Source organism: Haliotis cracherodii, unplaced genomic scaffold, assembly GCF_022045235.1.
Source record: "Haliotis cracherodii isolate W230 unplaced genomic scaffold, xgHalCrac1.p SCAF_16, whole genome shotgun sequence".
NCBI classification, from domain to species: domain Eukaryota; kingdom Metazoa; phylum Mollusca; class Gastropoda; order Lepetellida; family Haliotidae; genus Haliotis; species Haliotis cracherodii.
The window spans coordinates 27,000,074-27,064,639 of NW_027266271.1; the positions used below are offsets into that span (position 1 = coordinate 27,000,074).

General features: G+C 40.4%; 4 protein-coding genes and 1 pseudogene across 4 annotated transcripts; 3 read left to right on the forward strand and 2 right to left on the reverse strand.

Annotated features, from left to right (window-relative positions):
* The window catches only part of LOC139463645 (antifreeze protein Maxi-like), a 1,182-nt pseudogene extending 581 nt beyond the window's left edge, over positions 1–601 (forward strand).
* Positions 602–3,583: 2,982 nt separating this feature from the next.
* On the reverse strand, positions 3,584–11,606 carry LOC139464037 (N-lysine methyltransferase KMT5A-like). Its single transcript, XM_071245553.1, has 5 exons — positions 11,526–11,606; positions 10,192–10,288; positions 9,006–9,138; positions 8,498–8,690; positions 3,584–3,682 (listed from the first exon to the last, which is right to left on the reverse strand). Exons 1-5 carry the CDS (start codon positions 11,604–11,606, stop codon positions 3,584–3,586), a joined length of 603 nt encoding a protein of 200 aa, XP_071101654.1.
* Positions 11,607–16,606: 5,000 nt separating this feature from the next.
* On the forward strand, positions 16,607–19,937 carry LOC139464032 (uncharacterized). The gene is made up of 2 exons (XM_071245547.1): positions 16,607–16,885; positions 19,492–19,937. The coding sequence occupies exons 1-2, from the start codon at positions 16,633–16,635 to the stop codon at positions 19,878–19,880; spliced, it is 642 nt and encodes a 213-aa protein (XP_071101648.1). The 5' UTR covers positions 16,607–16,632; the 3' UTR covers positions 19,881–19,937.
* A 2,919-nt stretch (positions 19,938–22,856) lies between these two features.
* On the forward strand, positions 22,857–26,239 carry LOC139464031 (purpurin-like). The gene is made up of 3 exons (XM_071245546.1): positions 22,857–22,943; positions 24,525–24,830; positions 25,884–26,239. The coding sequence occupies exons 2-3, from the start codon at positions 24,527–24,529 to the stop codon at positions 26,237–26,239; spliced, it is 660 nt and encodes a 219-aa protein (XP_071101647.1). The 5' UTR covers positions 22,857–22,943; positions 24,525–24,526.
* Positions 26,240–32,008: 5,769 nt separating this feature from the next.
* Positions 32,009–58,341, reverse strand: LOC139464041 (tubulin polyglutamylase complex subunit 1-like). Its single transcript, XM_071245557.1, has 9 exons — positions 58,275–58,341; positions 56,642–56,732; positions 52,891–53,027; positions 50,950–51,019; positions 49,194–49,309; positions 48,211–48,346; positions 47,225–47,282; positions 34,290–34,370; positions 32,009–32,548 (listed from the first exon to the last, which is right to left on the reverse strand). The coding sequence occupies exons 1-9, from the start codon at positions 58,339–58,341 to the stop codon at positions 32,531–32,533; spliced, it is 774 nt and encodes a 257-aa protein (XP_071101658.1). The 3' UTR covers positions 32,009–32,530.
* Between the last annotated feature and the right edge of the window lie 6,225 nt (positions 58,342–64,566).

The window sequence follows — 64,566 nt, forward strand, 5'->3', positions numbered from 1 at the left end:
AGAAGCAGCAGCAGTAGCACTCGTTGAAATAGTGACCGCACATGCACCCATGCTGCAGCAGTACTCATCGCAGACAACACCATCAACAACACCTATAGCAGCAGCAGAAGCAGCCACCACACAGGAAGAAGAAGATGCAGCTGCAGACGCAGCAACAACACCCTCACTAAAAGTATTCATCAATGCGCTACAGATGGCGCAATGCGCGGCAGGTGTGAGGGCATCGACGGGGACACCTCGAGAAGCAGCAGCAACAAGAAAATTCGCCTCAGCACTATCCTGGGCGGCAGCAACAGCCACAGCCGCCACACCTACAGCAGTAGAAGCAGCAACATCTGCACTCGTCGCCGTAGTAACAGGAGTAACTTCAGAGCAGTCATCATCACCACCACCTTCACCACCATCACCGATGGACACCTCAGATGCTGCAGCATCCACACCAAAACCAGTGGCAGTCACCACAGCACCCTCATCAACAGCACCCACACAAAAACCAGTGGCAGCAGCAATGGTAGCAGCAGTGGCACCAACAGTGGCAGACACCACCCCCCACAGCCATAGAAGCACCAGTAGCAACACCCTCACCAACAGAACTCTTTGATGCACTTCACGCAGCAGCAGAAGCAACCGCAGCAGCAACACCACCCTCACCAGCAGCAGCAGCACCAGAACTCATCTCAGCACTATACAGAGCGGCAGTAGCAGCCGCAGCAGCAACACCTTCACCAACAGAAGCACCAGCCACAGCAGCACTCGTTGCAACATTGAGCAGGTACCTGTGTGATGACGATGACAAAGGTTGTCATCCACTTTTTCGCATTATTAGCATTATTTCACTTTGTTTGAAGGTATCTAAGTTGTTGTTCATTATTAAACAGGGATAAATTGAACTGACTCTTTGTGTCTTGTGCCGAACCAAGGGTAGAGGTTGAGTTGAGATGTCGTCTACGTTGTCTGTCTGTTTGTGCGTCTGTCATGTCAGTGCACACCAAAGGGATGAAATAAAATATTAAAAAATAGATAAAAGAAAAAGGCCATGCTTGAAAGATCAGCTGGCTGGTAAGACATGATGGAGTCCACATGGTGTTCAGACTAATTGACACCCACCCTGCTTGCTTTGCCAACACAAAAAACAACAATCCAAAAGAACCCACATCCTCCCCCTCGTCCTCTTGAAGGCACACGCCTACGCGTGACACCACCATGGTACGTCTCAAAATAATAAAATAAATATATATAAATAGAGACGCGTGAAACACCACGTGTGTCTGGAGACACGAGTCAAACACCACGTATGTCTATCGATCTCTCTCTCTCTCTCTCTCCTTATAATATACAAAATAGGATCAATAATCCCGTGGATCAACGTGTGTTTGAAGACACACACGCATGACATCACGACTGCATGGCAACATGGAGTACATTACGTTTTGCATGACAACACACGACGTACATGACGTGTGCATGGAGACAAGAATGACAGTACGCCTGTCGACCTACACAAGTACCGACTCCTCGGCATCATTCATGATAATAATCATCCTATGGATCAACGTCAACGTCTGTTTGAAGACACACACACACACACACACACACACACACACACACACACACACACACACGCATGACACTATGTTTGCATGGCAACACACAAAGTACATGACGTTCACATCGCGACATGAAGTACATCTCGTGTACAAACGTCACGAAAGTGTATCGATCTTTCTCAATCCATCTAAATACTAAATAAATGTGTGTAGTCACACACGCACACACACACAGAGAGAGAGAGAGAGAGAGAGAGAGAGAGAGGACACCACGTTTTGCCTGGCAACACGCGTGAAACACTACGGGTGCCTGGCAACACGAATGACAGTACACTTGCCAACCTACACGAGCGCCAGCACCTCGGTATCATGAATAAATAAATGATAATAATCATCCTATGGATCAACGTCAACGTCTGTTTGTTGTCACGCGTGGCACCACGTTTGCATGGGGGTGACATGAAGTACATCACGTAGGCATATACCTACATCACGTTCATGTCTGTGCCTGTCGATTCACCGTTAGAATTCAGCCAACACCTTTAGCACCTTTAAATTCGCCACTCACCGACTTTTAACTTAGACAAACGACTGTCATCGTTGGCTACAATACACGATCGCCTTGTGGAACGAAACCTTACACCTCAAAGTTGACAAACACATCACCATACCCGATGACATGATTTGTGACATGTTGGTGCAAGATCCTTCGCCGATATGACGTCAACCTAGCAACCAAGTGGCAGAGTCGTCGACTGTGTTTGATAACTTTGATAAGCTCGTCTCAGTGAACTATCATCTCCACATGCCATCGCCACACACCAAAACAAAACAAAACAAAGAACTCGACTCTCCTCCCGCCTTCCTCCCTCCCTGAATCCCTCCTCCCTCCCTCCTCCTCCTCCTCCTCCTCCTCCTCCCTTCCCAGGGGCGGTCGGGTAGCCTAGTGGTTAAAGCGTTCGCTCGTCACGCCGAAGACCCGGGTTCGATTCCCGACATGGGTACAATCTTTGAAGCCGATTTCTGGTGTCCCCCGCCGTGATATTGCTGGAATATTGCTAAAAGCGGCGTGAAACCATACTCACTCACTCACTCACTCCTCCCTTCCCTTCCGCCGCCGTCTATTTTTAGAACAAAAAAAAAAAAAAGATTTTTGACACGCTTATTTCAACCTTTGATCCGTTCACCTTTTACGACCGCCTCTCCGGGTTTTCCCTCCTCCCCGGAAACGGATGTGACGTCCTCTTGAAGCTGCGCACGCCACCAGAAACGGATGTGCCGCCATCTTGGATGCACACGCACCTCCCATCATGCCCTGCGCGCATGCGCAGTCACGTGACCAAACCGAAACCGGAAGTGACGTCACAAACCCTCTCGACCAATCAGAAGCCAGGATCGGTCCCAAACTACTGCACACAACTACTGCCGCCATTTTGTGTGAAGCAAAAGCAAGTGATACGAGAGGTGGAATCTAAATGGTCCATAGGAGAGGCATAGAGGGACATAACTCCTAATAGTCACTGGTGGCGCTACGATAGAGCCCAGGAATTCCAGCCTAGTTCGGCAAGGGTGGAAACTGGGATTTTAACGTCAGTTAGCTCTGTTGCCTCGGGAAGATAGTAAAAGGCGACTATGCTTGTCGGAAGAGGCAACCAACTGCATCGGATGGTCAGGCTCGCTGACTTGGTTGAAACACGACATCGATCCAAATTGGGTGGATCGATGCTGATGATATCAATCACTGGATTGTCTGGTCCAGACTCGATTATATACAGACCTCCGTCATATGGCTGGAATATTGCTGAGTGCGGCGTAAAACAACCAACCAACCAACCAATGTAGCGAGGTCTCTGAATGAATGAGATCAAGCGTTATCTCGTGTAGAAGTTGTAGGTCTTATTTATAGGTACTGCAGTCGGTGCTGAAAAAAGTACACCGACATTGGACATTCATACACTGAAGCAGAACAACGACACTGAGAACGAAATATTTCAGTGTTGAACTGATTTATTACTACAGTAAACAAATATGGAAAATTACAATTCTTTATCCATTTTGCAAACCGGAAAAAAGGTCGTTTTCAGGAGGTCCAACCATGTCCTTTGAATACAAAGATTGGTTTGCACTTTCGATGGCTGAAATATTAAAATAATAATTATAAAATATTACGGATGTACATGTGAAAATTAAACGCAAAAACGCAACGCGGTATTAATCCATACTTATATTATATATACTGAGACTTTCACCCTTTTGTACATGGTATTGTAACTTGTAGAGTTGTGTCTGCCGTGGAATCGCCAGAACCCTATAATCGTTGGTTCGAATCCCGGTTTTGCTCCGATTATGTTTCCAGGTTTGTCAGCACCATACCCGTATACGCGGGGTTTACCGAAGTTGTAAACGTTTAAGGCCTTGATCACTTTGGGCCTTCCTCCAACATTGAACTGACACGTCCTGACTAAACTGGAATATTACTCAAAGTGTTAAATGAAACTCACTGACTCTTATTGTTGCCAAGCATATTCTACATGCATGAGCTGGTTTTAGTTCGGATATGACATCCAATAATTATCTCGACGAGCATTGGGAGGAAAAGGTGACAGTCGTGACCGATATCAGAAATTGAACCTCATTTACACTCTTCAAAAAAAGAAACGCACAGGTAGTATGTAGTTCATTGAACCTGACTGCACAAAACATCCGGTATATAAATTAGATGTATGTTATTGGAAGCTTTGGTGGCCTGATATTCGACAAACGGTCCTTTCAAACGCAGCCATTGTCAATGTCTTAAACAGTACTGTTTTCACACTTGTTAAAAAATGTCATTGCGGAAAACAGTAAAGCAAAATACACGTGCAACTTATGGCATTCGTAACTCGTGGTAGTGGCTTTAAAAAGGCAAGCATAAGCCAATAATTTGTCATTCAATTGTCAACATTTTTTCGAGTTGGAAAATGCTGAGACTCGGCGTTGCCGATCGGAACATCGCCGCAGGACATATCCGAAGAGGAGAATCGCAGTCTTCTGTTGCACGCCACTTCAACGTCCACCACAGCACAATTTGCCGCCTTTGGGGCCGATACACACAGTTCAATTCCACTGCAGACCAATCCAGAAGACCAGTTATCGTCCCTGTTTTGCAACAGATCCATCGACAGCGACGCATGCGTTGGTGCCATACCTTAAAGCCTTGGAATTTGAGAAACTGGAGATGAGTGTGGTTTAGCGATGAATCACGATTTTCTCTTCACCGGCGAGATGGAAGACAACGCGTTTATCGTCGTCGAAATGAACGTTTTTGGCCAAAATTGTGTACGTGAATTCGACAATTTCGGTGGCGGTAGTGTCATATCCTACACCACGAGATCTGACTTGGTTGTGGTTCAGGGACATTTGACAGCAAATCGCTACATGAATAAAATTCACCTTCTTCCAATCATTGATCGCCAGAGGGAGCTGTTTCAACAGGACAACGCTCCAACAAACACATCTGGTGTCACGGTAGACTACCTTCATAATGCGTTAGAAGCAGAATGGCGCAGAATTCGTACACTTATCCAGTCAGTGCCGAGGAGATGCAGAGCCGTGATTGCTGCCCGGGGTGGTCACATGAGATACTGAGTTCAGCGCAACCTTCTGTGACATGACAATGAACAGTTTTCAATGCCTGTGTCCAACGACAACATGTGACTATCGAGCTCCAAAATTTCATATTTTTTTCTATGATATCAAATTACATATATCGACTTTATTAGGTACACAAATTTTCTTCCTCTACCTGCGCGTTTCTTTTTTTTAAGGGGGTATGTTAATTATTAAAAAACTTTGTCACTGACGGTCATGATGTTCACACTACTAGCGGAGGGATAAGTTGGTATGCGGTCTACGGTGAATCCTACAGTAACACTACTCAATTGCTACTTCATTTTGTGACGATTACCAAATAAGCCTCAAGTCCAATGCTTCCTTTGTAGCCTTTGTTATGAGCTGATGATGACTGAACCTCACACATCAAACTACACAATGGTATTAAGAGGGTTGCTGGTATGTTATTACATTATATGTGTAACTCGGGCCATCGCGGGTTTTTAAGGATATAGTCCATCTGACGCTAGTATGAAGTAACTGTTATTACAGACTAACATCTTAATAAAAAAAAGTGTTGTATATCAAACAACATTTTAAGCAATTCCCATTTTACGGTAATCCACCAATTGCTTACGTACGGAAAACGAAAGCGAGTGGCCACTGATTTCACTGTATAAACATACATAAACTGGCCTTCCTTAGGGATTCCTTACATATGTTTGTGTTTCTCGTCGCCAAGGGTTGCCGGGGAGGGGGATGAGTGGCGGATGAGCAAAAAATAAAAAAACCCAAGTAAAATAGGAGGTTCCCTATGGCCGAAGGTGGTCAAAGCTAACAGTGAGTGAGTGAGTGAGTTAAATTTTAAGTCACATGGGCAATATTTCAGCCATATCGTGACTAGCAATAGTTAAACACAATATATATATATTGAAAACTTGCATAAAAACCTGTCAACGAAGGACAGTAAAATTACTAGATTCATCACAGAAAAAGATATAAAACTGGTACGGAATTATAAAAGAGAAGAGCACTATACATAACGATACAAGATAAAAAGAGGCTATAGATCGCCAGGAGCTTATAGGTAGACCACCATGCTATGGTCCATGGGGACTTACAGTACTTTTGCTACCTGCATGGACCTCAGCCGGATTTACATCACTCTTCAGCTGTTGTCGATTATTGATAAAGTTAGCATACATTAAAATAACACAGATGCTACGATTAAAAGTGTGGTACAAAGAAATATACTATGAAAGACGTGGTCTTACATATCCTCTCAGGGGGACAATAATTTTACACTACTTCAACCCCCTTTGAGGATACAGCCACTAACAATCTCAGTTATTAATTTTATTCAACCAATTTTAAAACAGACAAATTATATACAGTAGATATTATTCAAAATGTATGTAACAATTCAATTTCCTTTAAAAAAACGATGATTAAATGATAACTAAGATTAAAAAGATCCTTGAAGAATGAAACTTTGAAATAGTTATCCCTTGTGATGGCAAAATCAATGCAGTCAAGCAGGACATGCTTGACCTTGATTCTCTCATCACGAGGGATACAAAATGGAGGATCCTCACCCTTTAACAAATACTCATGTGTATACCTGCTATGGCCAATACGACATCGTCGTATTATGACCTCTTCAAATCTGGACTGACAACCCAAGTAGGTGTAACCGATACTTGGTTTAATTTGATGTAATCTATTGATACCTACTTGGGTGTCCCACTTCTTTTGCATCAGATGGTCAAAGCTAACAATGTGAAACCAAAGGGTTTTGACGATGTGTGCCAAATATCAAATTAAACATATGTCTGGTCTACTATTGAGCGCAAGTTGAAACCGAAAATACTCAACGTAAAAACATTTCGGAAAAGGATCTAAGAGGAAAGCACATGCAGATATAAAACAACAAGCACATGAAGTCATATTGTAATTAAAAACATTCTTTCCCTTGACCTATTTCAAGTCATAAAAACTGCACACAAAAAAGTTCGAATCAGTTCAGAAATCATCCTAATTTTAAAATAAATATGTATCGTCTGACATGAAGTCTCGGGCGAACTGAAACGGGATACTTTTGTCTTGAAAATCTTTTTACACGGGTTTACATCTTGATAGATCATTCAATATGTTTATATTTATTAGATTAGAATGGCAGATGAGCACGATCTCCCTAATTCAATAAAGTTTAAATTTTATAACAAAGAAATGCAAAATATCCCTTCCAAAGGGGAACCGATTTCATATTTGAAAAGCATTCATACAATAAATTCCTACCATATTTTCATGGAAATTTATATTAATCGTTTCCCAGAATTTCACAGATGAGCGAAAATAGGACAACTCAGCTGTTTATTATTACAAGCACTGATTCAACTTAGGTTTCTGCAAAGAAATATTTAAATCAGAATGTCTTGTATCTTCTTGTAATGAGACAGTAGATCGAAGTACGCACTTGTCTATAGTTTAACAGTGAGAAAGTTTTGACTACCCTGACGGTTTCGATTATATATATTTGTATGAAGTACGGAATAACAAAATATACGTACAAATAGACGAAATAATAGTAAATGTTATCAAATTGGCTCACTGCAAGAAAACTATCCGTACAGGATGATGAAGGGAAGCTTGGACAGGATGTGATGGTTCAGAGGCAAGCTGTTTGAGGTACAAAGTTACTTTAACTCTCTTATCGCTCAGTGAATCACCAAAGATAGTAGGCCGGAGGGTTTCAAAATTGGTAGTAAGTTATGTCTACTTTAACGGACAAGGTAGCACCACCCTCAAACTTCACAAATATGACAGAGGCCCGCCTGTGTGATTGCCAGACCCAGGTGCTTTCTCAAACATCAACACCACTCCCTGCTTTATATATGAACTAGAGTGGAAGCGAATTCTATTTGACAAAACACGGAAAAAAATGCAGCAAAGAGTTGCTTCCATTTCAAGTTTCAACTGAGCAGTTTAAGAACGCATACTGCCCCTCATATATACGAAGGTGGGTTTCAAAACACGCTTTAATTATAAACTTGATATTTGTTTTCAAGAATCGAGATAGAAATGCTGAAATTTAGGAATATATAATATTTGTATTCTTTCTGCGGGAGGGAATTTTGCATGCGGTGGGACATGAGAAACACGACAATGACGCCTTTTAAAGAAATAGCACATTTATATGTATCAGACATTAGTTTTTTTTAAATTAAAGTTTAATCCACACGCGGTAATATATTTTTAAACGTTAAATGCTATTAATGATTGTTTTCTTTCCCAAATGATTTGTCCATACACCTCAACAGTGAAAGTATTAATTTGAACACAAAAAAGCCACAAATTACCTGTCGCCATGGAAAATCACTATTATAATTATAGTTGAAACGAATTTCTTGACCAGTTGTGATGAATCTGTGAGCGAAAAAGGCAATGTGAGGTCGCCCGTCCGCAAAAAGTAATCTTGCCATAGCATTTGGGTTACGCCACTCATCATTCATGAGACGACCATAGGATCCATCTTCTTGGGAAGCATCGATCCTTTTAATATGAAAATACATAAAATTTTACAGCTTGAAAAATGATACTAGGAAGCATTGATCCGTCCAATAAGAAAACACGCAAACAGTAACAGATTGTGGCAGCATCAATTTGAATATGAAAATACACAAAATATCTTAGGCCGGACAATACACTTATACATCTGAGACGTTCTAGGATTAGGCTTACTTTTCATTATATAATGTAGAGCTGGTGCAATATACTGCCTTGCTTTGATACAATCCATCTAGGGGCATTTTTAACTGAGATTTGTATTACTAGTTTTCAGAGGGGAAAGACAACTCAAACGCTTACCAAAAGCTGCGACCGTCGCAAAGCAGTTCAAAGGTGTACTCGTCTATTATTGGCTTCTTTACACAATATTTACCATGGTAGTAGGTAATGAAATCGCTTGGGGCAAAATCCTTGCCAGCAACTATCCCCCTTCCTGAGAACAAACAATCAACTGTGTAGTGTAACATTAAACGTTACCTCATCAATTGATAGGGGTCACGGGTGGCCCACTCGTCTAAGGCGCCGCGATTCGCTGTGCAGAGTTGCGTCTCTTGAGCATGCTAGAAACCTATGATTGTGGGTTCGAATCCCGGTTCGCCCCGATTATGTTTCTAGCTTTGTCAACACCATACCCGTGCTCGTGGGTTTCACCGAACTGGTAAACGTCTGAGACCTACATCACTTCGGGCTTTCCTCCCACATTAAGCTGACACGCCGTAGTATAACTGGAATACTGTTAAAAGCGGCGTTAAACCCAACTCACTCACTCACTCATCAGTTGATATACGATGGAGGCTTGTTTATCATGTCTAATGACGTAACATGACTATCTTCGTATGCCTTGTGTCATAACGTTTTCAAATCCGTGGACACGGGACAATAAGTCTTTTAGAGTCATGATTGCAAAGAGTTGAAAATAGTACTTGAATAAAATTAATAAAGTAAATAGTCTCAACAACGCTACAAGTTCAGTGGGGCAAAATCGTATTCGTCTCCGAAAAACACTCAATGCAAAGTTTCGTGTTTGTCTTTTGGAAGACAGTAGGAAGATGCATGTTTTGATATACTTATATATGTTCAACAATAGTACAAGTACCCCAATAAATAAGATTTCTAGCAAAACTTACACCATAATGTTACTGGAAAATACGTGGTAGCATTTTGGAACAAGCATAAATACAATTATGGTGGCACATCTATAATTACAGTTGTTACGACACAGGTACAGGCTGAACATAGCTTATCACTTCATTGCTTGGTGAATTAAACATTCCCCTAAACTTGTGACGCTACCTCTTATGCTATTATGTAATACTGTAGTTGTATACTGGTGAACCCTGCACCGAATAAAGTATTCATTTATTCAGTAGGCACAACATAGGTATAGTTTCAGTTGTCACAGAAAAAGACATAGTGACAGTTTTTTTACGACAAACGCTGTGAAGCGTACACCACAAAACCAAGCTACTGCAATGAAATACACTACCTATCGGCTGTCCAAGCAGTGTAATGCGAAGGTATGAAGGTGACATGTCGGATCGTCGGATAGCTGCCCTTGCTTCCTTGATCTGCTGTCTTGTATGCTGGGAGGAGGAAGGACAAGGATAATACTTGTGATACTTCAGGTCAAGCTCAAGTTCAGATTCAAGTAAACAGTTTTACAGGACGAAACATGAGCACAAAACACAATAGTTGTAGGATTATATGAACTTGGGTAATATTGCAACTAGTTAAAATGACAATCAGAAGATTCTGCAATGTTCCCCTTGAAGGGTGCTCATGGGCTCTGGTATGGATATTTATGAACGGAACGATGTTTAGCATCTTTATATCGTCCCAAGGCGAGCTATGCGAAGGTATAAAGGCGACATGTCTGATCGTAAATCAGCTGTCTGGTATGCGGGGAGGAGAAACAGGTAACGATAAAATGTGTATTACTTCAGTTCAGATTCAAGTTATCAGTTTCGATGTGGATATAGTTTTACAGAAAGAAATATCTGTACATATCATGGTAGTTGTAGGATCTTTGAAATGAAATACAGTAATGTTGAATATGAAATATAAGATACTTAGGCGAATAGTCGCAAAAAAACCAACGAAAATCGATGAGTGGTTCATTTCATGATAAAATATTGTTCTTTCATGACGTCATTTCTGGAGATTTGAACACGCTCGCAACTTGATGACGTCTAAATTGGACGACGTTATAGTTTTAGAGGGAAGTGCCTAGTGAGTTGTTCCCCATAGATGTAGCTGGGCTAAGCAGATATACGCTATGGTCGAAACGATCGCATCCAAAAGTGAGCGAGATACGACAATCGCTATTGGGAGAAAAGGTGCAGATAATGACGTGAAAATTGTGAGAGTACAAAAACCCCTGTACATAAAATCGACATGTCCGCATTGCCGAGGTCGGATTGTAATCAGAGAGTCACGTAAGAAAAAAACGACTCGTGGACGTTGTTCATCGGACACCAAAACACAGTGTTTTACTGTACGATAAACAACTCCCACTCGTCGTTTATTCTGTAATTAAAATGACACTCGGCAGATTCTGCCATGTTCCCCTTGAAATTCGCTCATTGTCTCTCATATTAATATCATTAATGAGCACGGTTTCAACCTCTATATATAAGTAGTCCCTCGGATGTGAAAGGAATATAGATTAAACCCTCAATTAATTCTGAAAATTCTCTCAACAAGGTACTTCTTTAAACAAAGTAAATACTATTTACTGTGCAGGGGGATTTCACTCATCCACATCTCATGCTCACATCAATGAAGTCAATGCAAACATAAAAATACAGATAACAAACATACCTCAGCCACCGTCAGTGCCACACATTCATCCTTATTCCAAATTGTGAAGATAACCGTCACCAAAATATACAGCCTATACATTTCCAATCGTGACCTCAAAGATGCTGCAGGCGAAATACTAGTAGAGTAGGACAAATATTGATGCAATGCATATCTAACATATTGACCAACAATGCCATAGTATTCGCCTTTGTTATATGCTTGCGCACAGCCGGTAACTAATCATGAAACACACCAAGTGGCCCTTTTGCAACAGCTCAGTGAACTCACGCTATAATGATACGATACGAATTGTTCTCCTGTAAGTTGAAGTTTGTTTGGGATTCTGCTGCGTCACAGGAATGCTGAATGTTTGCGTGAGATTGTGCACTGCTATCTTCCGTCAGTCAATAACACAAGATTGTCACCCTTTTTGAAAAAAGAAAACCATAAGTAGGTGGGAAGAGTAGGGCAGAATCCACGGGCAGTCCATCACCATAGTCACATGTAGCGTATACCAGGGCTAAGTGGGCCAGTTGGGCGCAATCAGGACCGCTTCTCACTTTGGCTCATGCACAACAGTACCTGTTTGTCGAGCCCTGACCTTATTTTGTATCCACAAGATCATTCCTCACTGCAGAGGTGACACATGTTTTGGCTCATAAGTTGCCTTTTGCTAATTTCAAGGCCGAGATTTAAGCATTGATAAATTTCTGTAGAATAATGGTCCAAATGTCTCCCTTTGAAAACTGCTAACGAGCATGCCAACAACATGTACGACTTCCTGAACGGTGGCTTTGGTTTTAGTCTGCAGCTCTGAGCAGGCATTATGAACAGCTAATGCCCTCCTCTCTCAGTACGTAGAACTGTCATGTCAGTGAATTCAGACTCAATCCCAGATATTCAAAATCTTGAGATGGAATACATTTGACTATCAGAGTGGATAATGAACCCAAGCTCTTGCAACTGTGAAGTTGTCACAGATACATTGCCGGAGCATTCCTTAGTAAAGCAGTAGGGAACTACTGTGCAACCTCTATTGTACTGCTGAAGCTTGTAAATCCATACTGTGTCCATACTGGATGTTTTAATTCTTACTGGATGTTAAACTCTTAAATATTTAAAATGAGCCTGTAAGAGTTATCCCTCTGTTTCCTTACAAATAGTGGGGATACACATTCTCCCTCACACAGAACAGCCTCGACTGTTTCCTCTTTGTCAAGATGTTTCAGTGTCTATGGCCCCTTCCTCACTTGCAAGGGTGCGGTGGGGTAGCCTTGAGGTTAAAGTGTTCGCTCGTCATGCCGAAGGCCCTGGTTCGATTCCCATTGATACAATGTGCGAAGCCCATTTCTGGTGTCCCCCCGCCGTGATATTGCTGGAATATTGCTGAAAACCATACTCACTCACTCACTCACTCACTCACTCACTCACTCCTCGCCCGCAGAAACATTAATGTCTCTAGGTACAGATCAAACCAAATCAGACTCTTGCCTTAAGCCTATATGACAACCAGATGCTGTATCTAATTCTGTGGCAATCCGATGTGATAGCCTGCCAGCTATAAGTGACATCTCTAGTTCTGCCTGCATATAAATCCGAATGAGGGAGATCGTTTGAAACCCTAAAACCACCAGTAATAGAAAACTAAGTCTGCTAACGAATTCCCAAAAAGCTTTCCTAGCTTTCTAGCCCTGTTGCTCGAAGTCGTAGCTTTCCCCGATTCCGCCATATTTGAATTGCGTGGGCCATGTCCACTTAGTCCTAGAATCGCGTGCGGAACCTCTTTGTTTCTCATTCCTGCCATCCTTACGGCTGTCACCGGCCGACGTGTCCCTAATGTTATAAGCATGCAGTAAGTGATCACAACAATCCGTAGGAAAACAAAGATAACGGCTATCAATATCCCGCATTAAGCCAGTGTCACTGTGAATAAAGCCAGTGCTCACCACCTTGTGCTCTAATAAAGTTAACTTCTGTCAGTGTGGAAGTTCAACTGACTGACCATTGCGCACTGACGGAAGATAGCACTTCTCTAAAAAAAACAGAAGCATTGTGACGTAGCAGAGTTGGCGAAGTTCCGCACAAAAGTGTCGAAGGTGTGACGCCAAATTCTTCTTTAGGAAGTGTTTCAAATTTATTGGATATCTCAAGTTGTGTCACCCATTCTAAACGGAAACAAAGATACCGTTTAACATATAGGCAAATATTAGTTTTAAATCTGGCTGTTGATTAGGTATTAATAGGGATGTATATTACAAGGCTATCATATCTGATCTCAAAAGTTAGGTATTGTCTATGGTTATACATTGTAATTATGTTTGAGTATTCTAAAAAAAGAAGCTTATATGATGGGGTGATTTTCGGATGAAAAATAATATAATTGTATTTCCTTGATAAAAGTTTGATTAGATTTATATTTGTACTAATTCCCTTATGTTGAAATATTCTGAATCTCTGGTGGTGTGTAGGGTTGATTTGCATCGGCCATCCAGGAACATAGAGTTGAGGCCTGCCTCGCCTATTGTTTCGAAACGGCCCAAGATGGCGTCACGTCCGTTTCCTCAAGAAGTAGTTTGTTTTGCATATTCTTGAGGCTGAGGGGGAGGACTCATATATTTTGGAGAAGATTATTGATTCGCGAGATAATATAATAAAATTTAAACGTAGATCTACGTTGTAGGCTATTTGATCAGCTGGTTAAAGACAGGCCTCAATATATAAACAAAACTCAGGTTATCATGGTAATCAGAGGTTTTCTTTTTGTCCAACCTGCAAGGCGTTTATATTTTAATTTGCTGTAGTCGCCCTATCCAAGTTTAATTTCTCAACATCAATTATTGTTGTTTCTTCCTTTATTGGCATTGTTGGAGGAGGGAGGAGTTGTTTTTTTGTGGTTGGTAGGCAAAGCAATGATGAAAGCGTTCTTTTGGGAGAGTGGGGTGGCCCTGGAAAGGGCCGTTGGAAACAAACTGGACAAGGCTTGTCTCTGTTTTACATTACTTTCCTTGATCTCGATACTAGATAATAATACGGTCCACTCCAACAGTCGGGTACGTCAGTTCCGGTGTATCGAGACGACATGGTTGATCTCTCATTAAGTGCTAGGACTGTGACGGTGTGCTCTGCTTCGCTCTTTTTTTTTTTATAGAATCGGCACTGAAACCCTGCTACCTGATTGGTCGAAAACGTAGCGCGCTGATTGGTCCGTTCCGGCGCCTGATCTGAGCCTCGGTTTTTCCAACCGGACAGACCCTTGTGATGGGTCAGTCTTACGGGGATGTACAGTCAGTCTTAGAGGGGTGTACTGTGACTCTAAAGGAGTGTACAGTCAGTCTTAATGGGTGTACAGTCAGTCTTTAGAGGTGTACAGTCAGCCTTACATGGGTGTACAGTCAGCCTTACAGGGATGTACAGTCAGTCTTATAGGGGTGTACAGTCACTCTAAAGGGGTGTACAGACAGTCTTAAGGGTGTACAGTCAGTCTTACAAGATGTACAGTCAGTCTTATAGGGGTATTCAGGAATCCATCACGTCAGCCATGTTGATGGTCAAACCGCGTCTTTCTGTCTGTGGCCGTTGCCTTGTTCATTCCATCTTCCACAAGTTCAATCGGGTATCCACGGGATTGTAGATATGATTTCAGTTCTGCAAGTCGTATGTTCCTTGTAGACATATTTGACAAAATCATGCGGATGGAATGCTTCTTTTTGTATGACTCGGGTGACGAGATGAAAGATGTAGATACTGTTTAGTATATGTAGGCTTAAAAGTATAGATCTGTCTCTAGATCACGTCCACATAGTTTAATATGTTATAAAGCTTGCATCTGGTTCCAGTGGCTATACTAGTGTTTGGCTTGCTTGGGAAAAGGTGACGTTGTCGGATAGGTGGTGTTTGTCGAAGGATGTTGGTCAAGAGTTGGCAGCTAATTTTGTTGGAAGATTTCAAGCAGTTTGTGCGTTCTGAGATTAAGACTTATTTGGATGAACAGAAGGTGGGTCAGTAACAAATATCTGCAACCTTGACAGATAATTCCTCGGTTACTCACAGGAGTAACTTTAGGAAGGATCAGCTAGGGTAATTGTACAGTTAAGACTTATTTGGGTAATTCAGGTCAGAATAGGTCAGCTACTTCTGTTCAGGCGTGTTCGATTACTATCAATTCAGGTAGTTCGTTCCCTAGGAAGTCAGATACCTTAGTTGGTTTGAAACAGGATTCAGGTTTGTCGTCAGGTGTTGTATGTAAATATTGACACAAGGCAGGTCATCTGTTTTCAACGTGTCATATACTCAAAGCCAAATGATGATCACAAACCACTCCCCATGCTTTTGTCCCAGTGTAATCTTATGTCATCAACATTAAGGATGAGTATGCGAGTGTCTCCTGCTGTTAGGGAGTAATTAACCTTTATTTCAAAAGGTCTGGCATTACTTCAACTGGATAAATCCACATTATGGCCAATTACTTTTCTGAGGGACACAGGGGCACTCTATTCGTGACTTTGGAGGGCGTCCTCTAGTTTGGGTAGTGGTTTCAATAGAGGGGATTGGAGGAGTAACTGGTGTGTTAGATGTTTGTGTCAATTACTACTTACGGGATGAAATAAAAGCTTAGAAGCAAGGTTTTACCACCGTAGTTTATCAGTACTGTGAATGAGTTTTCCATTCAGAAAACAACGCGATCTTAGCACTAAGATGATTGTAACGCCCATACCTTGACATAGACTTACCACAGTCGTAGCGCTAAGGTTGTTTTGAACAACGGCACCCAGGTCTCTTATTACCGCTGTGCCTCATGTTCTGTTGGAAGCTTGTTCAAAGGATAAGGGTCATTGCGCTTATTATAGGGAATACGTTACTTTAGTCAACATTATTAAGACCCGAGACTGTCCTCCTTCAGTTTTGTCCTCTATACCATGTGACATTTACCTCACAGTTAACGAGAAACGTTTCCTAAAAACATGAAACGCGGTGTGATTCACAGAATGCAATTACCTTCAGCTTGAAATGTTTGGAAATGCAGACACCGCCGCCAACGCTCCATAGTTCTTTTTCGTCTGCGTTTTCCTAAGTATCGTCTGCTTCATTTGAGACGAAGACGCGGAGGGTAGCGGATGATGCGATCATGTCTCAAACTGTAACAGTTTCAATTTTACTATTAACCTGTTTGGGCTTTGTTTTGCAAGCACTGGCAGTGGACAGTGACAAATGTGTGCAAAGCTTTCTCAACGACGCCGGCGACCTTAACCCTGAGCGTTTCCAAGGTTACTGGTACGCCAGGTACTCTTACCTCCCGTACCGTCCAGGGTTCAGAGCCATTGATACTCAGTCCATCTATGTGTACATGCCAGGATCCAGGCGGTGGAACATAGCAGCGGGTGAGTAGGCTTGACGCAGTAGTATTCAAAACTGGATACTTACGCTGACAGATCCATCACACGACATCTGTGGAAGTGACACTGTTTTCCTGAGAAGTAGCATGGGGTTTAATGTTCAAATCCAACAAAAAAGTTTCTGTTTTAAACTTATTTCTCTTATAAAAAATTTTCATTAGTTTTCAGTTTAAACATTTTGTTATTTTCTCACGAGTTGATTTCAAGATGATCATCAAGGTAATCATCTAAACTGATAAATAGTAGTTGTTAATAATTATGAAGAATAATCTGGTATAACAAATACATTATCATCCTCTTGTCTTGATGACATATCAAATATCAAAAGACACGTGTGGGATCGACTGTATACCAACCCTCTCGGCAACACGTTTTGCAGATAATCAATAAGGATTTGGGTTAAATGACGCTTTTGGCAGTATTTCAGTCATATGAAGGGATGCACGCTTATTGTTTGGGGAAAAGACCAAAGTGGCGCAGATGGCGAAGGTCGACCTCTTTGCTTAACTCAACGAACACGAGTGTTGTACGCTGACGTGTATGCAGCTATAGATATATACACTTGAGTTTTAAATGAGCTTGGATGTTATCAAATAAGAAAAGTATGTTCTTTTACAAATATTGCTTTTGTACAAGATCAAAACATGATGCATGATCCCTGTTCTATTCTGTATATACATACTAAAGATGAAAGGTAAATAACAAAGGTGAATAAGACCATTTCCGTTGGTACACGTCGTCGTTTGAACCTCATGGTGGTGATCACAATGCCAACTGCACCTTGGCTGCATTGAACGGTGACGTGTGATGAAGTGAAGTGGGGCTTAACGTCGCACTCATATCGAGACGAGGGTACACGGGTGTGTTGCTGCTTGTAGTAGTGCTGTTTCTGTAGTGTTAACCCACCATGCCCAGCTTAACATTAATACCCAACCCAGACACATTATACTGACTCCGAGCTGACCACTCCTTTCTATCCCTTTAATATCAAGTACCTTCTGTTAATGTCGTTTAGTATCAGGCGGCCAGGGGGTCGAACCACCGATCTTCCGGGCTTAAATGATTTGTGTTTGTTTGTTTGTTTGTTGTTTAACACCACACTCTACATGACAACGGTCTGAAAATAATCGAGTCTAAACCAGACAATCCAGTGATTGACCTCGATTCACGCAATTGGGATACGATGACATGCATCAACCAAGTCAGTGATCCTGACCACCCGATCCCGTTAGTCGCCTCTCACGACAAGCATATTCGCCTTTTACGTATAGAAACAAATACGATTTGTAACTGGTAGGATTAGAAAAATGTTCACCTTTGAAAAAATGGATGATTTAGAGACGATAGTAGAGACGATAGTGTAACATGTACCGTTCCGGATCGGGTGGTCGGGCTTGGTTGATGCATGTCATCTCAACTTAATTGCGTAAATCATTACTCATGATGTCAATCACTGGATTGCCTGGTCCAACGTCATATATTTTCAGGCTGTAATATAGCTGGGATATGGCTCTGTGCAGAGTCAAACATCAAACAAACAATTAGTATGCCTTTAATAGTTAATACTCAACAAGGAAAACATTATTATATGTATTCATCATGGACATATGGGATATCGTATGCTTTAAAATAGCAATACATTCATCATGGACATATGGGATATCGTATGCTTTAAAAAAGCAATACATTCATCATGGACATATGGGATATCGTATGCTTTAAAATAGCAATACATTTCATCATGGACATATGGGATATCGTATACTTTAAAACAGCAACACATTCATCATGGAAATATGGGATATCGTATGCTTTAAAATAGCAATACATTTCATCATGGACATATGGGATACCGTATGCTTTAAAATAGCAATACATTCATCATGGACATATGGGATATCGTACGCTTTAAAATAGCAATACATAGCATTCAATTTTGCACAATGCATGTCAGGTCGATGTTCTGATCAACATACTGACTTTCCTGAGGAGAACACACTGAACGCGAACACACTGAGCGTTCGCTCGTCACGCCCAAGACCCGGGTTCGATTACCCACATTGGGTACAATGTGTGAAGCTCATTTCTGGTGTCCCCGCCGAGATATTGCTGGAATATTGCTAAAGCGGCGTAAACCTCACTCATCATCACCGTAACCTTGATGACCCGTGAAGATTCAGGGGTAGAATAGGTTTTCAGCAACCCATGCTTGCCGTAAAAGGTGACTATGCTTGTCGTAAAAGGCTACTAACGGGATCGGGTGGTCAGGCTCGCTGATTTGGTTCATGTATGTCATCGATCCCAATTGCGTGGATCGATGCTCTGATATTAGTCACTGGATTGTCTGGTTTAGAATCGATTATTTACAGACCGCCGTCATATAGCTGGAATATTACTGAGTGCGGCGTTTAACAACAAACCAACCAACCAACCGTAACCTTGATCACATAGTTGTTAGATTGGGAAAACATTAGAACGCGAGTGAACCTTTAAGGGATCTGTGTCGAAAACATCGGATGTGGAAACTAAAATATAAATTGTGAAAGAACTTCACATGTACTGAATGTCAGTATTTGATTTCCGGTTCCCAGGTTTGAGTATCATTGATGGACTGTGTTACCGACGCGTTGTCAACGTCACTGTCGACAGCCCAGGCACCCGGCGGTTCAAGGACTTTACCTATTTCCACCACGTCGTTGCCACAGACTACGACAATTACGCTGTGGTCCTTTTCTGCTGGGGGGTCAACCTCGCCGGCAAATGTGAGTACGGAGACATTCAAACCATCGTCCTCACCCGTTCCCCTCAAGACCTTAGGAAGACTAACGTCTGGGGGAAGGTCACCGCCGACGTCAAAGACTGCGCAGACCCATCACAGTTAACAGATGTTCTCCAAGAACACATCTGCGCATGTCGGGATCCCGATGATTTCACTCTGGGGTTGGGCAGCACGTGCCCCGACAGAGTGCCAAATGTTTAAAACATATCCCTGCCTTTGCATGAATTTGTATCATCATAAATAAAGTTTTTCCTCCTTGATAGATCCTGATGAAATACGTGTTTGAACGTCAAATGGTTGGTTGGTTGTTTGGTTGGTTGGTTGTTTAACGCCGCACTCAGCAATATTCCAGCTATATGACGGCGGTCTGTAAATAATCAAGTCTGGACCGGACAATCCAGTGATTAATATCATGAGCATCGATCCACGCAATTGGGATCGATGACATGCATCAACCAAGTCAGCGAGCCTGACCACCCGATCCCGTTAGTCGCCTTTTACGACAAGCAAAGTCGCCTTTTACGGCAAGTATGGGTTGCTGAAGACCTATTCTACCCCGGAATCTTCACGGGTTGAACGTCAAATGGCACCATTCATTTGGATACAGTCATTTCTCCGTGTCTCTGATATATAAACTTTGTGATATATGTAGCAACCTACAACAGTACATTGGGGTTCTGAGTTCAGATCAAAGAGAAAGATGTGTGAGTGAGTGAGTGAGTGAGTGAGTGAGTGAGTGAGTGAGTGAGTGAGTGAGTGAGTGAGTGGAGGATTAACGCAATTTCAAAAATCGATTCAGGTGTTTACCGGATTGTTGTTTGTTTGTTGTTTAACGTCACACTCGGCAATATTCAAGCTTTAAGACGGCGGTCTGTAAATAATCGAGTCTGGACCAGACAGTCCAGTGATGGACATCATGAGCATCGATTCATGCAATTTGGATCAATGACATGCATCAACCAGGTCAGCGAGCCTGACCACCCGATCCCGTTAGTCGCCTCTTCCGGCAAGCATGGTTTGCTGAAGACATATTCTATCCCGAATCTTCACGGGTCTCCACCTTGATGAAACATACAAGAAATGTTTAAGTGATCAAATGGAGATGAACCTCCGAGGCTGACACCAGTCTGCCAAAACTAGAGGTCAATAGTGTGAGCATCAATCCACGCCGTCGTCGTACACAACCCAAGGTCGATGATGAGGCATGTTCAGTCTGATCACCCATGATAAATACCACAACCAAATGAATCCGATCTTACCTTTATTTTGGACCTGCAACAAACGCAAAGCGGCGATTCTACTCCATTGTGCTTATATCCTCATGGAGGATTCCGGGGCCAATTGGGTCCTTCGCATCTCGCAAGATACGGCTAAAGAGGATAGGGTGGTCAGAATCAGTGCTGATAGCACGTCATTTTGTCTCGCGGGTTGTTGTTCATGTTTTCAGTCACTGGTTTTCCTGGTCCAAACTCTATCACACTACACAGGCCGATCCGACTATACTGGAATATTGTTATAACCATCCAATCATCAGTAGACAAACTCCTTCGCAGTGCCGCCAGATGGCGCTCGTGCCTCGCCCCCTTTAAGTGCTAGCAAGAGAGGTACGAGTCTTTGTTTGTTGTTTAACGCAGTACCTAACAGTATTATGACGGCGGTCTGTAAATAATCGAGTCTGGCCCAGACAATCCATCCACTGACATCAAAAGCATCGACCTACGTAACTGGGATACAAGTCATGCACCAACAAAGTTGGTTAATGGTCAACATGGGTTGGGCACCTGGATCTTCACGAGGCAGGTACGAGCGACAATGGCACCGCTGTGTATGTGCTGCTGCGATGTGTGACTAAGGCCTGATCTGTCCAGGAAATATTGAAGTTCACAGACTAAGATGTTGTTTATTTCGTCAGAATGTAGGCCAGCGGTCAAATACACAACATGCAATTGTGAAGAGAATATATGGATGTCAACTTCGTTATTATGAGGAACACAACGTTTCGGAGTATATGCTTACTCCTTCATCAGGTGAATGGTCCAACTGTGCACAGTAAACACGTGATATACAGAACAAATTTAAGAAATACAGCACATAGTTTGGTTTTATCCAAAGATTATTGGCATGATAAATGGATGTAGCAGGATTTTTAATTAACTTTACATTAGATGTATATAGTAACGAATTAAACTTAAACAGTGTTGGGAGAATAACGATTTTGTTTGGATCATGTCTTTCTCGTTACGTATTGTATGTAGAAAAAATCAATATATTCCCCCACCAACACATTAGTATTGCAGTACAGGCAAACCCTTGGATATTATCATGCCGTTGCGTTTCTATGCGTATATTATGGGAAATGCAACGGAACTGTGACAAAGCTATTGTACATTTTGCAATGGTAATTTCTTTCAAATATAATTCAACATTAAGAAGAGGTTTAAAGGAGGAATACATTTGTGTTTTTGAAATGTTTGAAAATGAGAAATGACAGTCCTGTTCAAGACCCCTTTAAGTCTCATAACACATTCTTGAATAAACGATTCTTTTAGTGAAACATTTGGTTTGGTTTGTTGTTTTACGCCGCACTCAGCAATATTCCAGCTATATGACGGCGGTCTGTAAATAATCGAGTCTGGACCAGACAATCCAGTGATTTACATCATGAACATCGATCCACGCAATTGGGATCGATGACATGCATCAACCAAGTCAGCGAGCCTGACCACCCGATCCCGTTAGTCGCCTTTTACGACAAGCATAGTTGCCTTTTACGGCAAGCATGGGTTGCTGAAGACCTATTCTACCCCGGATCTTCACGGGTGTGTGAAACATTTGGAGCGTCCCATACATATCCAAATCCAAAGCGATATAACAAAGATTTAAGTTTAGAAGCCCATTTTATCTTACTATGGCCTGCACTTTGAATTAACATATTGTAACTGTTTCTAGGGTATCTTGTATCTGGCATTTCTATTAAGTTAAACCAGTATATAATTACACGTTTAGCTGCTAAATGATTCGCCTTTCTGTCGCGTTAAGTCACAGCAAGGCAACAGGTGGCGCCTGTAGGTGGGTCATGTGTCTGGGCGTATGCCTCATGTTGACCTATAGCGTTGCATGTGCCAAGTGTTATATCCACATACAACACTCCAGTCCAAACACAGGTCACGTGCCTCGCAATCTGGACCGATTTAGGTGGACAGAAACACGTTTTAAAAGGAAAAGAGTGCCATGCGTAAAACTGCATACTATCACTGCGGGAAGGTAAGTGTATTCTCTCTGGAAAGCCATGGGGAGTTTAACCAGAATAGTGCGCCTGGCCATTCTACTTGTGATTTAGGTTATTTTGTCAGTTACACTATGATTACATAATTCTATCCCGTAGTGATTGCTTTCACAAATATAACACTTCCTTCGTCCCTCTGTTGGATTCATGTCGTATGTAAATTATATTGCTTCATTTTGAAAAAGAAGTAGTTTTCTTGTAGAGCGCGTTTCGTGAAGATCCGGGTAGAGAGTATCTCTTCAGCAATCCATGCTTGTCGTAAGAGGCAATTAACGGAATCGGGTGGTCAGGCTCGCTGACTTGGTTGATGCATATCATCCTATCACAGTTGCGTAAGTCGATGCTCATGATTTTAATCACTGGATTGTCTGGTCCAGTCTCGATTATTTACAGACTGCTGTCATATAGCTGGAATATTGCTGAGTGCGGCGTTAAACAACAAACAAACAAATAGTAAAACACGGGTATTTATTGACACATAACCCGTGGCTAAACATTATCAAATCATGGCGAGGGGCGGTCGGGTAGCCTAGTGGTTAAAGCGTTCGCTCGTCACGCCGGACCCGGGTTCGATTCCTGACATGGGTAAAATGTATGAAGCCCATTTCTGGTGTCCCCCGCCGTGACATAGCTGGAATATTGCTAAAAGTGGCGTAAAACCATACACATTCATTCATTCAAATCATGGTGAGTTGTGAAGGCTTCGTGTTCACCGTTGCAGTATAGCTACTCAAAGGCAGTTGTTACAGTGCCCACATAGATATATACGTTTTGATGACTGAAAAGTGGCGGTCGGGTAGCCTAGGGGTTAAAGCGTTCGCTCGTCACGCCGAAGACCCGGGTTCGATTCCCGACATGGGTACAATGCGTGAAGCCCATTTCTGGTGTCCCCCGCCGTGATATTGCTGGAATATTGCTAAAAGCGGCGTAAAACCATATTTACTCACTCGCGATGACTGAAAAGTTATAAGAACTTAGTGGATTAGGATTATATAGGTTTCAGGCAGTTAAACCATCTAACTTTCTGCAGACCACTGGTTAAGATAGATTATGGCAACTTTGTGTACTAATATGATAAGTTTGAAAACGTTTCACATCACATTTTCCTTTCAAACTCTATATATCTCTAATTGACAACGAAAATAACTATACTCTCACCATAAATCCTGTGAAGAACAAAACAAATTTCCAGGCAAAATATGATTACATTTTCAATTTGTTTTATTCTTTAGAAAGTCTATTTTCCAGTTTAAAAACCGAGCCTTTATGACTTTGAAAACGTTTTTTATTATTATCACTGGCTTTCACAGCACACTAAGAACGTCTTTCAGTAACACGTGACTCTGCGTGTGCACGTTGCACGGAGAGTACGTGGTTTGTGGAAACAAACAGCACGGAGAGTGCGTGGTGAGTGGAAACAAACACCCGGAAACCCACGTTAATTGTTGTACAAAGGCGTCAGTCCGTATTCACGTACGTGTCAAGTACGAATGTTATATTTTGGTTTTTAATGTCACAGTTAGGATAGCTTGACCAGTCCATCTTCTTATTCTGACCAGCCATGCTGCCCCGATCTGGCCGTATTGAAGCAGGATATTTTGTCTGGTACTTGGCGACATTGATGTGCATCGTTGAGGGGTGTCTACGGTCTCCCTCTCTGGTGGACAGGGGCAGTGCGTGCAAAGTAAGATCTATCCAAACTCAGTCTGAGTTCGACTCTGCTAGACTTGAGGGTCTGTGGTACGCTATTGGAATGAATCGGTTCTGGGTGCACAGTCTACCGAAGTCCACAGTGATATCTTCAACCACAGACGTAACTGTTCGCTATAAGCTCTTGAAAGATGGACATCTTGAAATTAAAACAAGTAAGAATATATATTCATCCCTTACGCGAAAACGAAATGCACTTTTTAAATCCATTTTCAGTACATTTGTATATTTTGCAATTCTCAATTAAATGACATTGCACATGTTTTTCTACACTTTGATGAAGCAGGGGACCCAGTCGTCTACACGTTCTATCACGCTGCAATTTATTAAGCAGAGTTTTCTTCCTTATAAGTGTTGTGATCCGGTGATTGTGGGTTCGATTCCCAGATTAATTCCCATTATGATCCTTGGTTTGTCAAAACCATACCCGTACTAATGCAGGTTGGTTTTACCTAAATGGTATATTTTTTATACCTCATTTCATCTAGGGGGGCACGGTTGGCCCAGTCGTCTAAGGCGCCGCGATTCGCTGGGCAGAGTTGCGTCCCTTGGGCACGCCAAAACCTTTGATTGTGGGTTCGAATCCCGGTTCGCCCCGATTATGTTTCTAGGTTTGTCAGCACCATACCCGTGCCCGTGGATTTCACCGAAGTGGTAAACGTCTTAGATCTGCATCACTTCGGGCTTTCCTCCCACATTAAGCTGACACGCCGTGATATAACTGGAATACTGTTAAAAGCGGCGTTAAACCCAACTCACTCACTCATTGCATCTAACTTGATATATGATTGAAATACTGTTCAAAACAGCGTCAAACTTAAATTGCTGACTCGCTCAATATGAGGTTGAAATAACCCCACAGCAATTTCATACTTCTCACGTAGGTGACCAGGGTTCGATTCCTCACTTGGGTACAATTCGTGACGCCGTTTGTCTAACCCAGCCATCTGAATGTACTTCAGCTAACAAGTTAAAAGTGCAAATGTTACACGAGTCAGACAAAACCTGACATAGTATTGAATCAGCTTGACCCCGACGTTCATGACATTATTTGGCCGACCATGTTGTCAGAACGTGCACCTGAATGTCACAGTCCAACCCTTTTGTCCTACTCACATGCCACATTCCTTAAAAGAACAGAGCAATTACATATACCAACATCCCCAGCTTCTGACTAGACTGATACATCGGCTCTATTTACCCTACAGGTGCGGCCTTGTTTGGCGTGGCTTGCACATCCAATATGGCGACCGGAAGACAAGACGACGACAGTCATCCGGGCAGGTTCACAGTGACCTTCAACTCACAAATTGGACGGTTGCTAGGCGACCGAGCATACTGGATATTAAGCACGGATTACGTCAACTACTTAGTGATCTACAGTTGTTGGAAGGTTCTCGCTGATGGTTCCTGCAACATCCACGATACCTATGTTTGGGTTTTAAATCGAGAGCCCAAGCCAGTGAACAAACAGCTCCAGTCATTCATAGATCGTCAGATTGAACACGTATGTGTTACAAAAGACGAAATATTAGAAGTACCATTTGCAAATAAATGTCAATAGCTGCAATACAATGCACGGACTAGGAGTCTCATTTCATGGAACATGGCATAGCGTTAACTGGTGTCAAATGGTGTACAGTTCAGATGAATACGATATACAATAATTATTTAAGGGTCTCGTTAATATATCTTAGGATCATTGAATCATAGGTACTAAGGGAGAAGATGAAAGTTCTGATGTCGGATAGAAAATAACCCAGGTTTTAAATCATAGCATCCCATTGAAGCATGTTAAGTGAATGAGTTGATAAGGATTAAGACAGCATTGAGAACAAATTGCGCGTTTTGAAGCAGTGACCGAGCGATCTGTAACTCCGTCTCAATAAGATCGGGGATAATCTTAGTAAAACTAGAGATCGTCTCGGTTAGATCTGGATTATCTCAGTTCAACGAGATCGTCTCGGTTAGACCTGGATTGTCTACGTAAAACAGGGGATCGTCTCGGTTAGATCTGGGTCATCTAAGTAAAACTGGGTATTGTCTCGGTTAGATCTGGGTCATCTTAGTAAAACTGGGTATAGTCTCAGTTAGATCTGGGTCATCTAAGTAATACTGGGTATAGTCTCGGTTAGATTTGGATCACCTAAATAATACTTGATTTAGTCTCGGTAAGATCTGGGTCATCTTAGTAAAACTGGGTATAGTCTCGGTTAGATCTGGGTCATCTAAGTAATACTGGGTATAGTCTCGGTTAGATTTGGGTCATCTAAATAATACTTGATTTAGTCTCGGTAAGATCTGGGTCATCTTAGTAAAACTGGGTATAGTCTCGGTTAGATCTGGATTACACTTGTCAGAGGGGTACACAAAGTACGTGATCTAGACTATCAGTTGTCGGACTTCCATTTTTGTTGAAGGGTCTGTTGCTGGGTGGGTTATATCGCTGACTTTGTGTGCCTCACTCTGGCAGTGTGGGTCCGAATTCCAGACGGGACTCAACCCCACAAAAATACTAGAATCTAGACCAGTGAGGTCTTGTGAAAAATGGGAGTTCAATTCCTCCTGTGGTTACAATGTGTGAAAACCATTCATGATAAACCTGGAGTTGACACCTGGTTGATTGTGTGACCTGACTGCCTGGATTGTTGCTCATGCTATCCAATCACTACTAAGATTTGATTATTAACGACCATCCTTATACAGAAGAAAATTGCCAATGGTGGCTCGCAACCTTCGCTCTCTTTGTATGACTCATCAGGGTCATGGCATCAAATAAATAACAAGAAGGGTTAATTGGTTTACACTTTAATCATGTAAATGAAAAATAAACAATTTGTGTAGTAAACAAGATATCAGCAGCCAAAACATCATACTTTAATTTTGAAACAATTATCTTGACAACAAATCACATTTCAAAGAGTCATCACATCCTAATTTGGCAGATCGATGCTCATATCAATCTCTGGATTGTCGGGTCCAGACGCGATTATTTACAGACCACCATCATATAGCTGGAATATTACCAAGTGATTCCTTACAAAATAACAATATGACATTACATGAGCCTTAATGACATTACTTGTGCTATCATGACATTACACGTGCCTAAATGACATTACAATACTAAAATGCCATTACACATGCCTTCATAACATCACATGCATATGTATGACATTACATGTGCCTTCATAATATCACATGCATATTTATGACATTACACGTGCCTTCATAATATCACATGCATATTTAAGACACTACGTATGCCTTCATAACATCACATGCATATTTATGACATTACAAGTGCCTTCATAACATCACATGCATATTTATGACATTACACGTGCCTTCATAACATCACATGCATATTTATGACATTACACGTGCCTTCATAACATCACATGCATATTTATGATATTATACATGCCTTCATAACATCACATGCATATTTATGACATTACACGTGCTTTCATAACATCACATGCATATTTATGACATTACACGTGCCTAAATGACATTACACATGCCTTAATGACATTACATGTTTCTGTATGACATTACACATGCCTTAATGACATTACACAAGCCTTCATTACATTACATGTACCTGTATGACACATGTGGCTATGTCTATTGACACACCTATTGCTACACATGTGACTGATATGCTACAAGAAGATTCAGGTACAAGATTCAAGACTTGCAGTGACACCTGAAGCAGTTTGTCATAAAAAGGACAACAAAGGACAGAGACAGTAAAAGTTGTGAATAAAATATTTGGAATGGTAATCAAAAGCAATAACCAATTTTGGTTCCTGGGAGTCTTCAGAGAAAAGATAAATCCAAGTAATCTAATATTTGTTGTCAGAGACACTAAAGCTGAGAACAGATTTGCAATGGTTTTCTTGGGACTATATTTTAAAAGCAATATTTATTCTACACACTATTTTATTCAATCATGCATTTGCAAATCCTCCTTACAACTCTGTACTGTGACGCCTTGTTCCCTATAATAATGTTAACTTCTCAGTGAAATCCTTCTTCTACAGACTTGTTTTTGGTAAAGCTTGCATTGTGTCACCTTTCTGACCAAGGATGACGAAGCATTGCTGTCATGCTCATGCTGTCACTGCCAAAATTCTAAGAACTGAACTGTGCCTGGAAAATGTTGCAATGGACCCCTTCTCATTCAGACTGGTTCTTGGTAGTTTTTACATTGCATCACCTTTATGAGTGAGTGAGTGAGTTTGGTTTAACGCCGCTTTTAACAATATTCCAGTTATATCACAGCGTGTCAGCTTGATGTGGGAGGAAAGCCCGAAGTGATGCAGGTCTCAGACGTTTAACACTTCGGTGAAACCAACGAGCACAGGTATGGTGCTGACAAACCTAGAAACATAATCGGGGCGAACCGGGATTCGAACCTAGAATCATAGGTTTCTGGCATGCCCAAGGGACGCAACTCTGCCCAGCGAATCGCGGCGCCTTAGACAACTGGGCCACCCGTGCCCCCTCACCTTTATAAACAGTGTAGACTAACATTAACTGACTAAAGCACAAAACAGCATTCACACAAACTAATAGAATACACTCAGCTATCATTTTCAGAAGCTCTTGTTGTATACTTGGATACATAATTCATTTCATAGCTTGTTTGATTCTTGGAAACAGGACAAAATGACACTGACTTGAACTTTGAAACACAACAAAAAATAGACAACAAACAAAAGTGTAAGATAGTATTGTATATATCGGTCATGTTTTGCTGAAGATATCTCTATCCTTTCACATGTTTCAAGAGGCTATTACCATGGTTACAGCTCTTGTACCTGTATAAAAAGAAAATCATTTATCAAAACTTTGTTTTTCTGTCCTACATCAATCATTTTAGACTTTCATTTTTTAATAATTTGTGTTACAGATATGGCTACCCAATATGTGAAATAAAATAAACATTTTGAGGAGAATAATGTGATATTGTTGAATGTGGTAAGTCATTTTAGTGATGTCAAAAACTTCAAGGTAATCAAATATGGTCAGGAAAGTGAAACTTGACTGGCACATTCTGCAAGCCATTTTCTATACCTCATTTATTTATTTCCACCAACCAACAAATGCTTCGAACATTGTATAAGGGATATAAAAAAAATCATAAAATACTCATAAAATGTTACATTGTTTCCAAAAATCGATCCTACAGATTTGGAAAACAATCTGTAAAACAAACAATTATAAGAAAAACCCAGAAAACAGGAATCTAATTAACACAAATATAGAGGCCTCACAATTAAACAAGAAGTCTGAAGTCTCACTATGAACTATTCAGACAGATGCCTCACCATTAAACATACTGACAGAGGCCTTATTTAAATATCACAACATTCAATGCACAATTTCAAAGTATCAAGAACATGACAAACACTTGCAGACGTCCTTGTCAGGACAAGGAAATGATATTTATTAATACTCTTGGGAGAAGTTCATGAAAATGATACTAACAGACCGTATGTATTGCTGCACTCTATTATTGAAAACATGAACTGTTATTTGGATGCAAGAAATGAGAGTGAAGTGTGTATGTATGACAACGGTTTCTTACCTTGAGGGCACTGGGAGTGGAATCAAGAGGATGTTAATGTGAAGGGATTGTGATCCATGCAGCTGACTAAACACTGGAAGCTGTAGTACATTCTTGTCAATGTGTCAGTATTCAGCAAACTCAAACACAAAACACACGTACAGCACGGTAGTCAAATCAGATGAAAATGAAGTCTTAATTCATGTACTGTTCATAACGTATGTGTCAAGGCACCAGTCCCTCCTAACAAGTTTCCACGGTTTTCATGGTTTACTTAAAATACACGACCATAATTGAAGTGTTTAAGGGATATAACAGCCCTTTGAGTATGTCTCTACTCTGGAACTGTTTATAACTCCAATATGAAATATAAGCAACACTGAAATATGCATGACCAACAGTTCAAGCCATGAGGCCGTGATAACACACCATCAGACATGGTAACCATCCAATCCTCAATTAACTCTTTGGGCCACCTCTGTAGTGGATTGAGTGGCTGTCCAGAGAGCTTAAGTTTGGTGGTTTGACCCCCGGCCGCATCATACAATATAGGCATCAAGGTGATAAAACAAAAACTGGTTGGCTAGGAGTGGGGTATTCATGTTAAACTGCGGCATGATATCACAGTGGGCTAGCACTATAAAATCGGCAATGGTCCTATTTACTACAAGCGCTCACACGCACGCACACACGTGCATGCATGTCGCCATAAAGTGCAATAATCTTGAATGCGATGTTAAATGCCATTTCACCATACCTAACCTCACCTCACCAATTAGCTCATGACAATTGTGGGGTAGTTTCTATACAGGGGATCTATACAGAACATGCACTATATGTCATTATTTCCCAGAACAATAGAAAGCAAAGCCCTCATAAAGCCATAAGTACAGGTAGTAATTAGAGTCAGGAGGCAACTTATTGTTTTATATTGAAATTTTTTTTAAATAAAATGTTCAAAGCATCTCATTATCTGTGTACATAACAGATGTGATTCACATTAAGTATGAATGTTTGCTTTGGTTTGTAGTTGTGTATTTCATCAAGTTTAAAAAAGAGAGAACACACACATATTTGTCTGCAGGTTCATGGCTATTTGTGAGTGAGTGAGTGAGTTTGGGTTTATGCTGCTTTTCAAGAAGCAACATTCCACCCATATCATGGCGGGGACAACAGGGATGGGTCTCTGGTGTTGCAAGACAACTCATAACTGGGTCAAATCTGGGATTCAGGGGCACAACTTTGCACAGCAATATTATCAGGGTATATCTGGATATGAACCAGCAGATCCTGGCATTGCTAGGGGATGCAACTCTGTACAGCCAATATTAATGCCATCAATCTCATGGCCTCACATGTCCCTGGACATTGTTATAAACATGTGAGAACATAGGGAAATACAGTGTTAACTGACTACATACAGATGTGATTGTACCCAGTGACCAGTATCCATGCACACAACATACAGTCAACAAAACTATGTCTGAAACACATGGTACTCTTAAGTATAAGGCTTCTCATACATTACATTTATTTAGGAAAATAGAATCACATAGATATACCCCTTATAAAAATAGTCTCTCCCTAATTCTCTCAAGCCACAAAGTCCTTTTGTCATCAATGGATACATTAATCATATAGATGGTACCGACCTGTATAGACTACATGCTTGTCAATCAGGTCACATGTCATAAGGCGCAGATAAGGTTACATTTAACATGTTTTATTCAAAAGATATTCAACAACTTAGATTATTCCAATGATATAATGATCTTTTTCAAAAAATACATTTTAAATGTGTAAAAATAATTTAATATGTACATGATATATACAAGACATTGTGAACAAAATATGTTAACAATTTAACTAAGACAAAATTGTTATGGATGAGCAACTTCTTTTTTACAATTGGGTGACATTTCGGTGTAGATTCTAACACCGTTATCAAGCAAATGATAACAATTTGTCAAGTGAAATATGTCCGTCAGTCTACAGACACAATGGACTGGAAAGTTTAGAGCCAATATGTTCTGTGTTGAAGCTCCATAATACATACATACATGGATATTGACGATTTAGAGCATGTACCAATTAGTAATTATTAAAGCACTGACACACTGAAATACTTAACCACAAACTTAGTTAATAAATCCCACATATTAACAAGAATAAGCAGTTGGAGCTCGCTATAGACAACAAACAATGTTCATGCAACGAGGTGAGATGACTGACGACTGTGAGGTACGTGAATGACGTGATGAAAAGTTGAAATTGACGTCATGTGAGTTTTTTCACCTGAAACAAAAAAGGCTTCAGGTTAAATAATTGTCAGAGAATACTGAAACTAAGTGTTAAAACATATACACATTTATTCACACAAGTAAACCTTCACATTAAGGTTGGTTGGTTGGTTTGTGGTTAAATGCCGCACTCAGCAATATTCCAGCGGTCTGTAAATAATCGAGTCTGGACCAGACAATCCAGTGATTGATATCATGAGCATCGATCCACCAAATTGGGATCGATGTCGTGCTTCAACCAAGTCAGCGAGCTTGACCATACGATGCAGTTAGTTGCCTCTAACGACAAGCATAGTCGCCTTTTACGGCAAGCATGGGTTGCTGAAGACCTATTCCACCCCGGAATCTTCACGGGTCTCACATTAAGGAGATAAACCTAGTGTGTTTTGAAATTTGATGTAGTACCACTGTTGGGTAGATAGCTCTCATTTTCATTTAGAACCAAGCACTTAAGCTATGGTTATGATAGCAGCGACGGCGGTGTATCACTTGATTGAATTATTGATGCCTCATGATTGTCCATTGACAAATGGTAAAACATTGATGACAAGTAAATATCTCATGATGTCACTGAACTGTCTGGTCCAGACTGCCATCAATTTGTTGAGTGTGGCATTAAACAACAAACAAACCAACATTGAAGACTGAAGTATTGATAATGTAGTCATAGACATACAAGATCACAATCAGCTCACAACATCAAATTCTATGCTTTGTGAGACACTGTATGTTTGAGTGAGTAAGATTGGGTGGGTGGATGGGTTTGTATGAGTGAGTGAGTGAGTGAGTGGGTGGGTGGGTGTGCTTGAGTGAGTGAGTGAGTGAGTGGGTGGGTGGGTGGATGTGTTTGAGTGAGTGAGAGTGGGTGGGTGGGTTTGTCTGAGTGGGTGGGTGGGTGGAAGGGTGTGAGTGACTGAGTGAGCGAGCATCTGGCAGCTTTGATTGCATGATTTTGTGTAAGATTTTTATGAACATCCATCCAGTAATTAAAAGTGACCACATTTTTTTTTATAGTTAGTGCTGGCTTTTTTAACATCATGACTTTTGCTAAATGTGACTTCAGATATTTTCAAGAAAGTGACATTTAGAGCAGAACTTGGGGTGGTGAGTTTAACTTCCTGTCCTCGGAAAAGAAGCTGGCTAAGCTCTTCAATTTTTTTGTTTTTATTGCTGTTTTAAGGCCTGAAATGTTATAGCTGTTGACTGCTTAGTCAGTTAAAAATATAACGTTTCAAAAGGAGTCTATAGGAAAACACTGGGTTGTGTGTAACCTATACCAGTTACCCATCCCCTCATATATTTCTGTGCCATCAATACTACGGCTGTGACGGGTCTAAATTTACTACCGGGTAACCACTCCACTAAAGTTTGACTGTATCCCTGGCAAAATGTATTTAGATACACATATAAAACGATCTGGTCAAGAATACACTGAAGTTGACTGAAGTCTTATCTTTACTCAAACATATAAAAGTCAGAAGGAATGGGTGCATAGTCAGAAAGAAATTCAAACGTCAATGACTTGTAGTGTATCCAAGAGTTCCATATAATTTGTGTCATTAAACACAATATAACATGACTAACCACAGGTCCGGGTAGTCCTGGTGGGTACCCTGGTCCTACCCAGTACCCACCTGCCCCAAGTACCGAAGTACCCGAGTTACCCGTCCCAGCCCTAATTAATATGTATACCACAGATGAGATGGAATACAGTAAGATATGAACCCTTCTCTAACCTTTGTCAGAAAAGCCTCGCACGCCTCCGTCACAAACTGATCATTGGTCTGGAAGCCACCGGACCGGTCTCGGCTCAGAGCCTGAAATGAATGAATGATTTGGTTTAATTGCAATTGTTATAAGTGTATATGACTTGTCAGCTAGATGTGGGAGGGAAGTTCCCTGGGACACAGTGAAACCAACAAGCTCTGGAATGTTGATAACTAAGATCAAGACCATCTGGAATTCAAACCCACACCTGGAGGATCCTGAAAAACAAGGGCCACAACCCACAAAGACAACTCACTACCAAGGAACACCACTGGACTGCCATACTTTGATGTGTGTCCTGTTACACAAGGATGATACCGCATTCATTTCTTTCCTCACTGCGTAAAACATGTTCTCTGCCCATTTATTATCCAATATGTGGAAGAACTGGCCAAAGTAAGTCAGTATTTAGACTCTTTTCCAACTTTGGTGAACATGTGAATGAGGCCAAGCACCATCAACAAGGAGATTTAAACCATGACTAGTGAATCCTGGCACATATAAGGGACAAAACTCTGTACAGTGAATTACTGCACATCAGACTACTGGCTATCTTGTGTTACATTAATGCTGAAATGAACAAACATGTCTACACCGTTGGCTTAAAAAAATAAAAGAAACGTGCGGCAGACTCTATGATGTTGCGGGGGGTGCCTGAGAACCAAGACTATTATTTTTTTAGCCTCACAAGGAAGCCTGTGCGGATAAACAGACTTAGCACTTGTGTGTGTACGTGGTGGCATGTATCTGTAAAATTGTCAGGATAGTTCTGATAACTAACCCTACAATATAATTAATTATCAAAGATGCTTAAGGGAAACTGATGTTTGATTTTTCATTTCAGAAGAAGACTTATAACATGTCATATAGGTCAAATAAATATGAACAACTTCCCAAATTTGTAAACAATGTCTAAAGTTTCAACATTTTCACCATGTCCTGATACATTAAAATAAATTCATAAAATTCAGATACATGTATGTGAAAATGACAAGGTATGGTGTGAAAAATGGTCATAGGAATTGAATAATATCATATTTCTTTTCATCCAATCTAAATTATCCAAATTGTTATTAAAGCTAAACAGTAATTTATATGCAATTTGTCTGTTAACATGTTGGTTAATTCTGAATACATATCACCAAGACCTCAGCTTATCAACCCTCAGTTGAAGGGAAAACACTGGAAAATCAAAACAGCCACCATTTCAAGAAGCAGTTCAAGGGTCATCTGACACTGTCAGATAGTGAAAGGTCATACAACTGTTTAGACAGTAGAGTAAGTAAACCACAAGTGCCTCATCACATGTAGAAATATAGGAATATATAAGCATGATTAGTAGGCAAACATATATGTGGATACATTACCTCACTAATCACTATGTCGTCAGAACCTTCCTGGACAGTAAACACAGGTATCCAGAATCAGACAACTCTCTGTCTGCATCATCGCATGTTTGACAAGTGTACATCTATGTCCCTGAACGTTACAATCACGACAGTAGGTCAAATTACCTCCAACATGAAACCAATTGTTTTCTTGTGTGAACATAATAATTATCAGTTAGGGTGGCCTCTTGCCGGCACGGCAATTCAATTCCCATAACTCTGTGTAGAAATTCAGTTTTGCCTGATTTTACATATTTTCCCCCTTTTTGTTATAAAAAAAGTATTAACTTGCATGAAGAAAGACACAAATAGTAACATACATTCATTATGTTTGTATTAATGTACTTTTGAAAAAAAAATAACAGTAATCTTGACTTAGAAAGGGAAAATGTTAAAAAAAATGATGCAAAACAGTAGGGTCATTTCAATTGGCAACTGCAAACTTCATTTGATGAATTTTGTAATAAAACTTATATCATTAGAATCGCAAATGCTTAAGGAATACTATAACGCACCGTAACGCGATGATTTTCGCCAACTTCCATGCGTAACGCGGTGGCGAAAAAATATCAAAAGCAGGAGAAATGTGTTGGAATTGGTGGGCAAGCCATTCGCGCGCGTTCAAGGGAGATAACCGAGTGCGGCTTATTTACCATCAGCTGCCAAGAAGAAGAAGCGGCAATAAAATATACAACTCTAAGTACATCGTCATTATTAAGCGTAATACAATGTTGCCTTCAAACAAAAAGACATTGGAGAGAGAATGAGGAAATTCTCAAAAGCTTTGACTGTCTCAGGTACCCAAGAAATGACATTTCGTTACATTTTGAGGGCTCTTTTACCGGATGTGCAGACAACTTGAGAGTTCTTCGACCGGATCAGCTGACTACTTGTGCCTAATGTCAGGTCTCATCGTATGGTCAACGCAAGTTACACCATGTGAATTAATTATGGTAATTCCTACAAACACAATCGTGATCTTTGCTGTAACACACAGGAAATGTTACGTAATGACCATGTCGGGCAGGTGTTCTGTTTATGTAATAAACTTGTCAGTGTCACCAAGTTGTTTTTACAGTGATTTATGGCACCTCGTTAATAAAATCAAAGCCAGCATTTCCTCGAACCCACGAATTTTGCAAGAGAATTTTTAGTTGTTTAGTTGTTTATGTTTATATTGTTTATGGCATTTTCTTGATTTCATGAATTTTGTATGACAATTTTGATAACATGAGAATCGCAAATGCTTACGGAACACTGTAACGCGGTGGCGAAAAAAAAGGAGAAATGTGTTGGAATTGAGACAGCAAATTTCAATATATTATAACCATGATAACGCGGTTGGTTTCCGTGGATATCGCCTGACAAATATATATGTGGGATTTTATTATATGTAAATCTGCCGCCACACAATTGAATCGAAAATTACAGTCCCCAAGAAAATACATTTTCAGAAAAGATCGAAAGCAGGAGAAATATGTTGGAAATTAGGGGAGCATGTGGTATTTTATTAGCGATTTTAATTGTGACAGCATATATATGTGTGTGTGATGGCGATACTCACCTCAATGTTCCCTTCCGCCACTTTATTATGTGGCGATACGGTACGGAATAATTCGAGCATGCGAAAGACGTTCGTGTGATGTTAGTCATGTCAGTCAGCATTTGTCACCTCGAGTTATCGGCACGGACACGATGTTTAATGCCAGAATATATACATGAGAAATCTTTGTCACATGTGGTAACCAACCACGATATGTCCACGAAGTTCCATATTTTAAACATCCGCGCGATTTCCATCTGAAGAACGGTCAGAATATAACAATTCAGTAAAAACCATAAGCATTGTTGTAATCAGACCAACCATGATCCGGCAAAAAGCTTTATTCCGGCGCAGTGGTGACCTGGCATTACACCTAATTTGCATATCATGTGACACAACATTTCGTAAACAAACGCGCTTATTCTGAAATTAGAAATGCAAGCCTTTCTGTGCGCTTTACATATTATTTGGCATAATTATTTAGACTGTATTGCTACTGGCTATAAATTATCGCCAACTCCCCGTTGTCGCACGGGATATCATTTTAATTTTGCTCGTTTTCATTAGAAGAGAGAAATATTTATCCGAAAATGATAAACAAAACACTAGTGAGGAAATATTTTTTTTAAAAACCCACTATAATCGCCAAGCTCGAATACAGTTTTATCAAAGACATGCGGGCTAACGCGACTAATTCACTCAAACATTAAGAAAACCCACAATGACGCACTTCCGTTCTGGCATTGCTTTCTATCGGTCAGTCATTTCTTTCTCAAAATACAATTCTGGAACCTATTTGAGCTGTACATAGCATGGGTATATATCGAAATCCATAGTACATAAGATAAGCATGTAGAGATCGAATTTGGGGAACATTGGTTTGTCAGATTGCAGACGACAAATTGGTAATGTCACTTGTATAACTGAAGCGCATGCGTGATCACGTGGCACGTGGCACGCGAAAGTTCTAACAGAGATCAACTGAATCTTATTTCACGAATTGAAATCACGGAATGACAGAAATGAAAAAACAAATGGCGATAACTGGTCGGTGACCAGTAGCTCTATCATGTCTACAATGAGGTCATGGCACGACGCAAAAGTGATCTGTGCCGTGTATGTATTGAAATGTTCGGTAATGAGCATGTCGGGCAGGTGGTTCTGTTTATGTAATAAACTTATCAGAAGTTGTTATACAGGGATTTATGGCATTTCCTTGAATCCACGAATTTGATAACATTAGAATCGCAAATGCTTACGGAACAGTTTTTTAACTATTTTCGCCAACTTCCATGTGTAACGCGGTGGCGAAAAACATTTAAAAAGCAGGAGAAATGTGTTGGAATTGTGACAGCAGATTTCAATATTTTTAAACATGATAACCATGATGGTTTCCAAGGATACCGCCTGACGAATATGTATGTGTTGTTTTATCATACATATAAATCGAAAACAACAGTCGTCAAAAACGGAGATTACAAGAAAAAAGATCAAAAGCAGGAGAAATATGTTCGAAATTGGGGGACATGTGGTATAATATTAGCGATTTTGATTGTGACAGCATATATGTGTGTGTGATGGCGATGTTTACCTCAATGTTCCGTATCGACACTGCATTATGAAAATGCTTACACAAATGAACACACGGTTGTTTTCGACTATTTTCGTCAACCTCCATGCGTAACGCGGTGGTGAAAAAAGATCAAAAGCAGGGAAAATGTGTTGGGATTTGGGGGGCATGTGGAATTTTAATAGCAATCAAAATAATTGTGACAGCAGATTCAAATATTTAGAACCACGATATCGCGGTTGATTTCCATGCGTAAAGCATTACCAATATGGATCTGGGGTGATATTATATATGAAACTGCCGCCACACAAATAAAATCGATAGTAAAATCCCGACTGTCCTCATTGGATAAATGTTGCTTAAATATACGATTAGCAAGCATTAAATTCCAACGTGTTGCGCATATGTCTTTTACCCATTTCAACTGGTGGTTCTTTAAGGGACCACCAGTTGAAAAGGGTAAAAGACATATGCCTGGCGAATCATATTTGCATTACCAGTGGTGCTAAGCGCTTGCGGGCTTTTTTTTTAATACATGTTATAAGGCGCCGAGACAGCGACACCGAACTTGTGGTAAACATAGTTTCACGGAGTTTTTGCTCAGTTTAGTTACTGCATAAAACATTATGAAATCGGGTAAGTCGAAGTGAAACGGCGATTACCTTGATTACATCCATGACTTACGCCGTGGCGAAAAAAGATAAAAAACCCAGGAGAAATGTGTTGGAATTGATGTGCATGTGGATTCAAGCAATTGAGATACTATGACATGCCAGCAACCCATGCTTGCTGTAAAAGGTGACCATGCTTGTAAAAGGCGACCAACGGGATCGGGTGGCCAGGCTCGCTGACTTGGTTGATGCATGTCATCGATCCCAATTGCGTGGATCGATGCTCATGATATTAATCACTGGGTTGTCTGGTCCAGACTCGACTATTTTACAGACCGCCGTCATATAGCTAGAATATTGCTGGGTGCGGCGTGAAACAACAAACAAACAAACGATGACAAGCATCAACAAAGTCAGCGACCCGGACTTGGTTGATGTATGTCATCAATCCCAATTGCGTTGATCGATGCTCAATATGTCAATCACAGGACTGTCTGGTCCACACTCGATTATTTACAGACCGCCGTCATATAGCTGGAATATTGCTGAATGAGGTATTTAATATATGTTGTGTTGGAGGGAGCGTTATTTACATGAGCCAGTTTGGCCTGTTATCAAATCTCAGATGAATAAAATATGATTAACCCTTATTACATGTTGCGGGGTGTCTTATTTCATACAAAACCGATGTTCTTAAACACATCACCTTGGGTGAAACAGATTTATTTCCTTGTTTTTAGCGTCGATTTCATAATGCTTGCATGCGTATGGGATAACATAAGATTGTTATTTGATATTGTTAATATGCTGTGGGGCATTTGACATTTACAGTCCACATGCCCACGGTGATTTTCTAATATATATTTCATATGCATACAGTACTTCTAGAAATAATGCAAATTCCTCAATCGGCATACACATCTGCCATACACAGGAAACTCTGTATATTTAATTATCCACTGTGATTGGCAGTTATACAGTCATCCCCCGCGATAACGCGGGTCTCGGGGCCCATGGACGACCCCCGTGTTATTCCAATTATGGAATGTAGGTCGGGTGATAGTTGAACTAAAGAGGAGTCAAATACATGTACTGTATATGCACACTTGAGGACGTATGTGCATAAATGAGTAAGATCGATCTTTTGTAGAAGTTTTGATGTTCCGTTATTGTTAACTACTTTGACTGTTGGGCCCATTTGAATGCAAATATGGTAAGATATACATGAAGGAAATAATCTTTTGGGCTTGAAATTTCATAACTTCGCCACAGATGGGTGTCCCGTCATGTCGGGATAGCGTAACTCACGCAAACAGTGCATTGTCCAGTGTCTGGTCGTACCCCGTCTTTTCCTGCTTCATGCCAAGGCCTCCGATTCTGTCTTTAGCCTGTGAATCTCTTTCTCTCTTGATCAACGCTGACTTCTCCGCAATGCTTGTCGTCTGCTTTTCAATGATGCCATGATGAATTGGTACAGAAAAAACTGGGAACTGGACTTTTATATACCCAGTATGATTTCAGCACTCACTTCTTCTCACTTTTAATGTAGTTTCAGATTAGTTTTAACTCTTACATACGCGACAGCCTGATGTTCAAAACTAGTCACAGCAAAGATTGATTTGTTAAATTGATGAAGATGGAAGTCGGATCATAATTAGGTCCAGATACGGAAAACCTACGTCGTGTGTTTTAAACAAATAAAAATAACAGGTGTTCATTGTTTTTTGGATATTATTGTATTAGGTAATCCCTGTGCTATCACCAAATACGCGTAATCAAATGGGAAACAGCATGAAATTTATGGGAGCCAGTGATCACCCTGCGGTCAACTGGGATGACGCAATACAGCACGTGACTTCTCCATAAATGAACTTACCCCTCCACGTTAAAATATGTCGCCTCTTGTTTTGTTTACATTGTCAAACAGGGGGATAACTGCACATTCCATCAGCAACTAATATATATACAAAGCCAATTAGACCGTGCACGCTTTGGCACAATATCCCGTAATTAATGCCAAAATATTCTTCATTTCAGAAGGTATATATATATATATATATATATATATATATATATATATATATATATATAAACTTCATATATGAGAGAATCACGATTTCTTTCCGTGGTATGATAGTTGATGACACCACGAATTAGCCAAAGTACTATGTATCGACATCACAGGCGCGGCGTTTTGCGAGAATGCAACGATTACTTGAATCGGAATTCGCTCGATCGTTCATCCGTCCAGTCACTGGCGAAGAATTGTGAAAGTGTAAGAGAATCGAAGCGAAGCGAAAATTAACGTATTGATGTCAATATCGAAATATTTTCTATATGATTGTATATGAACACATTTAACATTAATAATATACCAAGAATTGCCCAATATCATATGGAATTGATAACGGGGTAAAATATTTTAAAACAAATTATTATCTAAAAATATTATGCTATTTTAATATAATACATTTTTATGCTGCTGTCACCCATCTTGAGTGCCTCATGTTTCAGTTAATTTAATATGTTTTATGTACATAAACATGTACAAATACATGGACATATCAATAAGAGGTCTGATTTACTCCTAAACGTTCATCCAGTAATGAATGCGTCAAATTAACAGTCACAACAATAACGCGTCAGGCTGTACTTTACAATGACACAACCTTACGAGTTTCTTTGTCAACAAGTAAGGGTTAGTTTCTGGGATATGCATTAAGGCACTTATATCAACTTTTTACAGACGTGCACGTCTCGAATTCCTTGAATTGGCTGTATGGCAACGTGAACCCGGGAATGATTTTAATTGTTTGACAATCGACCGTGCAGCAATATACATCTACAATATACTTCATCGCTGTTTAGACCCGTTAATTCGACAGCCTCGCACTCCCGACATCGACACACCATATTTGCAACGAACTGCTGAAATCACTTTTTAATTAGCCTCGTTAATCCGACACAGTGATCAACGTACTCCGTGGTTATCTGCCCGCGAGTTCACAGACAAGTGTTTTGATGCGAGACGAGTCGAGTAGCTGCATATTTCAACGTCTGCAGAGATAAACTTGCTTAACAATAAACAATTACGGCTTTAAATAAACAAAACAGGATTAATCACATGCCTCGATTACCTCTATCTCATTAAACTCATATGCAAATTCTCGCAACCGCTGTGGACATTACAGGTCACGTCAGAACGACCTTCCGCGAAGTTTCACCGACCAATGAAATTACTAACAGGAAGTCGACATAAGCCACTAAGAAAGCAGCTTTCTAAGCATTTGCGGCACTAGTTTCAAATTGGCGACTTGCATTCCCAACTATGCCTTATAAAGAATTTTAAGTCAGACAAACAGTCCGTATCAGTAGTTTTTGAAAAAGTATTCCGCTAACATAGTAACATAACAATATGATTATTTCCTTTTTTAGTACAACGTGTTTGAATTGTTATCGAACGTGTAGTTGTCCGATTTTCGATCACGAACGTTAATACTACCTAATTTCGTTTATCCGACATAATTATATGCAACCAATAATGACGGATTAACAGGACCTGACTGTACGATGAACACATCCGACCTTAGGAGGACGTTTCACAGTGAAATATGCCCCGGTCACATTCCCACAACAAGAAAAAAAATATCAACATAGTGTGCTTAGTGTTTGTCAAATTGTCGATTCTTCTTCTCATTGTTAACATAGCGAACCACATCGCGGTTGTTTGTTACACTACTACAACTAACTTGTGATTGTCATGTTTCAACATATTATTGGCAGCTGCTGTAGAAAATACCCATGTCCTTAAGTGTACATACAACGGTTCAAAATTACAAAACGTGTCTATTTTTCCGTTCTGGACGACGTAATGTTAATTCATTGGACCTTCCAAAACTGTGTAGCATCGTTATCGTAACATTTAAATGACAACAAAATAAGTACACAGTATTATTAATATCAATATCTTCGTGAAGATCCGGGTTAGCATGGTTAGAATTGGTCTTCAGCAACCAATACTAACGGGATCGGATGGTCAAGCTCGCTGCATAGATTGATGCATGTCATCGTATGCTCGTGAATTCACTGGATTGTCTGGTTCAGACTTGATTATTTACAGTCCGCAGTCACCCAGCTGTGCGGTGTTAAACAACCCCACAAAGAAACAAGTCACCTCGCCGTAATGAAGTCCGGGAGTCAATTATTATCGTTTAACCGCAGTGCATTTTTTAATTCCAATAAATAACGGTAGAAACGATGAAACATACACGTAAACACGCGCGCACAGTGAATATCACAGGCAACATTGTGTGTAGAAAACATACTGTCCACGTGTTTTCAGAATTTGAAAAACCAAGTTGGCCAATGGAATTTATGCCCGGGTAAAAATATTTGCATAAAGCGAATTCCGACCTGTCGACAACGGACAAGTACGTAAACCATCTGTCTAGTCATTGAAAAAGATCATGTTTTCTTCCCCATTTATATTTATGTTTGATGTTATTATTCTTGCATTTGCTATAGTGTAAATTATAGCTAATGCAACATACTGTTGCCATAACACGCGCAATTGAACTTGCTACAAACACCCGCCTGAAACACGTGGTGCTCTTTGTGATGCTGATGTATCCCATAATTATTATTGTAAGTGCTCACCAATAAATGGAGCTGTTGATGACATCTGAACATGATTTCAGAATGAACATGTATATTTGGTGGGACTAAATATTTCATAAAGCAAAGAAACAAGACAACAGGCGTACGGATTTCTTCCGTTGACTTTTATTTCTAACATCCTCAAATAAACGATCAAAAAGATATGCCTTAACTGTTCCATGACGTGGATGAAATAACTAATCAGCTGCTACCGTATTTTCTTGAGTATAGTGAGAAATATTTGTCAAAAAAACACAGCTGTGTAGAAGAGGGTGCGCACTGTACACGAAACAATGAGTTTTTATAATTTTTTTCCCCATGGAAAGATATTGCCGTGAGCACGTAACACCGGAAATACCATGTCAACAAATCCATACTGAAGTACGAAAATTAATCATGTAATAACACTGTCTGGCTATAAAAAGTGTTGTTTTTTTGTATATCTGGACTTATGCATGTAACTTATTTCATTAATTTGATTCAAAATTCCTTTTAATATTGTTTTAATTAATTTCGGCGAAATCGCGTGTGAAGCGAGCGGAAGATCGCGCAACTCACCTTTATTAACAGCAACCACGGTCAGATTACCGCTATTGACGCCTTGAAATGAACATTAATTCACAGAGAATGGATACATATATCATAAATGCCATACTTTGACTCGTTAAAAGTCATATTTGTTACAGTTTGACGATTCTATGTCAACACGTAGTTCTCGCGATCACGTGCGCGAGAGCCTTGACGGTGACTGGTCAGACTGGTTCCATGTGAAAAAGAATTACCCGGCAATAGCGATCAGCTGCTTCGCTAAGGGATATTATTATTTAAAATATGTTTAGTAAAAGCCGCAACTAAATTAACAAGATATTGGGATATATTATTCCTGATAAAAAATAGTTTCAGATACAATTTTTGCCGATCCTTGCATTAAAATACTGTAAAGTTATATATCATTGGGTGTGTCTTGACCGAATCACCGGTAGATTCCAAGAATACGTGTGTACAGCTGATTGCTGTGTCCGGCTTAGTTTACGAGAAAATACACAAGGTAATCTTAATCCCTGGATGTAAAACAACGCCTGGCAGAACACAAAATCCAATTTAAACGGTAAATAAACATGTCTGGTGATTTTTTATCTCAAATTTCGAATTTGTACTGACCAAGTTTTTCATCACCCGTTCGTTTACCGGAATTCGCTGAAGGGGTAGATCTACGGTGTAATTTTTTTCTGCACTTAGCATTCGATTTTTCCCCCCAAAATACTGAATGCCCTAGAGGGGGGTGCGCACCATACTCAAGAAAATACGGGTAATTGATATAGGAAATACCCACACACATTGTGTGAACTCTCAACATCAACTGAATGTCATATTAAATCGTAGACCATTCATTGTGTGCTATGATGAATAGATAAACCACTAAACTCGTGAAGTTCACGTAATAATTTTCAAACAATCCTGATAGTGCAACACGTCAATTTTAAATCACACACATCCAAGTACACACACGTCTTTCCATGTATTCACATTCACCCGCTAACCGCACAGGCCGCGGACAGCTAAACGAGCCTACTGGTGGTAATGAAGGCCGGGAATCAACCAAGCGCTAACGGTGAAGTGACACCAATACACAGGATATTCAAAGTCCTTTTACACGCGCTTCATTGACTTTGCCCACGCACGCGAAAAACCGGGTCCTGCAGTAGGAATTGAAAATCCACATCCCAAAGAGGCCACCCTGACTGATTATGAGACTCAGCTAAATTTCAAAGAAGAGGGAATTTATTTTGTTAAACTTGTTAAATTTAGTGTTCAATCAAGTTAGTTGACATTTTTTATGAAATTACAATTATAATGCGCGGCATTACCTTTATAACTGTATACTGCAACACACTTCAAACCATACATATTGCAATATTTTTTCTGTTCCAGTATATTGGACAAAAAAATATTACAAGTCTCATTATTATTTGTATCGTTTAACCTAAAATCTACGCAGGAATTCAGTACATATGATGTTTCCCTTTGAAATTGATTGACAAAACGGCGGAGACACTAAGGCAATGTTTCTCTCATGTTGTTGTCTCCCCTGTATCTATGACTACAAAATGGCAGCAACTGACCACGCTGAGTAATATTTACTGTAGTATTTAGAAAAAAGGGATCTGTATTGTATGTACAATCAGTGTCAATCACTGTCAAACAACTTAGCTCCCAAAATATCGCAATACATATTGCAATACAGATACTTGTATTGCAATATGTTGCAATACAATGCTATACAATTGTTTTGTCAATACACAACCCTAGAAATTACCCTTTAGCAAACCGAGGCAATGTTTCTTTCATTTTTCCAACTGCATCTCAGAATGCTCATCAAGAAAACTATTGGGCAAGACATAGAAATTGGTCTGGCCTAACAGTTCATTTCTGAAATATTCATATGAAAACTATTCCACATCTCAAAGTCAGACTTCATTCCTCCCCAATCACTGACCATTTCACAAAATAACCATGGCCTCGGCTCAGAGGTAACACAGCTCCAGTACTTGTGTGGACACCTACATTGATAAGGACTTCACAACTCATTTACCTACCATTAGTGGTATTAGACTTTCATGTACATCTCTAACTTGAAGTGCTCTCTGACTAACAACACATGAACAATGTAGGTTATAAACACATATATTTATTTAACAACTTTTAAGGAAATAGATTGTTCTTAAGGCCATGTCTTAGATGTTGAGTGTTCATTTCGCGTGTATTTCAAGGGACATAACTTTTGCTAGAAATCAAATGTCCGTCTTGCCAATGACAGCAGTCCACTTGTCCTCATAATGATAACAAATAGCAAAACCCTTTAAAAGGGCAAACTTCTACTAGTCCCTATGATACCTCAACTATTCGGCAGTTCGACTACAGGACTAGTGCCAATGTCTAATGCTGGACAATAATCAGTGCCAAACACTTACTTCGGAAAAGAGACCTAACTTAGTGTAAAAAGCCTGTATCTTTCACAATTTTCTTAATGCATGCAATAATCAGTCAACTGACATCATTTGCTGGTGGCCCCTATGACCAGTAGTACATGTATATATAAACATGAAGAAAGTGACACAAGCAACACTAGACTCACCCGATCAAGAGCAAAGTACAGTCCATCTGGGCCGAGGTTGTAGCCAGACTCCATGATCCTGAAATACACAAAACAGTAAATGATCATCTCATATCTGACAGGATTGACAACAGAGTTTTGTTATAGGTTCCTAGGGACTTCACAGGGGAACTAATATATATGAAGTAAGAGAGTGAATAGTTTTTTAAGATGCATTCAGTAATGTTACCCCTATGACATGGTGGCCTGTTCCAAATGGAGACTGGATGAGACAAGCCAGTGATTGATAAGCTACGGCATACGATGACACATGAACAGCCAGGTCACAAATTGTGACTTTCTCATTCTGATTAGTTTGACTTTGAGACAACTAGGCCTTGTTTCATCCCCTAAAGCCGAGCACCATGCGGGCAGGATAACAACAAGTACCATCTTACACCAGTTTCGGAGCAGATGCTCTATCCACAGGACCACAGAGGTGTGCATCTCCACATTTTCTCGAGGCAAGGCAGGAACTTCTGGGTTCAATCAAAGCGCCACCAGTGGCTATTACAAGTTATGTCTCTTCTTTTTACCAATCAGATTCCACCTCTGATATCAATTGCATTTGCTTCAAACAAAATGGAGGTCCCCAGGGAAGATGTCCTGACCGATAATCAAGATCTATATTGTAATAAAACAGGTCTTACTTCGTGAAGTGCATCAATTCATATGAGCACCTTGATTAAAATGTGAAAAGATTTGGAAAATATCTGTTGACACCCAGTTGACTGTACACATGCTTTGCAAATCCTGCAATCGACAGAAATCAGCAAGCAGGTTAAGAACCGGACGATGATTTCGTACTGCAATTTGGATGGGACTATGCATAGACTTGTTAGTCCAGCCAAAATATAACTCCATAATTCCAGTCTAGTTCAGCAAGGGTGAAAGTTAACTCCCTTGCCTCGAGAAGATGGAATCTCCATGGAGTGGCTCTACACAGTCAGTATCAAGTGCCCTCCTACCTCTTGACGTCGTTCCTGGAGCTGCCCAGAGCTGTCCTAAGCTGGTCCAGGACAGCGTCACACAGAACCTTGTCAGCCTTACCACAGTTCTGGACGTCCAGTGACCGGAACAAAAGTTCAGACAGCTTTGCGTAGTCTGAAATGGAATGAAAGCACCAAAAATTAGCATTCGTTTAAATACGGGTATGAAACCAGATGATACATGAAACATATAAGATAACAAGGACCCAGAGAGGGTGTAGGGAAGCACGCACACCTCTTTGATGCAACTGTTTATAAAATTTAGAATCACTACAAAAAGAAATGGAATTGACTGAATTGACCCATTCCTATTTTGATTATGCTCCAAAAACCTAAATCAATGTTAGTTAAAGGGAGGTAAGTATTGTATTTCGACTCTTAAAGCTCTGATTACTCTGGGTGCTCTCCAAATGTCTGTCAGTTCCCTGTGGGAAAAAGATAGAAATTAATCTCATTACAGGAATATGAACATTCTATATGTCAAATTCTTAGCTTGCTCTGACAGTGTAATAGACATCAGCTTAATGTGGGAGGAAAGCCTGAAGTGATGCAGGTTTAAGACGTTTACCACTTCGGTGAAACCCACTAGCACGGGTATGGTGCTGACAAACCTAGAAACATAATCGGGGCGAACCAGGATTCAAACCTACAATCATAGGTTTCTGGCGTGCCCAAGGGACACAACTCTGCAAAGCGAATAGCGGCGCCCTAGACGACTGGGTGACAGGCCTCCAGGGTGGTTTGGGGGAGCTGTTTTTACTCTGTGTTAGGGATATCAAAGATAAAAAGCAAATGCCACACTGTCAAAGCAGGATAGTAAAATATAAACATCTTGATTTAATTACTTATGCAAGAATCAAAGAATCAAATGTAAAAAACGGTTTATGACAACTGTGAATATCTCTATACATCTGAAAAGGTCATGTATTCCAACCCGACACTTTACACAGTGAACATCTCACCTTGTAGAACACAGCAGGTGAACATCCCTGATCTGAACACATCGTAAGGAACGGCTTCAAAGTCGGTACACTCGATCCGTTTCCGCAGCTTGCTGGTCACCATGGGCGGCATGTCCCTACAAATAACATAGAGAACTGCATTGTTCATGTGGAAATCACTACATTAGTTTCATCTCTTCTCAATCCTTTACCATCAGCTCTACCTTACATACATGCATATTTTAATACAGTGGAAATGATGCATTATTGATGGTAGAGCCTCCATGTAAGGAGTGAGTGAGTCAGTTGGGTTTAACGCCGCTTTTAACAGTATTCCAGTCATATCATGGCGTGTCAGCTGTGGGAGGAAAGCCCGAAGTGATGCAGGTCTCAGACGTTTACCACTTCGGTGAAACCAACAAGCATGGGTATGGTGCTGACAAACCTAGAAACATAATCGGGGCGAACCGGGATTCGAACCCACAATCATAGGTTTCTGGCATGCCTAAGGGACACAACTCAGCACCGCAAATTGCGGTGCCTTAGACGACTGGGCCTTGTCATGACTACATCCAATTTCTAAATGCCTGTTAACACATGATTAACAAATCATGGCTCTGGAAAGCAACTAGTCCCTCTGTATTTTCACTAGTCTAGGACTAACAGACTAGTGGTCATGTCTAACCCTGCTGTGGGTAGTGTGTTTGCCAACCAGGACATCAACATCAGCAAGGTAACAAAAGATCTCCATGTTGTGTCAAGGCCTGTTGATATTGAGTGAGGTGGTATATCAATGCTTGTGACAGTATTTTAGTTACATGATGTCATGTCAGCTTAATGAGAGAGGAAATGAATCCCTCAGTGATGCTTGTAGAAGAAGGTGAAAGCCACGAGGACAGTATTGGGTTGACAAATTCAGGAAATGAACCCGCTTGTAGACCAAAAAGACACCCATGCTCCTGCTGGGGAGTATTTTGTTTGTTTGGTTTGTTTGTTGTTTAACGCCGCACTCAGCAATATTCCAGCTATATGACGGCGGTCTGTAAATAATCGACTCTGGACCAGACAATCAAGTAATTAATACCATGAACATCCATTCACGCAATTGGGATCGATGACATGCATCAACCAAGTCAGCGAGTCTGACCACCCAATCCCGTTAGTCACCTCTTACGACAAGCACAGTCACCTTTTACGGCAAGCATGGGTTGCTGAAGACCTATTCTCGCTGGGGAGTAAGGGCTGTTTGGCACCGCTTCAAACGGTACCGTAATTACTTCCTACATGCAGTGTGTCAGTTGTATGCAGTGTTTGAAACAATTTTAAGACCCAACAAGACAGTCAGGCAGGTGACCCATAAATATTGCCTGCCCATCTTCAAAGTTACCTGCCTGTATTCAGACATCATAAACACTGAACATTTAAAACCTCTAAAAATAAGAGACAAATCGCATCTTGATTCAGTTGAAATAATGCAAACAATTAATTGAGAATCTATGAGGAGTTACAATGATATAATAAAACTGACTATGTAAGCCAGACACTCGGGCAGTTGGAGAAAAATTTCATGCAGCTCAACAGAAAAGTTACTAGCCACAGGCAGGAGGGCAGGCATGTGGAAGGAGAGCCCAGAGCTTCACAGGTCTGTCATATATGATAACCACTATGGTCAAGCTGCAGGCATGGGAATGGCGCAGACGGACCAATGATCACAATGAGGAGAAAGTGCGGCACCAAAGACAACAGTGCCACCTGTGCTCTGCATGTTGATACTGACCGACACAGGCTTTGTATGAGGTCTGTGTAGTTGGCTCCATGTACACCTCGTCTCTTCACTCCTTTGCTGTCTGCAAGCATAAATGTAGATATATCAACGTCAAGTTATTTGACGTTTACTTATAGTATGTCATACTCAAACAATTACTTGGGCCGTCTAAGGCGCCTTAATTCACTGTGCAGAGTTAATTATGTCCCTTGAGTTGACAGAAATCTATGATCCTGGGTTTGAATCCTGGTCGCCAAAATTATGTTTCTAGGTTTGTCAGAACCATACCCGTGCTTGTGGGTTTCACTTAAGGGGTAAACGTCAAAGACGTACATCACTTCGGGCTTTCCTCCCACATCAAGCTGACATGCTGTGATATAACTGGAATACTGTTCAAAGCGGCGTTAAACCCAACTCACTTACTCAAACAAATACACAGGTGCACACGAATATCGGAGCCTACATGTTTGCCACGACCCAGTTCCGCACAGCAATGTACAATATATGAGGCCCAACATTTTTCACAGCCCCTGCTGTAATAGGACTGGAATAAAACAACATTCACTCACCTCCTCTCATACTGATGGTATTCATGTGAAGCGTGAGTGATTTAGCTGGGCCTTACGCTGCCTATACAGCAATATTTCAGTGTATCCATGCTTCATTGAACCCTTGATTAGGGGGTAATGATTATGATAATGTTTAAATTCATGTGTTAAATCCAATACATTTTGTCCCAAGAAAAAGAATATTGATACCTTCAAGCTTTTGGTTGTCTCAAATTCATGCCTTAACAATGTTTTAAAGTGTAGATTGCAAAATCCAAACAACGTAAAGAAAGGGAATGCAATAGGGATACAAAATATATCATGTGTATCTAATGTGTCAAATTAGAGTTATGCCCCTTTCCCAGAACCTTCACAATATTGTACAATGTAAATCATGAAAATAATGTGATAAATGTCAATGTCAATGCTTGCATTAATAAAGTAACATATATTTATCCGGACATATGGGAGTTTATTGTCATGTCAAGTTCACCACACATGGGCTGAAACAATGACACATGTGAAGTTCCCAATAAACATTATATAAAGGAGCGCCAGATTTAGTGCTTCTCATGAAGGTCCACATCAAATGTGGTCATTTGGTTAAAAAATGTTGATTAAGCAGTTATGACAGTTGACAACTATGTACCCCAGCATCTTTGATCTTGGTAAATTTGGAAAATAATCTTATAATTACAGGTGAGGTGAGGTGAAATGGGGTTTAACGTCGCATCCAAGATTATTGCACTTATATATAGCGACGTGCATGTACGTGTGTGTGTTTGTGTGGCTGCTTGTGCTAGTCCGGACTGATCCCGATTTATAGTGCTAGCTCACTGAGATACCATGCCGCAGTTGAACATGAATACCCCACTCAGACACAGTATACTGACTCTGAGCCGACCAGTCCTTGTTTTAGCCCCTTCATGCTGAGCGCCAGACAAGGTAACAACAAGTACCATCTTTTAACGTCTTTTGGTATGACGCGGTCGGGGATCGAACCCCGGACCTTCCGCTCTCTGGGCGGACGCTCTACCACTAGACCACGGACTCTCTTATAATTATAAGCAACCCACTGCTCAATGGGGGCCACTAGAAATGGGCTTCACACATTGAACCTATGAAGCCATAGAACCTGAGTTTCAGGTGTGACAAGCTAACACTTTAACCACTAGGCTACCCTACCACCACTTAAAAATAGTTGCTATAAACATTAGTATGTCATATCCATGTTCATCATAACCAGGGAGCCATTGTACAAAACAACCTTAGCACTACGACTGTCAAAAGCCTTTGTTAAGGTATGTGAGCTATGATCACCTTAGCGCTAAGATTGCTTTGTACAAGGCACCCAGTTCTGAATGAAACACTCATTCTTGGTACTGATAGACGCTATTTTACTCACTGGCAATTTTTAATTTCCCCAAAATATCATAGGCAACCCTGACGTTGCTCTCGAACACTGGGCGGCTGTGGTGGGTCATCAGCAGCACATGCCGCGCTCTCTCCACAGCACTGTTCTGCTCCTCCTGGGCCTCGAAGCTGAAACACGGGAGGTCGTCATGCAAGGCACAGATCAACTGTAATGCAGGGCTTTGTGCTAACTCTTTCCAATTGAGGCAAGTGGCTAATGACTGTTAAAAACTCAGAGCCAGTTCCGAAATTTAGGTACCACCGAACCAATAAGGTTGAACAAAAATGGTGTACATGTCCAATAATTTGTCATCTACTTTACTGTTATAATTGTTTTAAAAGGGATGTACTAAAACAGGGCACTCAACTGACATCCATGGTGAGAATTATCAGCCTGTGGAATCAGTGTATGGAGCCCTCCAAATACTGTATCAGGTGTAGGGAGCTCTCCTAATACTGTATCAGGACATGCACATACCAGTGTATAAAGCCCTGCCAATACTGTATCAGGTGTATGGAGCCCTCCCAATACTGTATCAGGTGTATGGAGCCCTCCCAATACTGTATCAGGTGTATGGAGCTCTCCCAATACTGTATCAGGTGTATGGAGCCCTCTCAATACTGTATCAGGTGTATCGAGTCCTCCCAATACTGTATAAGGTGTATGGAGCCCTCAAAATACTGTATCAGGTGCATGGAGCCTTCTCAATACTGTATCAGGTGTATGGAGCCCTCTCAATACTGTATCAGGTGTATGGAGCCTTCCCAATACTGTAAGAGGTGTATGGAGCTCTCTCAATACTGTATCAGGTGCATGGAACCCTCTCAATACTGTATCAGGTGTATGGAGCCCTCCAAATACTGTATCAGGTGTATGGAGCCCTCCAATACTGTATCAGGTGTATGGAGCCCTCCCAATACTGTATCAGGTGTATGGAGCCCTCCCAATACTGTATCAGGTGTATGGAGCCCTCCCAATACTGTATCAGGTGTATGGAGCCCTCTCATTACTGTATCAGGTGTATGGAGCCCTCCCAATACTGTATCAGGAGTATGGAGCCTTCCCAATACTGTATCAGGTGTATGGAGCCCTCTCATTACTGTATCAGGTGTATGGAGCCCTCTCATTACTGAATCAGGTGTATGGAGCCCTCCCAATACTGTATTAGGGCCTGCACATACCAGTTTATGCTTTAATATGACAATCCATTTCAGAATGTTAAGTTGACCAATGTTTTTGTACAATATATTTGTTGAAGGTTTAAGGTTATTTTAAAAGTTTACAAAAAGATCAAATTTTAAATTTAATCTTGAGAGAGCCATATATATCGAATGCTCATAATATTTCCATCACAAAATGCAAATCAGTTCCAAGAACGCAATAAGATATAAATAAAACTCAACATTCAATATGATAGGAAGTTGGTTGGTTGGTTTGTTGTTTTACGCCGCACTCAGCAATATTCCAGCTATATGATGGTGGTCTGTAAATATTCGAGTCTGGACCAGACAGTCCAATGATTTACATCATGAGCATCGATCCACACAACTGGGATCGATGACATGCATCAACCAAGTCAGCGAGCCTGACCACCCGATCCCGTTAGTCACCTTTCACGGCAAGCATGGGTTGCCGAAGACCTATTCTATCCCGAATCTTCACGGGTCATATGATAGGAGGAGGTGGGTGAGGTGAAATTGGGTTCACGTCGCGTCCAAGGACTGATGCCTGATTTATAGTGCTAGCTCACTGAGATACCATGTACCATAGTATGCTGTCCCACTAAATAACATCTGGGAGAATGATGATAAATAATAAAGTTTCATCTGTAATTGTATTCTTGTATTTATTACAATAAAATGCCATTTATGTGCATGACAGGATTATGTTTAAAACACTTAAATTGAAACACTGATATCTTAATATTTTTAATGAACTCCATAACAGCTTGATGTGGTCAGCAGTTTAACACAACAGTCATGTCGCTGCTGGGTGGTCACCTCCAAGTGAGCAGCTCAGCTTGTAAGATATTCAAGTCATCTCTGTGTTTCTCTTGGAGTTGTTGTAACAACACTAAGAATGTCGACTCTCACATCTCAACTCTGTGAGAAAACATGTAAAACATGAATACTTTTATCTCACAATGACTAAGGAATCACAACCTGAAACTGCTTTCAAAGAGTAATAATTTGCAAAACCATTGAATTTCGTACAAACTGAAAACCTGACAATGGGCTTATTTCATTGTGGAAGAGAAATCTACCAGGACAATCAGCAACCTTTGTCAGGCATGCAACTGTGATTGTCACGAGGGCATTTTTGTGAGCAGTGCAAGACATGGCACCACCCAAAATGCGAGGGACAGATAAGGAGTTTGGCGAATTGTCTGCGAGCAACATGATCAAGAAGGAGTGTTGCTGTATTTTGTGCAGAGTAAACTACAGCCGTCGATAAGAAAAAATATATCTCTTCACATTCTTTTTTGTTGATCCAGATAGTAGTTTTTAATTAAACATCTATGTGCAGAACAATAATAATATATAACACGATACAATATCTACATACCGATAAGTTACTAAGTTTATATTTAGATGTTAGTTTTGGAATAAAGTTTTATATGGAAGACTGAACCTACCAGTAATTCTCTTACATTGTCTAAGAGATGAAAACAATTGATCTTATCATGAGACATCAATTTGTTATGACAGGACAATCACAGTCAAACAATCAAGACAAGACACTATTCCACTTTCCGGTGAAATATTGAAGGTACAGACCCAGAGGATAAACAGTAACATCGACACTGACACCTGGTTGTGGCATTTTCAACAATGTCACTGCATCAAGTCTATCACTGCGGATGTTGAGTCAGCAGCATCCTACCCATTCATCCTGCTAGAACAGCTGATCGTGATGGCTTGGTGTCTTTAATATCCTCTCTGAGATGAGAGGTGACATATGGCAAGTGTTTTCGACCATGTTTCAACAAGTGCTCCTGATTTCTATTCTTACCTTTCAAAAGACATTATAACTTTAAAAACGTACATTTTCCTACCTTCAAAAGAAAAATCTGAAGCAGATCCATAACAATGGACTAACAATGCCTGTGAATGCCTTCACAGCCAAAGCAACTAACACCCAGGATGGCAGGCTTTAAATTGTCTTATGCCTGCTGGACAGAAATAAGCCAACTGGAAAAAGAAAAACATTTTCAAAAGTTCCTGCATGGCCACAGACGTCAACAAACCAATACTGTTTCGTCACATGGTTACCTTAACATACCAAAGACACCACAGACAGTCAGGGCAATGAAAGTGAATGAAAACCGCAATGAGTTCACTCTCAGAAAGTAGTATTGTTCAGTTTCATGTACTTAGAGGAATTTATGAATGCACTAGTAAACTGCTACGTCCTAAGAGAATAGTGAGAGGTGTTGTCAAAAGCAAAACTACATAGCCATTCGATTACATCAATAACCATTAGGTCCATATTGTTGGATTAAAAACAACTTCATGGCCTATTAATTATTTCTTACCTTGTTACTTGTATGTTGTGTTTTTTTCTGTGTTCTATATTGGTATGCCATTAAAAATGGATATTACCACGATTGTACTACACTGAGAAAAACATGTTTTATTGTAAAGTAATATTTAACTCCATGACATCTGATGAAACTGAGACGTTAAACAGTCGGCCCTCGATCATGTGTACCCAATCATAACCTCAAAGTACTACCACTTACTAATCAGCGAGGAAGTCTATTGGGTCATCGGGTCTGTTAGATATGATCTTTGCAAGGACATCCTTTACCATGTGTCCAATATTGGTCCTCTCTGCAAAAGGTAGTAGAAAATATCAGTAATAATTCTAGACTTCTGCTTCTGTGGATACCGATGCAGATATCTTACTGTGGGTTTATAATTGAAAAGGATAATGAATTGTCTACATGATTAAGTGTAGATAATCAGCTGATAATCGGTCACCCAAATGCAAATATCATGTGTTTGAAAAGGGTTAGAGCTAAAACGGCACCTCTGCAAAATGGCACTGATTGAAAACAGCACAGACTGGACAAAAACGTCACCTCGCCTAAAGTGAAAACAGCTACTATTGCCTGGCAAAAACTGCACATTATTTTGTAGACCTTGATACAGAAATAAATTAAATACACAAGTTCATGAGAAAAATCATGATGCTCCCTTTTCTGCCGGCAGCTGACATTACAAGAATGGTTTCATAATAGACTGTGTCCCTGCCCAAGGAAAATTTTGGCAACTAACTACTTCCAAACCCAATGGAACGCACGCTCAACCTTCTCTCCACGATCCTGGTCTGCGTACAATGTTGCTGTCAGGACCAACAACTCTGTTTAAGGTAATATTAATACAAATAAACAAATACAAATAATAAAAATAAACTGTCATATAATGTTAATGTATTTATTATACTTTCTTACTTCTGTTTTCTTTCATTACAGGTTGGCACAGATGAATCAACAACAAGGAGGGTGGGTAGACCCTTGGTATCTAGACTCATCCCAGTCTCCTTCAACACCAGACCAGGTTCATACAGGAGGGCCGACTCAGGGACTATCCCTGTGGCAGGGATTTAAAGATGGTGACTTCTCCCTGACACAGTAACTTACACAGTGCTCTCACAGGTGTTGTGAAATGCCATGAGACATTGGAGATGACAATATTTGTGGACAAATACAAGACAATGGTAAATAAAAAATAACTGTGAATGAAGCTTATATATACTACTACTTAAATCTTTCTTATCGTTATTAAAAAGTAAGTGTGCATTTTTCGCCCGACAATTAGTAGCCGTTTTCGCCAGAGAAATCGATGATGTTTTGCTGAGGTGCTGTTTTTGCCTGTACCAGTTTGAAAATTCACATGTTAACACTCCACTAGACAGTATTCTCGTTGATTGGCACAGCAAAGTACCACTATGGGTATAAACACGCCTAGTCGAGAGCCGCGATGGGGTCCTACAGTCAAGACGTGATGTAGGGTCATGTCTTTACTGTAGGACCGTGGCTCTCGGCTAAAACATGGCCAACTGGAGTTGAGTTTACGGTGAGAGCACATTGTATACTGTCAGTTGTAACCGGTTAATCAGACTCACAATCGGTTCATCGCCTTATTTTTGGTTTAGCGAGTCACATCATCATCGATCTTGTGGATGTTCTTGCAGTTCCTTCTTTGAAATGACTTATTTATGATGATGATGATGATGTGAGCAAGAAATGAATTAGCCACACGTCTACTGTGGTTGATAAAACCTAATCCACGTCAGAAAAACACTGTTACGAATACGATGAAGTAACATGTAATAGAACATCATTCTTTCCCAAAATGTTGATTACATACCCAGGAACTGGCGATCAGTCTCTTGTATCCTCTCGTCAGGTGCAGGGGCCTTTCTTCTCTCCGCCATTTTTGTTGACACTGGTTACGCTGCTATTTGATTGGTTGCAATCCTCATTACTCCTCACAGAAACGTTTTCATCAAGCCGTGCCAAGAGTTTGCGGGAATGCATTGACCACTCCTCCAAAATGGATAGTGCAGTGCATTTAGCGCTTTAGCTCGCCTGAACTGGAGGTTGATCTTTTTCACGTTGCTGCGATTATTTTTTCGTTTCTTAAATTATTTTCTTAAAAGTTCGAGCTTTTTCTCGGAATTTCATTTACAAAATTTTTTTTGTAGAAATTTAGATTTTCGATAAACTTGAAATAACGAGAAACTAATCGATATCACGAGAAAATAATTTAAACAACGAGAAATGTTTTGTTGACACAAAAAATTAACGTTTAGGTACTTTCTATAAAAATAATATTCATTTTGAGCATTGTTGCCTGAACAAACAATTCATTATAAACATCACACATAGAATGAAATGATGCTCCCTTGCTATATTTGATCATTTCTGAACCAATCAAACATCCGGAAAGTATTATGCTTTTGTTTACAGTCTGATGCAAATATCGGTCATTGTCATATTCATGCATCTTGCACATAAAAGGGATTTAGATATTTGCTAACCTTTCATCCGTTTATAATGACACTGGTGCCAAAATGTACATATTAATCATGCAGGACGAGATTTCGTTGGTGATGTAATTCTTATTGAAATCTCTAATGCCAGGTTCGATAAGAAGTGCGCTGATCCTAACCTATAGTGAGTGAGTTTGGTTTGGCGCTGCTTTGATCAGTATTCCAACACATCAGGCCATCTGTTTCATGTGGGTGGAAAGCCCGAAGTGATATATGTCTTTGATGTTTACCACTTTGGCAAAACCCACGTGCATAGATTTGGCGCTGACAAACATAGATGCATTATCAGGGCGAACTGGAATTCGAACCACAATCTTATTACTTATTTCTTCATATTAGATCGACAACAGTGGAGCACCAGTTTGACAAGACTGAGCTTTCCTGATAACTGAATTCTTCAATTCAAATCACTGCTTAAGCTGATCATGCAAGGATTCTACATACTTACTTAACCACGTGGTTTATTTGCTGCTTTTGTCTCAGTAAATGCAACATTTATGGGTTATCTAAGAGCTGAGGTGAAATGGGGTTTTACGTCGCGTCCAAGATTATTGCACTTTTATAGCGACGTGCATGCACGTGTGTCTGTGTGTGTGGCTGCTTGTACTAGTCCGGACTGTTGCCGATTTATAGTGCTAGCTCACTGAGATACAATGCCGCAGTTGAACATGAATACCCCACTCAGACACAGTATACTGACTCCGAGCCAACCAGTCCTTGTTTTAGCCCCTTAGTGCCGAGCGCCAGACATGGTAACAACAAGTACCATCTTTTAACGTCGTTTACCATGACGCAGCCGGGGATCGAACCCCAGCTCTTCCGCTCTCCGGGCTAACGCTCTACCACTAGACCACGGATGCGGTCCCAACCATAAGAAAGTGTGGAGTATATCTTGAAATCTCACGAAGAGTGCAACAGTGTGCACGAACCAATGAATGAACACAAGACTTCCAGTTTGCTTATCCAGAGGGGTCAAGATGCGGCAAACCTTTCACAAACTCCATTTCTTATCGGGTGGTAAGGATGTGAATGTCCATTCCAAGTGATCAAACACGCGCTCATATGATTTCACTCTCAACATTTGCACCCTGAACACTGTGCATGCGGCGTGGAAACCCATAATGTACCACACTGATTGAACAATGCCTCCACTCTGGTTATATATGGGAATGGCCTGAACAATGTTGACCAAGATATGCTGAAACCCTTACACTTGAGGCATGAGAAGGTGGAACTCCATATGTTGCGTGGTCTGTATGCGAACCCGTGAAGATCTTCAGCAACCCATGCTTGTCGTAAGAGGCGATTGATGTATGTCACCATATCCCAAATGCTTAGAATGATACTCATGATGTCAATCACTTGATTGTCTGACCCAGATGCGATTACTTACAGATAATTGTCATATTGCTGAGTGTGGTGTCAAACTACAAAATAGATAAAGTTGAAATATTTCCCTGAAGGATATCAGAATACATATAACCTCCCATTGTTGATGTAAATAAATTAGGATCAGTAATGCAACTGTTTGATGTTCTTGGCTTTATTTTTACTTTCATGTCGTTTTATATGCCTTAAATAAAAAAGTAACAATGGCAGTTTTGTCAACCTCTCATTGTTGTGTATTAACTAATGGGCACATGTGTGTCGTGTTTCTCCGTCTTCTAGTACCCATTCTTACATCTAAGGTTTCATTTTACGTTTTATTTGGGGACAGGTCCAAAGTTATCCTTGATTAACTCATGTTAAGTCTAGTCAACGCCCGCGCTTACGGGTTTCACCAACGTGGTAAACGTCTGAGGCCTGCATCACTTCAGGCTTTCCCCCCACATCAAGCTGACACGCCGTGATACAGCTAATACTGTTGAAAGCAGCGTTAAAACCAACTCACTCTAGACAATCCTCGCTTCCAGAAATGCTGTTACCTCAGTTGACTCAAATTCTAAAACTCTGTTATAGCCATGAGATAGTGGTGTTCTGGTCATTTACCACAGGCTGCGGGTTGTGAGTTTATTCTGTTTAATCCATAGTAGTGGAAGAAGACACTCTAAAATAACAATATACATTGCCTCAAGCCTTGCCAAGATCGCGTAATTCCAAGTTGAATCCATAGGTTGTCTAAGATTAAGAGTGCTTCAGATACTCAAGAGGATCTCCACTTGGATTGGCTCTTCAAGAACCGAACACATTATTGTATCTGTAACAAGCCCGATAATGGGCGATTCATAATTGGCTGTGACCGATGTGACCATTGATTTCATAGAGCCCATGTTGGAATCAACAAGAAAATAGCGAACAATCTGGATGAAAACATCTGTCCCCACTGCACAACAGGAAAAGACGCGGTATCTTAGAGGAATAACTCTAATGTTTCAGAAAAAAATGTATTCCAAATACGTGGACGTTCCAGCGAAGCAGCGACATATAAATTTTCTACAGGCCTGGAGGCGTAACGTCAACGTCGACCGGCTCCCAGACCAGCATAGGAGCCCGGGCTTGGCCATGGTCTTGACATTCCAGTAACCAGTGAGGAATGAATATCGGCTGATTGCAAGATGGGCATACCTTGTCATAGTCCTTTTTGTGACCGAGTCTGGGTCATGACGTGGCAACTTAAACTACTCACGAATGGTTTAGTTTTAAATAGAGATCAGAGTAATTTGATGAGTTTGTAATAACGACCTCTAACATGTACCCTGTAACATGTTTTCCTGCTCACATTCACATGGGTCTTCACTTTTGATCATGGTCAGTTTTAGCTGTTGCCGTAATGACGTTTTTGGGGGGCACTGCGCTTCGTTTGAAACTCTCACAGACAGTTTAACATGCAATTGGACTAAATTGCTGATATTCACTTCAAGGGTCTTTTATTTACAAACGTAAACATAAATAAGTTTCAACTTCCAGATAAGTGCTGCTACTAATAAATGGACATTTTCTTTTGTTAGATTAAAGATTTTTATTATCCAGCATTTCTTTATAACAGCAGTGATAAAATTTCATGTTTATTTATTTCGCATAATTGTAGTCGGCCAAAATTCCTTTAGTCAAAAGTGCTTCTTTTCTTCTGATCTCGCTAGAATGTATTCGGCTGCTCTGTTTATATACGTTTATATAATACTCCAATTTCAAAATGCCTATCAAAGAAGCTCGAGTCTTTCAGTGAGTGAGGTGAGTGAGTGAGGCGAGTGTCGGTCAGTCTCGGAAAACCACTAAACAAATATATGGCCTAACATATACATAAAAGAGGAATCCCTCGAAGACAGATAGGTACCACACAACTGGGATACCTCGTAATCTATACTTTCATACATACATTTATGATCAACGTTTCAGGGCTACTCCATTCCAATTCATTCGCCTTATGAGTGAAAGTTGTTATCCATACCGACCTTCTAAATACCTATCTAAGAGTTGATGGTAACCTATATTTTCACAACAGGCGACTGAAACTAAAGGTGTTGTCAGTATGGGACTAACTGCCTGTGGTGCCCTGACAGCTGTATCCTGATGACCTGGATCGTGGCTCATACAATCATTGGCCGATTGATAACTTACTTGCTTAATTACTTGATTTTGCTTAAGCATATATTGCTGTGAACATGCGCTTACTATTCTCAATTTCCTATGTCAACAACAGAGTAATGTATGGACATGTTGAGATGGTATGGCGTATCATTAGTGAGTGAGGGAGTTTGGTTTAATGCTGCTTTTAACAGTATTGCAATTACATCACATCTGTCAGCTTCATGTGGGAGAAAAGCTGGAAGTAATGCAGATCCCGAATGTTTACCACTTTGGTGAAACTCACAAGCATGTGTTGGTGCCGACAAATCTAGAAATATAATCGAGGGGCAAACCGGGATTCGAACCCATGATCAAAGGTGCCCAAGGCACATAACTATGCACAGTGATATGCGGTGCCTCAGATGAATGTGTCTGCATGTGTCACCAGGCCCCCTAAAAGTCTTGGCTTGGTCAGGGTTTGGTGGGGGTGGGTTGGCGGTGAGCCAGCCTAGTGGACATGGACATGGTGGGTACAATCTGTGAAGCTCATTTCTGTTGTCCTTGCCATGATACTGATAGAATATTGCTAAATTTGGAATGAGATTATCATGATTATACTCAATTAAAATTAGGGTTAATGCACATAAATTTCAAATTATTCTGTATATATGTTGATTTAATATGGCAATAGTGTAAGTGTGATTGCTACACAATTTCTTTGTGATCACAGAAACTAATGAGGTAAAGATAATTGAGTTTATTAAGAAAATATGGACATATGAAAGGTAAAGATGTTACAAAATCACAAATTTTACTGTAATGTTGATATTAAGTAGGCACAATCTACTGAGATCACATCCTAAAATACAGTACATTGACACAAGAATATGCACATTTCAAAGACAACAGCTACATTCGGGTTATATTCATTGGAATTTATAGACACATATAAGTACAAACAGTATCACATCTTCTTTCCAGATACAAAGTGGTGTGTAGTTTGGCAAAAGAATAACCCTACAGACTTTCTAAAGATTTTACAATTAAAAAAATTCAAATAAATCCATAACCCCTTCAAATATTAATTTTGCTAAGCATTATTGTTTGTTCTTTATGAAAGTGTTATTTTTATTTCATGAACATCAGTTTGAAATTGAAAGAATATATGAGGTGCAACTTTTGTTTTACCCCAATACATATGAAAGTGCACAATAATTTCTGAGCAGAAATAATTGTTGTGCACAATATAATTGTATTGGTTGGTAGGTTGTTTTGGTGTGTCCCCCTTAACTGTGTGGGTCGATCCCTGAACTGTGTGAGTCGATGCCTGCACCACCATGTTCTGATGTGACAACACAAGGCCTGATGTTATTCTGGTGTATTATGCATTGGTACATATTGATTATTTTTAGTTAAATGATAATGAGATTATTACCCTTGTGTTTCCATATCTTAAGTATCAGTGGCGGCTCCAGAGGGGTTGCTCTGGAGGTTGCCACCACCCCTTGTTTACACCTGTTGACATTTTGTATGCGCATTGCCTACCATGATAACATGTTGATTTGATTGTTCAAGTAAAACTAATAATGGTTTACGTATTGTGTCTGTGATATTTTGGTGGTAGTTACAAATGGCCCAAGTGGAACCCCCCTTTTCATAGTCCTGGATCCGCCCCTGAATATGATAGGATAGAAATAAAAAAATAGGTATTATACTTGCCAAAACAGAAAAATAGCTGGCTAATATTCTCTATTTATAAAAGAAATTGCTATGACACAGTTAACATACCCTGTATCAACATACAACATACATACACTATCATCATATGGTCAAGGCAAAATGAGAATAGTTAATATTACATGCAGAGAAAAATCTTATATGGCTGTGTCATTTATTGTTAAACAATGTTGTTATTGTATTACATTGTTTCTATGTTTTAACAATCATTAGTTGTCAGGAATGTATTGCTATAAAATATAAGCAGTGGTGTCTAATTTTCTGTGCGTTTGGGAGTCAAATGTAACCTGGAATCTGCTAGAACAGCTATAGACAAATCCAGCATTGTATGGAAGTTTCCAGATGGTTTTTGGACTAAATAAG

Bases quoted from the DNA above. Each gene is read 5' to 3' on its own strand.
- LOC139464037 (XM_071245553.1), bottom strand. From the start codon at position 11,606: ATGTATAGGCTGTATATTTTGGTGACGGTTATCTTCACAATTTGGAAT. The intron at 9,139-10,191 runs GTAGTGTATTTC...GTTTGTTCTCAG, and splicing joins ACTGCTTGGACAGCCGATAG to GAAGGGGGATAGTTGCTGGC. The intron at 8,691-9,005 runs GTAAGCGTTTGA...TCATATTAAAAG, and splicing joins TGCGACGGTCGCAGCTTTTG to GATCGATGCTTCCCAAGAAG.
- LOC139464032 (XM_071245547.1), top strand. From the start codon at position 16,633: ATGTCTCAAACTGTAACAGTTTCAATTTTACTATTAACCTGTTTGGGC. The intron at 16,886-19,491 runs GTGAGTAGGCTT...TCCGGTTCCCAG, and splicing joins GCGGTGGAACATAGCAGCGG to GTTTGAGTATCATTGATGGA.
- LOC139464031 (XM_071245546.1), top strand. From the start codon at position 24,527: ATGCTGCCCCGATCTGGCCGTATTGAAGCAGGATATTTTGTCTGGTAC. The intron at 24,831-25,883 runs GTAAGAATATAT...TTTACCCTACAG, and splicing joins ACATCTTGAAATTAAAACAA to GTGCGGCCTTGTTTGGCGTG.
- LOC139464041 (XM_071245557.1), bottom strand. From the start codon at position 58,341: ATGGCGGAGAGAAGAAAGGCCCCTGCACCTGACGAGAGGATACAAGAG. The intron at 51,020-52,890 runs GTGAGTAAAATA...TTATGCTTGCAG, and splicing joins GGGGAAATTAAAAATTGCCA to ACAGCAAAGGAGTGAAGAGA. The intron at 48,347-49,193 runs GTGAGATGTTCA...ATTCCATTTCAG, and splicing joins CACCTGCTGTGTTCTACAAG to ACTACGCAAAGCTGTCTGAA.